We start from the raw sequence: 72,089 nt of genomic DNA, 5'->3' as shown, positions 1-72,089 counted from the left end.
TATTGCCTTTATTTTTATTTTTTTAATTTTTCTCACTCGCATACTGTATTTATTTGACATTTTAAAATCGATACATTAATTTTAATTTAAAAAGAAAACAAAGGTTATCTTATATCGTTCATTTTTAAGATATTTCATTACACATTAGCAAGTACAATAATTTAGCTATTATCACACGTTTTTCTTACACATATCCTATATAATCGTAATTTTGCAAAAGATGTGTAATACTTTTCACAAACGATCAAGTAAAGTCATTAACATCTAAGAGTGTTTTAATCCCTTCATTTTAATGGATATTTTACTTATTAACACAATATTTTACGAATATTTAAGTACTAGTGAAAACCCGAGAGTGTCGTGGGCCTCGTGGCTTTGAACTTGAAGCTCCTGTTTCCATTGAATACTCAGTAAATTTTAAAAATTCACACTTGTAACTTGTAAGAATAGTTTTTGGTGTGTTTGACTCGTAATAGTCATTTATCGAGAATCATTTTGAATTGAGGTTTGACTATTTAACTCTTTTCTTATCGATTGACTAATTCTGTAATTCTTGTAATGTAGGTTTGAACATTATATTATATGGGATTAAAGAAATACTATTGTGACATGATTCTATATTCCTCTTACGATAACTTCAATCCCTAACTTATTGAGTAGAAAAGAAATATTTTATCAATTAAATTAAACTTTATTATTAAATAATATTTCTTCGTCTCTAAAAAATTTGCCTTAATTTTTTTTTTTTGGTGTTCTCAAAAAATTTGCTATAATCTTCTTACTTTCTAATTTTGTACATGACTTCATCATCAATTTTACAATTATAACTCTTCAAATACTATTTTTTGTATCAACTTTTATTAAATCTGTGCCGTTTTCTTTGGGGCAAACTTTTGAGAGACGTATGAAGTATTATTAATATTTCAACTACAAAATTGGCAAAAAAAAATAATATTCCCTCCGTTCACAAAGAGTGTGTGGTGGAGTGGAGGGCAGGGGCGGATCTATTAAGGGGCTGCACTGGGCTTCACTGCAACCCCAAAATTTTGTCCTATATATATTACATATATTTAACTTAATATCTACATAGTTTAATTTTAGCCCACTCCAACTTTCAGAAAAAAAATAAAAAATATTTCAACATAAAAATAAAAATTAATTTATTCTTGTAGATGATAGATTATTATTTTTTTTTTAAAATATAGATATAGTTTTTTTATATTCTTTCAACTATAATTGTACAATTTGCAGGGGTAGCTTTAGTATATATTATTGAATCAATAGAAAGGGAATTATTATTTACTATAGTCGGTGATCGAATTTTAATCCTAAGTCCATTAAAATTCTATTTACACATAAAAATGAATTGTACAGAGGAAATATGGGACATAACTTCAACCACATTTCAATACAACACTTAAGAAAGTATGAACACATGAGACATATCACTTCAAATGTGCACATGAACATAAACTTGGCATATTACTATATGCTCACATCATAATCTCATTCATAAATCATAGCATATGTAAACACGTTGGACATAAAATAACTTTCACAATAAATAACTTAAACATTTTCTTGCGGAATTTAACTTGAAATAAAAGAATTTTCTTAAAGCTCTTTGGATGTGTACGTGTTGGCTGCTTTGGAAACAAAGGAACTTTAGTCGTTTCGAAGGTAAGGTCCGGTCTGTTGATTGTATTGTGTCGGAACTCAAAGCTCGGAGTTGGAGTTGGTGTAGTGAGTTTAAGGTTGTTGGGAGTGTTCGTAGTTTTGACGAATGGTGCTCGTCGGGTTTAATTTCTAAACTGCTGTAACTCTTCTTTTTGGCATTACTTGTGCCCTAATGGAAGTTTTTTCTTATCAAAAAAAAAAAGAATTTTATTTATTTTATCCACCTCAAATCCTTGGTAGTAAACTTGACTAATGCTTAACTCGGGAATAGAGATCCTAATTGCGCCCCACCTAATCACATAATACGATTACTTTAATATAGGTCACTAAAACTTTAACTAAAATTCTATAGAACAATCAAACTAATATAATTACTTCAATATCTTTGACCAAAACTAATACAGTAAGTCAGTAACTAACCATTACTCTAATCATAATAGTTATGAAATTATACCAATTCTGAAAAAATAAATCTAACGTATACTGAGTTCTTAAAAAGAACCATGAAGTCTGCTATGTAGTAAATTAAAAGAATTATAACTTGTTAACAATACAATTTTTAATCATTTTTTTAAAAAATAACGATAATGAAAATTATAAAGTAAAATAAAAATAAAAATAAAGAAAACACTTCTCCATCCTAACTCTACAACCAGACGGCACATATATGCTCCACTAATAATTAAATTATCAAAACTATATGAGTTCAAAACAAGATATTCATAAATCTCTATTTTCCTTATGTATTAATATATTTAACAATTGCTTCAAACTTGTGTATTAGAAACTCTATCCATATATAATATAATCTGACTTTGACTTCATCAAAATCCAAAATAACTTAAAGTCATTGAATTGATCAAATTCGCAGGCCATCATGTGAAAGAGAAATAAACTCATATAATGACTATTAACTATAATTTAATAAAAAAATATTAATAAATTCAAAACAAATACTTTTAAACCAAAATCTCAGGACTAATTGTGAGACATTTTAGCAAATATAAACTAGTAATTAGGTAATCTCAAAAGGAATAAATTCAACCAACCCAAAAATATTTACTTCAGTTTACAAACTTTTACTTTTGTAAGAAGACAAACAATACCAATATTAAGCAAGTAATTTCTCTCCTGAAAATTTAAAAGAACTTTAAAAATCATAAGAATTCAACTTCATCAGGAGACTAATTCGAATCATACTGAATTTAGGATTAACTCATGAATGTTAAGAAGGTTAGAATCAATCTTACAAGAATTCTTGAAACTTGACAGAAATCCTGACACTTAAACGCACCCTTGAATCTTGATTGCTTGAAGAACTTATGCAGAGAGGATTTTAAGAGTTTTTTTGAACGATTGTGAAACGAAGGGGGAAAATATAGAGTATAAAAACTGAAGACTTTGATGATTGTTGCGAAACTGTTGCACTAGTTTTCTGAATGGAGAGAAATAATAGAACGGTTTTGCTCACACGTTCTGATAGGTGAGAACCGCTATATTTTGTAAAAATATCGAAATTGTTTCCGTGATTCCGGTATTATATCAGTATATCAGATATTTTGTCACAGCTCAAAACCATTTATTTTCTTTACAAATTTTATTTGAAAATTATTGAACTTTTAATTTATAAAGTGCTTGAAAATTATTTTATTTATTTAATTTTTGTTAGTCTAGTCGCGCCCCTAATTAAAAAAAAAGTATAATGATAACTTTGATATTATAATTATGCTTTAAAATAAAATTTATTTCCACAAATATAATTATATATTTATAAATAAATAATTGAAGTTTGAATTTCTTAAAGAATTGAATAATTATATATATATATATATATATATATATATAATTATATATATGCACACGAGTTAAGTACATATATATAATATGCATGGGACAAAATGCATGCACGTAGCAATTTTTTTTAAGCCATGTAAATATATACATTAAATAATAATTGAAGGACATGTGGAGAAATTTTAAAAGCCAACTAATCAAACCTATAAATCTAGGCAAGCCTGCTAATGACTCAGCATAGCTATAACTAAATTGGTATAAATAGGGGCTTGGCATGATTAAACGAAACACACACAAAAATGAAAATTGGCATACAAAATCGATTACTTACGGAGATACGGCGCGCCTAAGACGTTGATTTTGATTTGAATTACTCAAGTTAATTTTCAAAGCTCAAATATCAGGTGTGAGATTTATTTAAGTACATGCTGCGGTTAATTATTGTCCATTTTAATATTATGTGTTTACCATATGTGAGTTACATTAAATTATATATCGCTAGGGGCCCGTTGAATGGGTCCAGGACGTCACAGTCCTTGGTATGCCACAATGCGATTTACATGTTAAAGTTATGGTTGCAACCAGTCGACAGGGGCCGGCTGAATCGGTCCAGGACGGAAAGGTCCTTGGTATGCCACCGTGCGACTTTCAGTTACGAATGTTTGATCATATGTGATTCCATTTTATTAACGTGGACAATGATTGCATGTTTCCCACACTGAGTATACCCTGTATGCTCATCCCATATTTAACATTTTCAGGTTTTAAAGGCCGGAGACGCGTGGAAGGTCGAATGGCGAATCAAATATTTTAAATTTAGTTTTCCTTAAAGATGTTATGTTGAGTAAAATGTTTTAAATAAAATATTTATTTCTTTATTTTCACATAAATATTTATTTATAGTCATGATTTTTCGCGTGCGTTTTCATTTAAAGTTAAATTGGATTTGGGTGTCACAAGGTGGTATCAGAGCAGGTCTACTTTCCTGTAGACTCTGCAAAATAAAAATTTTCTAAAAATGTTTTCAAGTCATTTGTGACGAAGTCATTCGACCACTACGCGCTCCGACTTCAAGGTTAATGTATTTTAAAAAAAAATTCAAGGGGATGAGTATAAATTATTTACGTTGAAAGTATGTTGAGTTTTGCTGCAATAATTTAAGTTATTATGAGAAATTTCAAGTTCAGTATTCATGTTATTATGTTGAAGATTATTGTAGCTATGAAATGTTAAATTTCGAGGACGAAATTTTTTAAGTGGGTAGGTTTGTCACAGCCCAAAACCATTTATTTTCTTTACAAAATTTATTTGAAAATTATTGAACTTTTAATTTATAAAGTGCTTGAAAATTATTTTATTTATTTAATTTTTGTTAGTCTAGTCGCGCCCCTAATTAAAAAAAAGTATAATGATAACTTTGATATTATAATTATGCTTTAAAATAAAATTTATTTCCACAAATATAATTATATATTTATAAATAAATAATTGAAGTTTAAATTTCTTAAAGAATTGAATAATTATATATATATATACACACGAACAATACCTATATATACATAGTTATCATCTAAGGAGTTAAGTACATATATATATAAGGGCAAATGGTTTTTAATACCCACTTTTATAATACATCTATCAAATCTACCCACCCTTATAAAACATCTATGAAAAATACCCACTTCATAGTAAAATACCATTCCTACCCTTATACTTAATCTCTCTTAATACTTCATCTTAGGCTTGAATGGTATATCGGCTGGAAACTTTCCTCGTGCCCGATAGGTTACTTTGTAATCTGGGTCTGGACTGTGAGACAATGCCACGTACTTTCAAGCAAAAAATAGTTTAATTGATCCTTGTTGAAAATGGTATCAGAGCGGGTTTTTATGGAGGAATTATATTATTTTTAATTTATTTTATAATTAACCTATGTGGGAGGAGACTCCACTTAAAATTATGGATCCGGACGAGTGTCCGAGATGTGTACGATACAGGAATTCTCTCCAACATCTGGAGGAAGAAACCAGTCGTCTTTTAGGCGACCTCAACTGGAACAATCGAGTCCTCGTTACCAACTTATGACGAGGAGGAGATATCGAGTTTATTCGCGAAATTATTGCGAGTATCCAATTCTACCATGAGTACCTCATGAGATTCGCCGCAACCAGGACGACGATTGAACGAACCCGAGACGAGGCCCATCAGTCGCACGATTGATGGAACCAAAAAACAAGGCAGGAGTAGCTTATCCAAGCTACCACAAGATCGAGCCAGACTCTTCCGAAAATGTCAACCTGCGGGAGATTCAAAAGACGGTGGAGTATTACGGCAACAAGCTGTATGAGCTACCAATGGAGATGAATAAAATATCACTCAAACAAGAGGAAATACTAACCCTCTTGCGTGATATCCAGAAAAGAATGGAGGAGATCGAAAGGCGAAAACCATGTTCTGGAAAAATTCGGAATCAATGGTCCAAAGACCCAACGTATCCATCTCTATTTGATGCAACACCTAAGGAGTTGCAGCCGAAGGACATAATCCGAATCATGAAAGGCAAATATCATGAATAGCCTTGACAGAATCGGATTAGAAGATCTACAAGAGTTAGCAGAATCCTTTGCTAACCTCAATATGGTTGATCTAAAGATGAACCAAGGAGATGAGGTGCCCAAGAATGAGCCTCAAGAAGGAGAACCGTCAAAGAAGGGGCCAGCTCAAGAAAATGCAAGCCAGTTCCAACGAACCAGACGACGGAGGCCTCAGATGCAGGATACTCCTGTAGGAAAGGTCACACTAGAACCAATCCATCCATATGGATTGATTCTCAACCTCGACGAAGCCAGTTTCAAAGAATGGGAGGGTCTCATCGACGAATGGGCTTCATCATTAAAAGTCGTGATTGCCACAATAGATTACGACAAAAAGGAATTTGCCAGAATCTTCGAAGCTAGCTTGGCAGGCATGGCAAAACAATACTGGGATAAAATTGAGGTTTCGGCAAGAGAGGAGATGTTTAGTAGCACGTCAATTTATGAAATCATTGAGGTGACTACTAAACAAATTAAAATCCATTTCTTGGGAATGGGTTTTTTCGAAGGATCCGCAGAGGAGAAGCGCAAGAAATATCAACAGGCACTTTACAATCTAAGATTGATGGTGCTAGAGCCAAAAGCTCTCGATGAATTTCTGCGCCTGTACACCCTATATGTCCATATGGGGGTGGTTGAAGATCAGAAGGCCATGGACCTCTTTTTCCCAAAGTTTCCAAGTCCAAGGAGGGAGATGCTCATCAATGAGTATGTATCACCAGGAGGATATCCACTTGATAGCGTTTCAAGGAGGATGTCTTATGTCCACTAGAAGCTGTCCGAATGGTGTCAAAAGGCAGCGGATCAGAGGAATCTCAAGAGATTGAGGAGACTCAATAAGAGATCCCCATTGATATGCGACAACATTGATCTTCCAACAGAGATTGGTGCTGAATTGCTATATCAAAGGAGGAGCCGAAAGAAACATAGGTACCAACCCTATAAAAGAAAGTCTAAAAGAAGTTCTTGGAAGCCAAGAACTATGTGGACCAGACAGAAGGCGCGCTCCTACAAATCAGGCCAGCGGAGCGGACCATCAAGAAACCGATTCTCAAGACAAAAGAGAATCCCGGCGAGAAAAACTTTCAGGCGTACTCAAGCCAAAACAAATGAAAGTTTTAAAGATTGCAACTGCTGGACGTGCGGTGCAAAGGGGCATATTTCCACCAATTGCCCAGACAATGAGATAAGAAGATTCGAATCCACACCGGATATTGAAGAGGCCATCTTCTACCAGGAATTGATACCCGTGTATCAGTTCAAAGATATATCCTCTGATGAGAGTATATACGAGCAGGAAGAAGTCTTTAGCTCTGAAGATTCGGAAATGACCGATGGATCAACCGGAGACGAGTCAGACTAAAGAAGAAAAGGAGGTTTTTCACACCCAGACAGAGGATCAGAAAGGATTTACCAGCCATTTTCTGATTCCACAAGAAGAGGTGGTGAAGAAACTTGTGAAAAAACTCAAGAAGGAAACCGAGGAGGTACAAACATACCAAGGGTTTTCTAATGGGAGATTAAATCAAGTTTTACATAGCTTGATTCCATTCAAAAGGAAGCATCATGTCTATTTTGGCGTTACAAGTCAAGAAGTGGCGCTTCCAATTGAGATTACAAGCAATCAGGTGGAAATCCAGTTGGTTCCAGCCGAAGACATACGGCGGGATCTTAAAAGAATGAAGCCAGAAGTCGCAAATACGATGAAATGGATTCATATTGGAGCAATTCAGTTGGTGATTAAATCTTCCCTTCTCCCAGGGACAGACCAACCAATTGATGTTGCACTCTGCGACAAGAGGATCAGAGATGCCAGAGAATCAATTCTTGGAGCTTTTTCAGGCAATCTCTATGCCAAGAAGATTATAACCGAGTTCTACCCACAAATCGCTTATAATCTACAAGATTCATCCTTTAGTCGAGCCCTGACACTTTATCAGGACTACAAAAAGAAGGAGTTCATGACGGAAGGAAATAGGCCATACTCACTGACTTATCAAGTCTCGTATGCCTTATCAAATTCCCACCATACGGAATTATTTCTGGAAAAAGGAATTTATCGAGATTCCAGAAATATTCAAAGAAGTAGCCAAAGCAGTCAAACCAAACCGAGTAGAGATTCCTCAGACTAGAGAAATCGACATCGACGTTGGAGACAAGCAGGTGCTCAGTCATACCCAGAGTCTTAGACTGGGAGCACCAAGGCAATCATTCCAAGGAAATAGGCTAACCTCAGGGTCTATAACAAGAAGTTTCTCTCAGTCATATGAGAGAAGGGCGATTCAGGAAACACCAGTTCCGGACATAAGGGTCAAGCTCAAATGTCCTGAAGGATGGAGACAGATTTCCACAAGGTTTGATACAACTAACAGGGAGAACAAATTCCCTTGTAGTTCGTTGTATTATTTGGCGAATCCAGGAGACAACCGATACATCAGAACTATAGAGGTTGGAGGTTTTGAAATCCAGACCGAAGGCCAAGCCGGACAAGAAGCAGACGTCCTGATCTTAGGACGAGATTTCCTTGACAAATATAAACCATGGTTATGGAAATCAGGAGGAATGGAGATCACAATTGGACGGCAAAGATTGATGATCCAATGACAAGTCCATTCTCGATATACATCTCTGTAGGGATGTTGTATGACAAGTTCAAAGCAGAATATTTTGCTGCTTACGTAGATTCGGGAGCAGGAATCTGTACAGCAAAACGAGGAGTCTTTCCAGCAGAAGTAGAAAAAGATCTACCTCGAATTGCAGGAAGGGATTTCTCCAAAAAGATCTTGCTTCTATCAAAAGGAGTAAAACAAACGGAAATATTGATCGGCGGAGCAGGACAGACACATTGGTACAAGGTCAAGACTCCACCAATTTATTTCCATGATACCGGAGCAGACATATTATTTGGAAATAATTTTCTGCAAAGCTTTAAGCGGTATATACAAGACAATGAAGCCAGGAGGCTAGTGTTCACAACCAATTGTGATCACAAGATCATTGTGCAAAGGCTCAATGGAGCCTTTCATCGCTCAATGCCAATCAAATTTCGCAGCAAGCGTGGTGATGATGGCAGACTCCGGAGACCACAAATGAAGGATCAAAGGAGATTCGGAGAAATTTTGCTCAAATGCAGAATTGAGGGATTCCCAGATCTCTCCGAGGAAGAAACTCAAATCCTCAAAGTCTCTCTGATATCACACAAAGATATCAAGGAAGAAGAACAGGTTTCCATAGCCGACGTCAAAAGGAGAATCCAGAAGTGTTACCACGAGGATCCTTTGGCATGGTGGGACAAGAACCAGCTCAGAGCAACATTGAAAGTTCAAACTGGAAAGGAGCATGAGTTCGTAAGGTTCAGACCTATCCTGATGAACCCTCGAGATCAACAGGATATGATGAGTATAATCAAGGAACACCTTGATTTGAAATTGATCGAAGAAGGAAGATCACCCTACAGCAGTCCTGGATTTCTGGTGAGAAATCATGGGGAGATCAAGCGAGGAAAGCCAAGATTGGTCATTAATTATAAGGGGATTAATGACATTCTTGAGTTTGACGGATACTTCATCCCAAGTAGAGAACACCTCATCAACTGCATCAGAAGTGCAAGGGTATTCTCAAAGTTCGACTGCAAATCAGGCTTCTACCATATTCGCATGGAAGAAGGGAGTAAGAAGTTTACAGCCTTCTCAACTCCACAAGGACATTATGTTTGGAATGTCATGCCAATGGGACTAGCCAACGCGCCTCAGATATTCCAAAGAAAGATGGATAATCTCTTCAAGGATTATTCTTCGTTTATGTTTGTTTATATTGATGATATTCTCATTGCATCAAAAAACATTCATGAACATGTCAGGCATCTGGAGATCTTTGCGGATGTTTGCCAACAAGAAGGACTAGTGCTGTCTGAAAAGAAGGCAGTCATAGCCACCCAGAAGATGGAGTTTCTGGGAATCGAGATCGATGAATCTGGAATCATTCTACAAGATCATATTGTGGAAAAAGTCCAGAATTTCCCGGAGGATCTCAAAGAAAAGAAGCAGCTCCAAAGTTTTCTCGGAGTTGTTAACTTTGCAGGAATGTTTATCAAAAATCTTGCAGAGCACCGGAAAGTCTTCAGCTCGTTACTGAAGAAAGATGTTCCATTCATTTGGAAAGAGGAGCATCGGGAGGGTATGAAGAAGTTAAAAGAGATTTGCAAAAATCTCCCAAAACTTTCAATACCACAAGATGAGGATGACCTGGTCCTCTACACAGATGCAAGTGATTTCTGGTGGGCAGCAGTGCTCGCAAAGATCACCCCTTATGGAGAAGAACCTTGCAGATATTGTAGCGGTCTTTTCTCCGATAATGAAGCTGTGCGATGGCACATCAACGAAAAGGAATTCTTTGCAGTGCGAAAGGCGTTTAAAAAATGGCCGCTCTTCTTACTTGCTAAGAAATTCGTTTTGAAAGTAGATAACACTAATGTTAAAGCTTTCCTAACAAAAAAGATTGAATCTAAACCTGAAAAGGCTAGATTGCTTAGATGGCAAGCAGAATGCCAATATTATGATTATGATATTGTCATCTTGAAATCTGATCAAAATGTTCTTGCAAATTTCCTAACAAGGGATGGAGCTCCCTGAGGTGGAGGCCATCGAAGCAAAACAGGCGCAGCTCTTTGAAAGTTTAGAGTTGCTACAACAAGAATGGCAAAAGTGTGTTCTACACACCAAACAAGCAGGGAAGATACAAGCGGCTGATGAAGCTCAAGTATCTAACCAAATTGATGCATGCTTCATGAAGATGTTCAATCTTCAAGAAGTAATCAACAAGCCGCTCTTGCGCGTTATCCGAGATAATCGGATTAAAGCAATGCTTTCCGTACAGGGCGGATTACCTGTAGCAGGGGATTCAAGTACCCCTAGCCCAAGTCCTGAGGTGATGGTTTCACAGCCGGACCCTCGAGGAAAAGATGTTGTTAAGGGGTTACACCCTGAATCAACATGTCAACCCTCCACCTCTGGGGTAAAAGAGGAAGAGATCAATCTTAGGCCGATGACAGGCCAAATTAAGGTTGATACTGATTTTATTGAAATTTCTCCTTCTTGGCAGATGTATCAGGATAGGTGGGAGAAACTTCTCACAAGAAAGGGCATTAATCCGGGAAATTGCCGGGTTGATGTTGCAGGAAAATATCCTCGGGTTTGGACGACTCCAGGAGCCAATCCAAACGACGTCAAGGAATGGTATGAGTTTGGGGCATTGGCCTCAGTTTATACCACCTCTCCAGCCTTCACCGAGATCAAGGGTCTACCCAAATGGATCCAAAAAATGGTGTTTGATGCATGGGAGAACAACGAGTCCCTCAAACGGGGAGATGTTCTGGAATTGTACTTTTTCAGTGCAGCACCAGAGCCAGTTGGAAAAGGAATCCGTGAAGCTTTCCACTTCATCAAGCTTCGGATACCTGATAGGGGAGCCCTAAACCGAATCAAAGTTCCCGATTTCCAGGCCGCAATCGTCTCAACATTTAAGGAGGATCAAATCTCCACTAGACGAGCATGGGGTCTATGGGTCTGTCTCACAGAGATGGATAAAATAAAGTCCAGATTTAAGTTCTACCAAAGTTCAGATCTGTGAACGTTCCCGGTTAACACAATGACAGGAACTACGACCCCTTTTGCCGAAAAATCCTTCGAGAATAAACGGCAAATGTTGTGGGAAAACAAGATAGCGGGGAGCAAGGAGACTCGTCGCCAATTTTGCAACATGGCTCATCTGGGCCATTGGATTGAGAAGATTTGCGATCAATGTTCAACGCAGAAGGAGCCGGAATTCGGCAAAGGATTCTTCCCGAAGCCTGACAGAAGGAGGTTCCGGTCTGATGAACATGATGAGCATCAGACTCCAAAGGGAAGAAACCCTCGGGCACCAAAAAAGTAAGGTGGCCGACAAAGCAAAGTGAATCATGTGATTCACAGCAAGGATCGCACCCACAAAAGAAACGACAAAAGTGGGTGGAATGACAGGAGGACCACTCACCAAACGCTCCAGGACAAACGTGAGTGGAAGGGAAAAGCAGCCGGCCCCTACCAGCATTATTACAAAACGATAAAGCAAGGGTCCAGCACCATGTGATGACACTAACTAGTGTCGGCAATTTTGGCCGACAAAAGAAGGTGGAGGTCACATTCAAGAGAGCTGGCCACGAAGAGAGAATCCGAGGCCAACAACCAAGCAATAATAGAGGGGATCAAACCTCTATATAAACTCAAGCTTTGGAGAGAAGAAGGCATCCGAAAATCACAACACATTTTCACAAGCACTCTCTCTCTTGAAAAATTATCTTTGTATTTTTTTTAATTCTTGTTTTCAAAGTTTTTCGTTTTAGTTTTAGTTTCCTTTTATTTTTATGTACACAAGTATTAGCTACTATGAGTAGCTAAACAAGTTAGTCTCCTCCCTTTGGGGAGAATTTTATGAAATAAATTAAGTATTTTATAATTCCTCTATAAACGCTTTGTTTTCGTCCAACTATTCCGGTTGAGTAAAAATATTTTCTTTTTATTTTCCAACAAAGTATTTAGTCGACACTTAGTGAAGGAGAAAGGTTGCAACCATCTCTTGCGAGTGCGTGGTTGGTGCGTGCCGGGTGGGCAGACGAGCCGTAAAACGCAATGGACTGACTCCTGAAGAAGACCAGTCGACAAAGGTATAATGTTGGTTTATATTTAAGAATTATTTTGAAGTGTTACGGAAGCATGTTGGGCCTGATTAATTTTTATTTGGAACTGTATTTGATGAATATGTAGAGGATTTGTTAAGGGGTAGTTTTGTCATTAATTATGAGTTGGATATGGTTGATTTATGTTTTGTGAAAGTGGGTATTTTTGATAAATAAGTTATGAAGGTGGGTATTTTAAATTTAGACCCTATATATAATATGCATGGGACAAAATGCATGCACGTAGCAATTTTTTTTAAGCCATGTAAATATATACATTAAATAATAATTGAAGGACATGTGGAGAAATTTTAAAAGCCAACTAATCAAACCTATAAATCTAGGCAAGCCTGCTAATGACTCAGCATATCTATAACTAAATTGGTATAAATAGGGGCTTGGCATGATTAAACGAAACACACACAAAAATGAAAATTGGCATACAAAATCGATTACTTACGGAGATACGGCGCGACTAAGACGTTGATTTTGATTTGAATTACTCAAGTTAATTTTCAAAGCTCAAATATTAGGTGTGGGATTTATTTAAGTACATGCTGTGGTTAATTGTTGTCCATTTTAATATTATGTGTTTACCATATATGAGTTACATTAAATTATATATCGCTAGGGGCCCGTTGAATGGGTCCAGGACGTCACAGTCCTTGGTATGCCACAATGCGATTTACATGTTAAAGTTATGGTTGCAACCAGTCGCCAGGGGCCGGCTGAATCGGTCCAGGACGGAAAGGTCCTTGGTATGCCACCGTGCAACTTTCAGTTACGAATGTTTGATCATATGTGATTCCATTTTATTAACGTCCCTAATCTAATTAAGGTGTTATTCTAAATTTTTAAATAAATATTTAATGCGGAAGTCTATATGTATATATGTGTACATATATATTCAAAAAAATAATTTAAATAATGTAAACCTTTAAGCGATATAAATCTTTAAAACACTTTTAAATAAATTTTAAAACACTTTTTAAAACGATTTTAAGAAAATACTAACTTTTAAATAATATACTCAAATACTAACTTTGATTTAAAGTCAACAATCAACACATTGTCCCAAATCATGACATAAACAAGCCATGAAGTTATTTAACTATTAATTCAATCATAATTTGAAATCAATTTAAAACACAAAACTTTACTAAGTAAAGCATTAGATGCTTAGATGCCATTGCAATTAAAATTAACCATTTGCGAAATGATTTGATGTGCCCATTCGACCCTCCACGCGTCTCCAACGTCAATTACCTGAAACTGTTAAATATGGGATGAGCATATGAAATATACTCAGTGTGGGAACATGCAATCATTGTCCACGTTAATAAAATGGTCAACATATACGCACTGCACTGTACTGATAATTGAATTTCGCACGGTGGCATACCAAGGACTTTAATGTCCTGGACCCATTGAGCGGGCCCCTGGCGAATAGGTTGCAACCCTAACTGTAACATGAAATCGCATTGTGGCATACCAAGGACGGTGAAGTCCTGGACCCATTGAGCGGGCCCCTAGCGATATAACTGAATTTACAACACACATGGCAAACACATATTATTAAAATGGACAATAAATAATCACGGCATGTATTTAAATAAATCCCACACTGAGTATACCCTGTATGCTCTTCCCATATTTAACATTTTCAGGTTTTAAAGGCCGGAGACGCGTGGAAGGTCGAATGGCGAATCAAATATTTTAAATTTAGTTTTCCTTAAAGATGTTATGTTGAGTAAAATGTTTTAAATAAAATATTTATTTCTTTATTTTCACATAAATATTTATTTATAGTCATGATTTTTCGCGTGCGTTTTCATTTAAAGTTAAATTGGATTTGGGTGTCACATATTTAATATGATATTGATATATATCAGATAAAAATTAAATAAGTCATATACCTAGCCTGTTATCACAAACTAAAGCTCAATACTTTATCTATATCAAATTAACTCATATAAGACCCAAATAAAATAAAATAAAATAAATAAATATTTATTATCAACCCAATAAAAAAATCTGATCTAGGCACAATTTCTGACTCCTGAAATCCCTTACACATAATCTCGAGAATAAAATATAAAGAGACTATTTTCTCGAATTTTAATAAATCATTAAATCACAAAATAGTAATAATAATAAAATGTGGGATGTTACACAGAACGCTTTTGGAAAGCACCCGCGGTCCGAGCCGCGGCCGCGGGCTTCCCTCCTCCGGCCGCGGTGGTTACCGCGACCGCGGGAAAAAGGCGGGCTTCCTCCCCTTGGTGGGCCCAGACGCGATGTTTAGTCTTTTAACACCTTTTCTCCCTCATTTTCACTATCATTTAACACACACACCAACTCCATCACTCCCAATCCTCCCCACACTGAACTCTAGCCTCATTTACTCTCTATCTCATTTATGTATCTCTTTATTTTTGGAATGTTGTTTGTGAACATGTTAGGCTAAAATCCCACATTGGTTTGGGGTAAGGCAAGTAGATTATATATGTAATGGATTGATTATTATGCTTAATATATGTCTTGCTTATTTTCTTGTCATTATCTTTTCAAGTCCTAGCATTCTTTTTTGTATGGATTGTTGGCCACTTTCTAAGCATTTTCTCATTTGTGATTTGAATCGGGAGAGGATACTCATAATAAATTAAGAGCTTGAAACATATCGACTCAATAAATCAAAAGGAGAGTTGGGTGAGAGTTTATTAATCCTTTGTGCTTTTGGGAGTTATAGGTTAGAAGTTGACCGGAGACGGCAACTATGACCCGTAATCTACTGTTTTAGTCGTTCGGAAGGGGGCTAAAACTAGTGGGGAAATCACTCTAGATAAATAGGAACGTCGAGACTAATATTGAGCTAATTTGAAGTCTAATTGCTAATCCATTGATGCCTAGTCCCCAAATCACCTTTATCACTTAATCAATCCACCTTGTTTGTTTGATTCAAATTGTCTTTGCACTTGTTATGTAATTAATTAGATAATTCAACCAATCATCTCATTGTTTAGTCTAAATAGCCCTAATACAGTGAATTAGGATAATCACTAGAATTAACTAATAATCCTTGTGGAATACGACCTTACTTCCCTATATTGCAACTACACCGTACACTTGCGGCGTAGCGAATAAATTGCGAACAGTATATTGAGTGGAATGAGATCTAGTGTCCCACAATTTTATGTGTGCCACTATGTCCCATTCTTATATATATTATTTTACAATTATTTTTATAAAAATAAAACTTAGTACTCCCTCCGTCCCAATATTCAAGTCCCGTATTCCTTTTTGGGCCGTCCCATGTAACAAGTCCCCTTTCCTTTTTTTGGCATTAATTAGGGGTTGATTAGTTGATTTAATTAAGTGTTAATACTTTCCACCCCCAATTTCACCCCCACCCACTTTGCTCCTTGTCTGGTTCTTTCTCTCCCTTCACCTAACACCACTTCCCCTTTCTCCTAGAAACCCTTAACTCCACCGGCGCCGCCTCCCTCATTTCCCCTCTCTCTCTCTTCGCCTTTTCTCTCTGAAACAAGGCTCGCCGCCGGCCTTCCTTCCCCTACGACCGCCGCCCGTCTTCCTTCCCCAATTCCAGAGCCGCCTCCGCCACCATCCTCCTGAGCCGCTTCCACCTTCCTCCTGCTCCGCCTCCACCATCCTCCTGCTCGCCCAAAACGATTAGGGCTCGCCTCCACCCTTTCAATTATTTTTGTTGTTTTAATTTCAGAAATTGAAAGATTTCCATTTTTTGATTTCTCTGTGGTGGTGTTTTGGTGTTCCGGCTCAGAAATTGAAATTAAGGCCCAGTGTTTTGGTGATTTCCGTTTTTTGATTTCCAGTGTTTTGGTGATTTCCGTTTTTTGATTTCAAGGCGCCTCCGTTTTTTTATTTTCGTTCACTGTTCTGGCGGTGGTGCGGTGGTGCACAGGCGGTGGTCCGGTGGTGCACAGGCGGTGGTGCACAGGCGGTGGTGCGGTGGTTCAGAAATTGTGGTGGTGCACAGGCGGTGGTGCGGCAGGGAGTAATTAAGTGGGAATAAGGGGACTTGATTTAACTCTTAATTTTAGTCTCCTAAATACCCGTGCCCAAAGAAAGGGGACTTCATTAACGGGACGGAGGGAGTATAATATTATGAATTATACTTAATTTTTATTTAAAAAAATAAACTTTTCTAAAAATAGTACTCCCTCCGTTCGCCAAGATTATGTAAAAATTACTATATCAGGTGTTTGTCAAAATTATGTCACTTTCCTTTTAAGGCAATGGTCTCACCATCCTCTTTAATAGTTTATCCTTACTAACACTCTTTATTTACAAAAATTCATCTCAAATTCAATCTCAACCACACATCTCATAAAGTGGTGGAATAATTTCTTCACTACATCAAAATCATCATCAATTTTATTAAATCTTGTGCCCAAGTAATTTTACATAATCTTGGCGGACGGAGGGAGTATATATCATAACTTTGAATGTATCAACTTGTTATTAGCTAATAAAATTGAAATTAAATAATAAAAAATAATTATATTGTCCTAATTTAATGAAATAAATTTTAGTTAATAATTATAATATTAAATTAAAATATAGTATAAACTTAAAACTGAAAAAAAAAATTAAAAATAAAACACGAGATGAGATATAATTTATAAAATACGGTGCACTGGATTTCATTCTATATCGAGATTGGCCATGAAAGATCCGCAACTTTAGCATTCCAAAGTAGCTACAGTTGTTTAAGGTCGGTCACCAATTGATTCCAGTACATCTAGTTACTTTTCAATTGTATGTCCAAAATAAAAATAAAAAGTTACTCCTTTTTATTTGTGACATTTCTAGGAAAGCGGAATTCACCATACTTTTCTTCATTCGTAACTTTCCTACTATTCAATATTGTATTGGTAGCATTGGACGGCGCCGGTAATAGAGTAGAAATTTTCCGACCCATGTTTTTTATACTTGATCGCAAAATCACATTAATAATTATTTTTATTTTTATTTTATTATGCCCTCCCGTGTTTATTTATACCTCCAGAATAGTCAACTAAATCAATCAAACTCATTTCGTAGCAGTCAAAATCCTCATAACTCACTCGGCAATGGCTGCTTCGCATTCTCTCTCATCTCTCTCTCCTCCCCACCTCCAATTCTCTTCCCAAACCTCTACAAGAAAGCTACCCGCTTTCTCAAAACCCTTGAGGCCTCAGCCGATCATCACCGCCACCATATCCGAGAGACCATACATTTCACAGCCACTTCCGCCGCCACTGACGGCGGCGACGCCCTCCACGCTACCCATCCGCAAAATCCCGGGAGATTACGGGCTTCCCTTGATCGGGCCATGGAAGGACCGAGAAGACTTCTTCTACAAGCAAGGGCGCGACGAATTCTTCAAATCGAGAATCAAGAAATACCAATCCACTGTGTTCCGAACCAACATGCCACCCGGCCCCTTCATCTCCTTCAACCCGAACGTCGTCGCCTTGCTCGACGGCAAGAGTTTTCCGGCGCTCTTCGACACCGATAAAGTCGAGAAGAAGGACCTCTTCACCGGCACCTACATGCCCTCCGTGGAGCTCACCGGCGGCTACCGCACCCTCTCCTTCCTCGACCCATCGGAGCCCAACCACGCCAAGCTCAAGAAGCTCATGTTCTTCATGCTCTCCCACCGCCGCGATCGCGTCATGCCGGAGTTCCACAGCAGTTACACCGAGCTGTTCGACAACTTAGAGAGAGAATTGGCCTCCAAGGGAAAAGCCGACTTCGGGCCGCCCAGCGATCAGGCGGCGTTCAATTTCTTGGCCCGCTCCTTCTTCGGAGTCGACCCGAGGGATACCAAACTCGGGGCGGACGGGCCGAAGCTCGTCACGAAATGGGTACTGTTTCAGCTGCATCCGCTGCTCACTCTGGGCCTGCCGCGGCCCGTTGAAGATGGGCTCTTACACAACTTCATGCTGCCGCCGACGTTGATCAAGAAGGATTATCAAAGGCTATACGACTTCTTCCTCGGCAACTCCGCCGCGCTCCTCGACCAAGCCGAGAAGCTGGGGCTCTCCCGCGACGAGGCCTGCCACAATCTGCTCTACACCACGTGCTTCAACTCCTTCGGCGGCATGAAGAAGCTCTTCCCCAACATGCTCAAGTGGGTCGCCCGCGCCGGGACCAGGCTCCACACGGATCTCGCCAGGGAGATCCGGGCGGCGATCGCGTCCCGCGGCGGCGGCGGCGTGACCATGGCGGCGATGGAGGGCATGCCGCTGATGAAGTCGGTGGTGTACGAGGCGCTGCGCGTGGAGCCGCCCGTGGCGTCGCAGTACGCCAAGGCGAAGCGCGACTTCGTGGTGGAGTCGCACGACGCGGCGTTCCGGATCAAGGAGGGGGAGATGCTGTTCGGCTTCCAGCCCTTCGCCACCAAGGACCCCAGGATATTCAGCCGGGCCGAGGAGTTCGTGCCGGACCGGTTCGTCGGCGAAGAAGGGGAGAGGCTCTTGAAGCACGTGGTCTGGTCCAACGGCCCGGAGAGCGGCCACGCCACCGTCAACAACAAGCAGTGCGCCGGGAAGGACTTTGTCGTGCTGGCGGCCAGGCTGCTGCTGGTGGAGCTCTTCCGCCGCTACGACTCATTTGATATTGAGGTTGCGGCATCGCCGTTGGGCTCCGACATCACATTGACGTCGTTAAAACGGGCAAGCTTTTAGATTGCGGGAGGGGTTGCTGAGGTTTTTGTCGGCAGTGGCGTGGCTGAGTTTGGATCGCCGGCGAAGTAGTGGTGGTAGGTGGAAAATTTTAATTATTTGTTTAGAGATATTAGTTGCCCATAGAGGATATAGTGCGTTTGTGCGGTTGTATATTTTGATATTTTAGTTGTATATGTTACCTTTTTCTTTTTGTGAATTTCTTCCCACAAATTTAATATAGAATTTATTTTTTTCTCAATCGAAATTATATCTCACTGGTTTTTTTCTTTCTTATAATACTACTATCTCTAAAATCTACTACCTCCCTCCGGTCTCCACCCTGCCGCAACTGAACTGACCAGTAGGCAGCAGTAAATTGCGGGAGTGCTTGCGCCACCACAATCGCATCGCCCCAACCTCCCCCATTGCTCTCAATCTCAGCCACCACTTCTTCAGCTATCGATGTTTGAATTCAAATTTTTTAATGCCGTGGATTCATGGTGTTTTTGCGTCCAGAGAAATTCCGTTTTCAATTTATGAGTTGCGAAAGTGAAATGTGAGGTTGGCCCATTTCTCATTCCTTCTCCCTTTTCTTTTCTTTTGGGTCTGGGCCAACTTCAGGGCCCAGAACCGAGCCCAATCTCTCATCCCAGCCCATTCCCTAACCCTAGCCCACTCACACCCCTGATATATCCCTCCGCGTCCCCACTCTCTCTCTCTCATTTCTCACCTGCGCCGCTCCATCTCTAACCCTAAATCCTCTCTCTCTCTGACTCCTCGTTTCCTCCCCTCTTCCACCGCCCTCCTACCTTGATTTCTCCAGCGCCTTCAATGGTGTCTCATCCCACCGTTGTCATTCCTTCCTTTATATCTCTGATGCTTTCTCATGCCGGGAATACGGATTATCAAGGATTGAAAGGCTCTGCTATTCCTTTGTGAGTAACTCCTCGATAATACGGGATTCCCTGACGTGGGTGGAGGTATCACCGGGTTTTCCTGATCATCGGAGCCCTGTTTGGTGGTTACCTGAGAAGATCTGAGCTGCCGGAGTTCTGACCTTGGCTCCTGCTGTTGGTGGCTCTGTTGAGATCTGTGAAGCTGCTCCATCGTCCTTACCTCGCCGTTGATCATTCAGCTGCCGGAAGGGTTGCTGAGTTTAAAGGGGAAAATCTGAGCCCCCTGTGTCCCGAAGGACACCTTTTCCCCTTCTCTGAACTTTTACTCATGTATTTCTGTTCTTTTCTTTCTAGTATCTTGTTACTCCTTGCTTGTCTATTTTGTGCAGATCTGACAGAGGGAAGGAGGAGCTGAGAAGAGAAGAACAGGAGGAGAAGAGTCAAGTGCCTGAGCACGAAGTGAGACGGACCGGAGGTTCGGGAAACAAGAGGAGTAACCCCGGCAAGGCGAAGATACCCAACAGTGGTATCAGAGCCACGGGGACCTTGCCGGGGCTCCCCCCGAACACATCCCTCTCACCCCGCCGCCCTTTGGCTGCGCCGACTCGCTCCCGACGAGCAAGGGTTGAGGTAGGTCCGGCTCTTCCTCCTGAAGAGTCCGGCTCTGGTAAAGCGGCTGTAACCTTAGCTCCTAGTTTTAGGCTTGGTCAAGGTGCTGCTTTTATTTTCTTTTTTTTGGTATCTTGCGATCCTGCTCTCTTGTTTGCTTCCGCTTGCTGTTTTTCCTCTGTCTGTGTTCTTGTGTTATCTCCTGTAACCTCAAGAGCATTCAAAAGCTCACCGTTGGTCTAAGCTTACGGTCCAGTCCGTCTGAATTCACTTTAAAGTGTCTTCTCGTGCGTGGTAGCCTGGATAGCTTGACTGATACGAGGCTTACAGTAGTACACCTGTAACTTTTGTTGTGTTTTGTGCTCTGTGTTTTTGTTTTGTTCTCTGAAAGATTGAATACCTTGAAAACTCTCTCAGATTGAGAGTTTCTGGACTCTGTTAAGTCCTGTTGGAACTTTTGGAGGGACCAGTGTGAATCCTTGCTCCACAGATTAATCTGTGCTGAGATCTGGGCTCTTCCCTGCTCCTGAACTCCATTAGTCTCCTCTTTAAGGTCCTGGTGACCTTTGCTGTGGTGTCTCTTGCTCTGTGCTTTTGTGTTCTTCTTTGCTTTCATCTGCATCAACATGAACAACATGCATGTAGTACCTTTTAATGGCAGAGATGACTTTCAAGATTGGAAAATCAAGATTGAGTGCATACTAGTTAAAGAAAAAGTTAAAAGGGCTATAACCACCAGGGTTAATGCAGCTATTACTGATGCTGCTTTACATGATATGAATGATAGTGCTAGGGCCACCATTTTGTTAAATTTGTGTAGCTCTGTGGTCAGAAAGGTGTCACATCATACTTGTGCTAAAGATTTGTGGGATGATTTAAATGCTATATATGCTGCTCCTTCTGAAGTGTCAACATGGTCTTTGCAAAACCAATTCATGTCTTTTCAAATGGATCCTTCTAAGGATGTAGATACCAACATGGAGAATTTTAATAAACTTTTGCATGACCTGAAACTTGCTGGAGATGATTCTATAGAGAAGTATGCCCCCCAAATTCTTTTAAACTCTATTTCTGAGCCTTTCTCTGAAGTAAAGTCAGCCCTGAAATATGGTGGTTCAAAAGTCACCTGTGATATGATCACCAATGGCCTTAAGTCTAAGGAGAGTGAACTGAAATTGACTAAGTCAAACCCCTTACATGGTGAAATCTTGTATGTTAACAAAAACCAAACTCAGAACCACAATAGAGGTCAGAACCAGGATAGGCCTAAGGATATGAGACCTTATAATCAGAATTCTGAGTATAGAGGTCAAAACCAGAACCAAAACTCTGATCAAAAGCCTAGGAAGGTCTGCTGGAACTGTGGAAAACCAGGTCATTTCATAAACAGATGTAAACTTCCTAAGCAGAAAAAGCAACCCACCCCTGAAGAGCCTAGTCAGAATGCCAATAATGTGTTTGAGGATGATTGTGTTTACATGATGCATGACCTTGATTTTCAGTTTATCAGTTACTCAAATGCTATTTCAAAAACTATGAGTTCCAGCGAATGGCTCATTGATTCTGGCTGTACTTTTCATGTTACTCCTCATGAGCACATGTTTCTTAACCTACAACCTGTCAAGTCTGGTCATGTAGCTCTAGCTGATGGTCAAAATTGTGAAATTATTGGAAAGGGTGATGTTTGTTTAAGATTTGAAAATGGAAAATATCTCACTTTGACTGATGTCAGATATGTTCCCAACTTGAAGTTCAGTTTGTTATCTGTGTCTCAAATTGCTGATAATAGGGTAACTGGATCTGTTGATCATCTGAGTTTTCAATTCAAGCAAGATTCTGAGCATGTCTTTTCTGCACTTAGGAAGGGAAATTTGTATGTTGTGCATGCTGAATCTGTGCCTTTACAAGTTGCTAATGTGGTTCATGATGATAAGTCTGCACTTTGGCATGCTAGACTAGGTCATATTAGCAATAAGGGCATGAATATCCTGAAAAAGACTGGAGTTTTTGGAAATGACAAGATTAACCCTGCATTCTAGGAAAACACCACAAATTTGCATTTCCCACATCTGTTCCCTATCCAAGAAAGCATGTTAGCACTGAAATCCTTGAATATTTGCATGCTGATGTCTGGGGCCCTGCAAAGGTGCCCACTCATGGTGGCAATGTGTATTTCTTGTCTGTGATAGATGACTTTTCTAGAAAAACTTGGGTGTAAACTTGGGTGTTTCTCATGAAGCATAAATCTGAGGTGTTTGATAAGTTGTCTAAATGGGCTGTGCAGATTCAAAACCAAACTAGGAAGAAGATTAAATGCATAAGAACTGACAATGGTCTTGAGTTTTGTAATCATTCCATGGATAGATGGTGTTCTGAGTTAGGCATCATTAGGCACAAGTCAGTCCCTTATACTCCACAGCAAAATGGAGTTGTTGAGAGAATGAATAGAACTCTTCTTGAGAGAGTTAGGAGTCTCCTCGTTGCTTCTGGTCTTTCAAAACATTTCTGGGGTGAAGCCCTTATGACTGCAGTCTATTTGATAAATAGATCTCCTTCTGTGCCTTTGCTTGGTAAGCTTCCTGAGTCTGTGTTTTGGGATAAACCTGTATGCATGAATAACTTGAGAGTTTTTGGTTGTGCTGCTTATGTGCATCAAAGTGTTGATAAACTGGAACCTAGGGCAAAGAAGTGTATCTTCTTAGGTTATCCTGAAGGTGTTAAGGGGTACAGGTTGTGGGATAGGTCTGTACCAGGTTTCAAAACTTGTATTAGCAGAGATGTCTCCTTTAATGAGCTGAGTTTTCCTTGTTTATTGAATTCCTCACAATCTGCTGCTCCAAGTGAGGTGGAGAACATAAATGCTTATGATGCTGCTAGGTATGAGTTCACGTTTACTCCTGTAATTCCTTTTGAGGTGGAACCTGAGCCCAATCCTGAACCTACTCCTCCCCTTGACCCAGTAATTCCTGAAACTATTGTGAATAACCATGATGTGCAAGAGCCTGCTCTAAATGATGTGCCTGTGAATGATAACTTGAATGATTATCAACTTACTAGAGATAGAGAGAGAAGGCATGTTAGACAGCCTGCTAGGTATGATGATTACAACATGTCCATGTATGCTTTCAATGTGTTTAACAATGTGGATCAAACTGAACCTTGTTCTTATTCTGAGGCTGTTAACTCTGATGAATCTGCTAAGTGGATTACTGCTATGGAATCTGAAATAAACTCTCTGCATAACAACAACACTTGGATTTTGGTTCCTAAACCTGCTGACTGCTCTATTGTTGAATGCAAATGGTTGTTTAAGATTAAAAATGAGGTGGAAAGTGTCAGGTATAAGGCTAGGCTTGTTGCCAAAGGTTTTACACAGAAAGAGGGCATTGATTACAATGAAATATTTGCTCCTGTTGTGAAATTTACTACTGTGCGCATCATGCTTGCTCTATGTGCTCATTTTAATTGGGAACTGAAACAAATGGATGTTACAACTGCTTTCTTGCATGGTGAGCTGGAAAATGATATTTATATGAAGCAGCCTGAGGGTTTTGTTGATAAAAACTTTCCTGATCATGTTTGCCTACTCAAAAAGTCTTTATATGGTCTAAAACAGTCACCTAGACAATGGAACTTGAAATTTGATCAATGCATGAAAAGCATGAATTTTGTTAGGAGCAGTTTTGATCATTGTTTGTATCACTTGAGTGGTAAGTCTCCTGTGTTCTTGCTTTTGTATGTTGATGACATGCTTATTCTTGGTCCTTGCTTGAAAACTATTCAGCATGTTCAAAAATGCCTTTGTGAAATGTTTGACATGAAAGATCTAGGTGATGCCAAGAAGATTCTAGGCATGAGCATAGAAAGAGATAGGGAAAACTGCACCCTTTTGCTGCATCAATCTGAATATGTGAATCAAGTCTTGCATAAGTTCAACATGTTTGATTGTAATCCTGTCAATGTGCCTCTTGGATCCCATTTTGAACTGAGTAAGAAGCAATGTCCTACCTCTGATTCTGATCTTGAAGAAATGAGAAACATACCTTATGCAAATGCTATAGGCTCTGTTATGTACTTGATGATAAGCACTAGACCTGATATTGCTTATGCTGTCTCATGCTTGAGTAGATACATGTCAAATCCTGGTCTCCCTCACTGGGAAGCTGTGAAATGGCTTTTCAGATACCTTAAGTCTACTATAAAACATGGTCTGCTTTTCTCTAAGTCTAAAAATGGTGTGAAATGTGTGGGTTATGTGGATTCTAATTTTGCTAATGATAGAGATAGTAGGAAGTCTTCCACCTCATATGTGTTCACTTTGTGTGATGCTTGTATTAGTTGGAAATCCCAGTTACAAGGCATTGTGGCCATCTCTACTACTGAATCTGAATATATAGCTGCTACTGAAGCTGTGAAAGAAGCAATATGGTTGAATGGTGTGCTTTCTGATATTAACTTTATTGATGACAAACCTGTGCTCTTCTCTGATAGTCAGTCTGCTATACAACTGTGCAAAAACCCTGTTTTTCATGATAGAACTAAACATATTGATGTCAAGTATCATTTCATCAGAGATGTTGTTGAAAGAGGTGATGTCATTCTAAACAAGATCCCTTCTCAGTTCAATCCTGCAGATATGGGCACTAAGTGCCTACCAGTTGCAAAGCTGGAATCTTGCAAAAGGACTTTGAACATTGGGCCTGGATGAAATCTCTGTGCTTTTGTGACAAGTTCAGCCTTTGTGGCTGCTTGTTGTCTGCTCTCTTCTGTTGTTGTTTGCTGCATGTGTTGAGTTTGTTGCTCTGCTCTGCCCTGTGTTTGCTTGCTCTGCATGTTTTCTTTTACTCTGTGTGTCTGGTTTGTTGAGAGTCCTGTTTTGTTCTCTTGTCTCTGTGTCTTGTTCTTTTCTTTTCTTTTGTGTGTGCATGCTGTATCTTCAATGATAACCTTTTTGGGGTTTGAGAAATGGTGATTACCCTGGGTTGGTCTCTGTGGTTTGAGATTGAGATAAATATGCTTAATGTTTTTCTCACCCTCTCTTGTCTTGACTTTGTGGCAGATAAGAGAAAAAATTAGGGCTGTGATGACAACTCCAACTCAATTGATGGCCCTTCCCTGGTGACAGAATGATCAATGTGCCAAAGGTGGATATGTGAGGTTGGCCCATTTCTCATTCCTTCTCCCTTTTCTTTTCTTTTAGGTCTGGGCCAACTTCAGGGCCCAGAACCGAGCCCAATCTCTCATCCCAGCCCATTCCCTAACCCTAGCCCACTCACACCCCTGATATATCCCTCCGCGTCCCCACTCTCTCTCTCTCATTTCTCACCTGCGCCGCTCCATCTCTAACCCTAAATCCTCTCTCTCTCTGACTCCTCGTTTCCTCCCCTCTTCCACCGCCCTCCTACCTTGATTTCTCCAGCGCCTTCAATGGTGTCTCATCCCACCGTTGTCATTCCTTCCTTTATATCTCTGATGCTTTCTCATGCCGGGAATACGGATTATCAAGGACTGAAAGGCTCTGCTATTCCTTTGTGAGTAACTCCTTGATAATACGGGATTCCCTGACGTGGGTGGAGGTATCACCGGGTTTTCCTGATCATCGGAGCCCTGTTTGGTGGTTACCTGAGAAGATCTGAGCTGCCGGAGTTCTGACCTTGGCTCCTGCTGTTGGTGGCTCTGTTGAGATCTGTGAAGCTGCTCCATCGTCCTTACCTCGCCGTTGATCATTCAGCTGCCGGAAGGGTTGCTGAGTTTAAAGGGGAAAATCTGAGCCCCCTGTGTCCCGAAGGACACCTTTTCCCCTTCTCTGAACTTTTACTCCTGTATTTCTGTTCTTTTCTTTCTAGTATCTTGTTACTCCTTGCTTGTCTATTTTGTGCAGATCTGACAGAGGGAAGGAGGAGCTGAGAAGAGAAGAACAGGAGGAGAAGAGTCAAGTGCCTGAGCACGAAGTGAGACGGACCGGAGGTTCGGGAAACAAGAGGAGTAACCCCGGCAAGGCGAAGATACCCAACATGAAAGACTAGGAGAACTAGAAAAAATTGACTATCTGAGTATTTAGAAATTGTAAATCAAGATTTGTGAGCTAAGATTTTCAATTGGACTTGGGCAGAAGTGATTATTAATTTAAGAATTTTTGAATTCTTTTCAATATTTGGATGTCACTCATTATAGTTTCACAACCTTGAATCCCAATTTATGGTATCATTCTTTGAAATTGTTGCAACATAGTAAATAATGCTTCTAAGGGAGATTTCCATCATTTGGTTATAGTTTTAGTGAAATGAGAGTAAATGAAGAATTAAAAAAAAAATTATTTGCACCAATGAGATTTAGTTCAAATGGGAAAGATGAGATAATGAAAGATTCTCATTTGCAAGAGTCTTAGGTTCAATTATGCCCGCGGATAACATTTTTTTCTAATTTATTCTGAGTGCCCAAAAGATACAAGTCATAAACAATGGCAAGGAAAGAGTATTATATAAATATTATCATCCAAAACCAAATGTATTGATGTGTTTTTTTTTACTTTTTTTTTTTTCTGACCAAAATAGTTTTCTAAATATGGCAATGTATGTCAACAGTCTACATAATGTTCCTGAATAGAAAAAAAAAAGTGGCCCATTTTATTATATATATACATGATGCATCTATGATCTATTGTCTACCGAGTACCGACCATCTTTGTTCTTGATAAAGAATGCCTAAACATTTCAAACTTTCGCCTAAAAAAAAAAAAAAAATGCCTATAACAAATTGTTATCAATACTGTTTCCGTAAGGTTGAATTGACTAATCGGTTTGACTGACCGGTTCCGTCTTTCTTTCTTTTTTAATTTAAAAGAAATGTTGATTTCTTTTCGGGAGTTTTTCTGAAATTGGTCAATCAAACGACTTTTAGTTTGAAAAATTACAATATCTTACTCCGATTAAAATTTACCGGATATCGGGGTACAAATATCCTACTCTGATTAAAAATTTACCGGATGTTGGGATCGAAATACACAAATTTATGAAGATTATTTGTGCATGTGATCTTTTTTTTTTTCAACAAAAATACTCAACTTCTAATATATTTTTTGATTTTGTGCAAGATTATTTTTTTCCAAATGGAAGAAAATTGACAATCAAATTCCAACAGTGGGCAAATTAATTATATGGAAAAACGATATAATATTGGAACACATGAAAGAATCATCATTTATAACTGAATTTCAGATCCATGAAGCAGCTTCAGGTGTGATCGACGAGTTCGATTACAGTCTTTAAAACGTGACAGTCCTCCTTGAATTATGTCGTCGCTATATGAATCCTTTCTCGACGAGCTTGACGGTACTTTTGAAATCTGACTGTTAATTTGATCGTGAATTCTTTCTTGAACTCGTTGTGAATTACCTCCAATTTGTCTTAATCTTTTACATTTTCTTAAAAAAAATCTATCTCAATTTTATGCCTATCATTTTAAATAGTATAGATTGAAGTTATTTTTTGTGGTTCACCTACGAGGCACAAGTCAATACTAGCTACTTTTTTTTTTTGAATTGTGATAGAATTAACGAAGGCAACTGATTTCCATCATAAAATTACAACGGAAATAATGACACACACACACACACTAATAAAATTTACATTTTTCACAATTAAGACAAAATTGGCATCGAATCTGCAACAAAAAAAAATTAATAACAAACTTAGCAACATATGTTCTGTCATTAAATTTTACTATAGATTAATTATGTTGTTAAAAATAAGAAATATTAATTAAATAAATAATTAAAATCTAACGATGAAATTATTACGTTGTTAAAAATACAAATATTGATTAATTAAATTAAAATCTAACAACAGAATTATTTCGTTGTTAAAATTGTGAAATATTAATTATTTAAATAATTTAAATTTAACTACGAAAATATTATATGTCTCAAGTTCGTCGTTAGTTTGATACGTATTGAATTAAAACCCTCACCCTCCTTTTCATTGTCGCGGCCCGTCCTAATAAAAATTTTGTCACAATTTAGCCTTATTCGGAGGAATTGTTGATGTTGACTTACTTTTTATTTATCAATTTTTTTGTTGAGGTTATTCGCATTTAATTTGTCGCTGGAGCTCTGACAAATAGCTGCTTCGTGAATTTGGTTCGCTTTTACTTCAATTTCTGAATTTGTCCGTTTTTACTTTTTTGTGTCATTTGTGTTGTTGGAAGATATATGGTGATTACATGTTCACCTTGACCTCACTTCTTGATGTTAACCTATAAATTAATGATACAAAGCCTTAAATAGACATAATCCACTGCATTCTTGATACTGAGGTGCTGATAAAATACGAACAACAAGTTCTCGATCATGGCAATCAAATGTCTAAAGAACCAAATTCATGATACATCACTTTCGATATCCCAATCCTAAATGCTAATGAAAAATATCTGTCAACTAGCATGAGTGTTGGAAATGTATCTTCACTGTGCATGGGTGCATGCACACACGATTGCTCCTTTCATTATCCTAGCTGGCTAGTTAGTTAGAATTTGCAGCTGTATTGCATGAGTGCATGAGTGTTTATATACCTCTTGCTGTACTCTTTTTTTTTATCAGAAGATAATGAGAGAAAAGTTTCTTTTCCACTTTTCGGTTCTAGCTTTTTCTTACTTTTCCAACATGGTATCCAGAGCATAAACCTTCCGCTGTTTTCCGATCTGTTTTCCGATGGCCCCTAAGCCGCAATTTCCTCCTGTTCCACCACATGAAGATCAGTCCAGCCCCTATTATTTGTCCAGCAGTGACAATCCTGGTGTGCAGCTGGTCACACAACAACTCAACGGATCCAATTATGTGAATTGGAATCGCTCCATGATGACGGCACTAATGGCGAAGAACAAACTTGCGTTTGTTGATGGTACCATCGATCGACCGCATCCGACTGAAGCGATCTATTCTCAGTGGCTCCGATGCAATAGCATGGTTGTTTCATGGTTGCGCAACTCTGTCGTGCCTGATATTAGCTCAAGTCTTATGTATCTCGATGATGCTTCTCTAATTTGGAACGATTTGAAAGATCGCTTTGCTCAAGGGAATGTTGCTCGAGTTTATCAACTCAAACAACAACTTCTCACCCTAAAGCAGGGGTCTGATGATGTAGGAGCTTACTATACCAAGCTCAGCATTCTCTGGGATGAATACAAGGATTTTCAGCCCTCACGTTGGTGCACTTGCGATACTTGTCGATGTCATAGCTCGCGCAAATGGTGTGAATTCCAGATGCAAGAGTGCTCAATGCAATTTCTCATTGGATTAAGTTCTGTTTATTCGCAGATTCGATCTCAGATTATCTCTTCTCTTCCTTTTCCTTCCTTGTCAAAGATTTTTGCATTGGTTCTTCAGGAAGAGAGGCAGAGGTCTATTGATTCTGTATCAACTCCAGCACCTCCTATTATCAGTGAAATGCTTGGATCTATAATTAATGCAGCAGGTATTGGTCGTGGCAAAGGAGGTAAGGGCAAGTTTCTTTGTACTAACTGTGGAAAAACTAACCATACAGTGGATAAGTGCTTTGAGATCATAGGCTATCCACCAGGATATGGCAAAGGCAAAGGGAAATCTACTGGTTTTTCTTCTAATGGTGCTCGATTTGTGAATCAGCTGAGTGCTGCTGATAATACACCTTCACATCAGAGCACTACTTTATCTACTGCAGATATGGCTCAGATGATATCCTATTTGCAAAGTCAGATGCAAGTAGCTGGATCTATGACTACTTCCGCTCCTACTATGAATGATGTGAAGACTCATGGTCATAACTCCACCTCTGCTGGTGCAAGTCCTCCATTCAGTGGTACGATTTCCAATCATCCTTTCATTTGCTCTATTTTTCAGCCTTCTGTATGGTTGCTTGATACAGGAGCAACACATCATGTGTGTAATGACCCTGCTCTCTTCACTAAAACATCCATATCCACAAATACTCATGTGAATCTTCCCAATGGTAGTAATGCTCCTGTCACTTGCATTGGCACCATTGTTCTTTCCTCTACACTTGAGCTTACTTCTGTACTTTGTGTACCTTCCTTTTCCTATAATCTGATCTCAGTAAGCTCACTCACATCTTCTACGCAATGTTCAGTAACTTTCACACCTGATACTTTTGTGATTCAGGGAGCTTCTCAGGGGATTGTGATTGGGAAGGGTAGCAGAGTGGGCAATCTCTATGTGTTAGATGCTTCTTCAGTTTCTGCAAATCCATCAGTCCATACTCCTTCTCCTCCAGTGTCCAATATGGTGTCAACTGATACATGGCATCAAAGATTAGGGCATTTATCTTTTAGTAAACTCCAGTTGTTGTCTAAAACTTTATCTCTTTCCAATTGTAAAAATACTCTTTGTGAGATTTGTCCATTGGCTAAACAAAAGCGTTTGTCATTCTCTGAATCTCAAACTGTAGCTCAGAATATTTTTGATTTGATCCACTGTGATATATGGGGACCATATCCAACACCCACTGTGCAAGGATATGTTTATTTTCTCACAATTGTTGATGATCATTCAAGATTTGTTTGGACCTTCTTAATGAAGCATAAATCTGATGTTAAAGAAATTCTCACCCAATTTTTCAATACCATACAAACTCAGTTTGGGAAGAGTATCAAAATTCTTAGATGTGATAATGGTCCAGAGTTCAATTTAGGAGAACTATATTCTAAATTTGGCACTCTCATTCATCATTCCTGTGTCTCCACTCCTCAGCAAAATGCTAGAGTGGAAAGAAAGCATCAACATCTCCTTAATGTAGCTAGGAGTCTGCTTTTCCAATCCCATTTACCTGTCACCTATTGGGGAGATTGTGTACACACTGCTTCTTATCTCATTAATAGAACACCATCTTCAGTTCTTCCACATAACACCACTCCTTTTGAAATGTTATTTGGGAAACAACCATCTTATTCACATTTAAGGGTTTTTGGGTGTTTGTGTTTTGTCTCCACTTTAGACAGACATAGGTCAAAGTTTTCACCTAGAGCTTCCAAGTGTCTGTTTCTGGGCTATCCACCTGGTTACAAGGGTTATAACGTGCTGAATTTAGATACTCAGCAAGTGAGCATTAGTAGGGATGTGATTTTTCATGAAAATACTTTTCCTTACTCTCATCTTCCCTCTTCATCTTTTCCTGAGCCACAATTCACTTTTCCTATAGAATCTGCTCTTCCAACTGCCACAACTACTGCTAATTCTGCTCCTACTTCATCTAGTCCTTCCATGGCCATTCCTATTTCTGTTCCTGCATCAGCAGCACCTCCTCCTTCTATTACTACAAAATCTGGCAGAACTAGCAAGGTTCCTGCTCATTTGTCAGATTATGTATGCAACTATATTACTTCTTCTCCTTATCCTCTCCATAAATACATCTCCTATTCTAGACTTTCCTCCTCTTACGATCGATTAATCTGCTCTCTCTCTGCCATTCCTGAACCTTTCTCCTATCATCAAGCTTCCTTGTATGCTGAATGGAGGAAAGCTATGCAGGCTGAGTTAGAGGCTCTTATTAAATCTGACACTTGGTATGTCACCTTATTACCTCCCGATAAGATTGCCATTGGATGCAAATGGGTTTTTCGCACTAAATTCTTTGCAGATGGATCTCTAGATCGGTATAAGGCAAGAATTGTTGCCAAAGGGTATACACAGCAGGCTGGTATTGATTATCTTGACACCTTCTCCCCAGTGGCAAAGTTGGTTACTGTCAAGATGATGCTTTCGTTAGCTGCTATTCATGATTGGTCCCTCACACATCTTGATATCAATAATGCGTTTCTTTATGGTGATTTGTCTGAGGATATTTACATGGAGCTTCCTCCAGGCCTCCTTGATTCAGAGGGGCAATCTTATCCTCCAGGATCAGTGTGTAAGCTCAAGAAGTCTTTATATGGCCTCAAGCAGGCCTCGAGGCAATGGTATATCAAATTTTCTGAGGCACTCAGTGATTTTGGATTAGTTCAGTCAGCTTGTGATCACTCATTCTTTTACAAGAAGGAAGGCTCAAAATTTTTGGGTCTTGTGGTTTATGTAGATGACATATTGATTACCAGCAATGATGATGACTTAGTCTCTTCTTTCAAGCAGTTTTTGGGTCAGACTTTTAAATACAAAGACTTGGGAAGACCTTCCTATTTCCTTGGTTTGGAAATAGCTCGCAATAATCAAGGCATTTATCTTTGCCAAAGGAAGTATGTATTAGACTTACTCAAAGATACTGGTTTAGTCAGTTGCAGACCTGCTTCTACTCCTATGGAGTCAGGTAAACATTTGACTTTAAATGAAGGAGCTCCTCTGTCAGATGCTTCTTCTTACAGAAGACTTATTGGAAGGCTCTTATATCTCAGCTTAACTCGACCTGATATCACATTTGCGGTTCATAATTTGAGCCAATTTGTCTCTAAGCCGTGTGAAGGTCACCTTACTGCAGCTGAACGTGTCTTGCGATACTTGAAGGGTAGCATTGGGCACAGTCTTTTCTTTGCCAAAGACTCTAATCTTAGCTTATCTGCCTTCTGTGATGCTGATTGGGCTTCATGCCCTACCACCAGAAAATCAGTTACTGGTTTTGCCGTTTTTCTTGGCTCTTCACTTGTTTCTTGGCGATCAAAGAAGCAAAGCACGATCTCTCGTTCTTCGGCTGAAGCAGAGTATCGCGCTATGGCACAAGTATGTTGTGAAGTCACTTGGATACGTAATCTTTTACTTGATTTTGGGATTCCGCAGAGTAAAGCCACACCGCTTTACTGTGACAATCAAGCTGCAGTATACATCTGCAACAATCCGGTTTTTCATGAAAGAACCAAGCACATCGAAATCGACTGCCACACTGTCCGTGAACGATTCCAGCAAGGTGTTGTGCAGCCACTACATGTGAAAAATACCTTGCAGCTTGCAGATGTTTTGACTAAGGCATTACCTGCTCCGGCCTTGCATAACATCATGAGCAAGATGGGCTTTTCCAGCATTTACGCTCCATCTTGAGGGGGCGTGTTGGAAATGTATCTTCACTGTGCATGGGTGCATGCACACACGATTGCTCCTTTCATTATCCTAGCTGGCTAGTTAGTTAGAATTTGCAGCTGTATTGCATGAGTGCATGAGTGTTTATATACCTCTTGCTGTACTCTTTTTTTTATCAGAAGATAATGAGAGAAAAGTTTCTTTTCCACTTTTCGGTTCTAGCTTTTTCTTACTTTTCCAACAGTAGCAGTAACAAATTAATCTAATAAGTCATGCACTAAAACATCTAACACATGCCGCAACAATCATTCACGATACAATATTGAAAAGAACCACATGACTTTGTCTCTTCAACAATGAAACCAGGATTTGAATGGTGCAACATGTAAAAATAGTTGGAGAGCACTTGAAAAGATTTTTTTGACGTCGCCATATAAGTCATGGCTAATCCTTTCCTTCCAACCAAAGTATTTTCAATTAAATTATACACATTTTATCCTTATGTCGAGCATTAGTACATTTTCTAAGAATGATCGAGCATTGGTGTATTTACTACTAAAGCTCGACTCTCACAGATGTTGAGCATTGTTGGGTATCTTCGCCTAGCCAGGGTTACACCTCTTGGTTCCCGAACCTCCTGTCTTCCCCACTCGTGCTCAAGCACTTGATCTTCCTCTGTTCTGAAGTATCGATCCCTCTGCTCACTTCGACTTCTCTGGCAGCGGGGACTTGACTTCTCTGGCAGCGGGGACTCGATTCCGCTGGCACCCGATCCCGCTGGCCTCGGTTCCTCTGCTCCTTCGATCTCGCTGCTTCTTCTTCACTTCTCTGCAGACTCGACTTCGCTGCTCGTCAGAGGATTCACGACTTCGCTGGTGCCTCGACTCCGCTGGCGCCTGGAGCTTCGATTCCTCTGCTCGTCTTCTTCACTTCTCTGCAACACACAAAGAAAGGCAGCAAGTAAAAGAGAAACAAAGTAATCCTGAAGGAAAGAGAGAAAGTAAGAAATTCAGAGGGAACTCAAGGTTTGGGAAAAATGTGTCATCGGGACACTTTGGCTCAGATTTTTCCCACAGTAGGCAACGGCTTCTTCCGGCAGCTCAATGATCACGGCTCAAGGGGAACAGGAGAAACAGATCAGCACCCCAATCTCGATTGCACAGCCACCAGCAGCAGGAATCCGATGGACAGGATTCCGATGGCTTGCACACTCACAAAGTATCACCAACCAGGAAACCGATGGACATGAATCCGGCGATACAAGCACTCAATCGAAGTGAAGTTCACACCCACAGTCACCAATCAGGAAACCACGAACAAGAATCACTTCAAGAATGAATAGCAGAGCCTTCTGAGTCAAACAGTGTGAAAACTTCCTTACGATTGAAAGACTTGCAGCAGGGATAAAAAGGAGTGGAGGTCATTGGGAAGGAGGGTGGAGCATTGAAGTCGGAGGTGAGAATCGAGGAGACGGGCGGCGAAAAAAGGTGGAGCGGCGCAGATGAGTGAGGATGAGGGGAGTTAATCTGAAGGGCAGTGGGCTTAGGGTTTGGGAATGGGCCGGTGGTGAAACATAAGAGGGTGGGTATCTAACTAATCGGTGAATTGTGAATAAATCGTGAGTTATACCTAGTTCTGATTGATCGGAGAAGACAAAGGAAGTAATCGGAATGCTAGAACGAGAGAAAAGCTGCTGTTGTATTGAGAGTAAAATATAGCGTAAGTTACAAAGGAGCACGTATGCCGATATTTATAGATTACATATAGAAGGTAAAATAGTAAAATCAGCACTGGAGCATGCGCCTTACGTGGTCGGGGGGGCATAACAGTAAAATCGCCTTCACGCGGGAGATTTCCCCGCGTCTCTGGTGATTCCTCTGGTGAAGGCCATTCCTCTGGCGAGAGCGGCCTCTCTGGCGAAGGTGGTTCCTCTGATAAAGGTGATTCCTCTGGCGAAGGTGGTTCCTCTGACGAGTGTGATTCCTCTGGCGAGTATGATTCCTCTGGCGAGTATGATTCCTCTGGCAGAAACCATCTCGCTGCTCCCCGTGATTCCCCTGGTAACGTCATTCCTCTGTTCCGCATATATTACTCCTCATCAGCTATTCCCCCCTCTGGTCTGACTAGTTCGCTCTGGAACGGTGCAACTAGTCAGAGTATTCGTCCGCGCGGATGACGTCATCAACATTAAATGCCTGCCCTTTCTACAGTGCTTTTCCGTATCCCCAGGTTACCTTTTTCAGCCCTCGCGTCCTTTCGCCTCCCAGCAGAAATCCTTGACCGTTGATTGCTTTCCGAACGCTACGTGTTGTTCATCCCGCATGTTGGTAGTTGCCCGCGTACACTTTACTTAGTCGATTTGAATTTTTTACTTCCCACTATTCATCTTCTCCAGTTTTTCCGAATTCCTTCGTCTGCGATTTTCGGCGAGCCTCTCCCTGTTCCGGCGTATTTCCTGCGACCCTTCCATTCCGGTATTTACTGTCGATCTTTCTTTGACTTAGGTAACTCGCGTATCCTCCTCTCCCGATATTTATGTTTAGTGTAAAGTGATTTTGAGATTTTTTGGTGCTCTGATTGAGCGTGAGAACCCTAGGACCATTTAGATTTTTTCGATAATGGCTTCCTCCTCCGCCCCTGTTGCCCAGCCTGACTTTTTCCCCTCCCCTTCTCCCTCTCCCGTACCCTCTCCGGTTGATTCTCCCCTTCCTTCGAACCCTAGTTCTCCCCGCACTTCTCCATCGGCCTCTGGATCCTCTCTCCCCACTTCCGCAACCCCTAAAACTTCTAAGGGCAAGAAGAACGCCCCTAGGTCGCCCAAATCCATACCTGAATCCCGATTGAGTGTAGCAAACATGCACAAGATGTATGACCTATGTAAGCGGCCTGCAGGTTTGGAATTCGAATCCCAATCCAAGGCTCTGATACCCGCTTTTGACAAATTGAACATGAATATGGTGGTCATCTGGCGAGCCCAGATAGATGCCGGTCTGAGGCTTCCCCCTCCTCCACTTATAATAAATGTGGCCAATCACTTCAAAATCCCCTTCTATCAAATAGCCCCCTCCGCCATTCGGAGGTTATACTGTTGACAAACATGGTTTTCGTACCTCAATTCCACATGATTTGTTGTCATTTTCCTTCATGTTTTGTTTGCCAATGCGTGTTTGTACCATAATGTTGAGTTTTATGAAGATTTGATGTCTTGGTGTAGTTTTGGAGTAATTTCAGGAAACATCAAGGATTAATTGGAGGATTTTGAAGATATGAGATTGAAGTACGTCTCGAGAGAAATCCGTGAGCGCAAACGGCGACCAAATCCGAGTCCGGACGAGGGAGAACAGAGCAAAACGAGCGGACTGTGCAAAACGCCCAGTACCCCGCGGTCACCACCCGCGGCCGCGGGGTGGGACCGCGGGTCAGCTGTTCCCGACTCCAGGAGTCACCCGCGGTCACCACCCGCGGCCGCGGGGCGGGACCGCGGGTCCCCTGAGCATCCCCCACGTTTGAAGGCCGCGGACGCGGGCCGTGACCGCGGGAAAAGGGCGGGGCTTCCCCCAAGTGGGCCCCAGACGCGATTTTAGCCCCAAAACTCCATTGTTCCCTTCTTTTCTAACATCATTCACCACACACACCCAATTCATCTTCCCCAACCTCATACTCACCCATTTCCATCTTCCCCAATTCATTCACACCAAACCCTAGCCTCCATTACCACATCTTTTTACCAAGATTGAAGGCATTGAAGAGGAGAGAAGATTGAAGAAAGCTCATTAATAGGATTTGTCACTTCTTACTCTCTCTTTCATTTATGTATTTCTTTGATTTTGGTTTGTTGTTTGTGAACATGTTTGGATAAAATCCCCCATTAGTTTGGGGATTAGGCTCATGGATGATGTAATAGATTGATTATTATGCTTAATATATGTCTTGATTACTTCCTTGTCATTATCTTTGCAAGCCCTAGTATTCTCTCTTGTATGATTGGTTGGCCACCTTTTGTGCATTTCTAATTTGTGATTTGAATCGGGAGATGATAATTACAATAGATTAGGAGTTTGATACATATCATCTCAATAATATGGTATCAACTACACCGTATACTTGCCGGCGTGGTGAAAATATTAGCTATTCGGGAGTTTGATACATATCATCTCAATAAACCTGAATCCCGATTGAGTGTAGCAAACATGCACAAGATGTATGACCTATGTAAGCGGCCTGCAGGTTTGGAATTCGAATCCCAATCCAAGGCTCTGATACCCGCTTTTGACAAATTGAACATGAATATGGTGGTCATCTGGCGAGCCCAGATAGATGCCGGTCTGAGGCTTCCCCCTCCTCCACTTATAATAAATGTGGCCAATCACTTCAAAATCCCCTTCTATCAAATAGCCCCCTCCGCCATTCGGAGGTTATACTGTTTTCATATCCTTTGCACCGCCCATGGTGTTGTAGATACTTTCAAATTATTTGCCCAGACCCAATCCCTAAGATTGCAGGGGGGGCCCCTGTATAGCTTTGCCGCGCGTAAGAAATATCCCGCCCTTTTCATGAGTCCCCTGAATTCCTATGATAAAGACTTTCTCCACTCTTACTGTTATGTGAAGACCACTTCCGGTACTTGGCACCAGTATGGCGCCCAAGAGCTGCAATGGCATACCTCCCGCACCAAACACCAGTCGGCCTCCCAAGGAATCCCCTCTGATCACGACCTGGGAGTGCTGAGCAACCTTAATGCCCTCCACAACCAAGAGCCATTCCCCTGCAAAGATCTCACTGAAAATCCCTCGGCTTTGGCAGCCAATGGCCTGTTTCCCCTATACCCTCCTGGATCCATAGGTAAAATAGGCCTTAGTATCGTATGTGAAAATGATTTGTTACCTTACTTTTGTTGATAAGGTTGTGTTTGTTTGCAGGGATGCCGTGGAGGAACAAATGTAGGTCCGAGCTTTCCGCCGACCGTCCCTCTGGCGAAGAGGGCCAGGGCTCTGGGCAACCCGTGGATGATGGGGTGGATATCTCCAAGCTGATTCCTGTGGTCCCAGATGAGACTATTCCGGCGCAACACTTCCCCTGGCAAGGGGAATGACATGGATGTACTTCTTTCATTCAGCCCGGACAACCAAAAGACAAAGGGCTCTGGTTCGGGCCAGAGTGGAGGGCAACCCATCATTCCTGTGGTAGATGTTGAGGATGCCGAGGACGTCGAGGATGATGTGCCCCTTGTCCGATCACTCCGCAATATTCCTACTCCCGGGTCCCGAGTGGTCCCAAGGAAAAGGAAGTCTGCCGCGGAAGACCTTGCGGAGAGGCGTCGCAAGGCGCGCCTCGAAAAAGGCAGCAAGCTCGTGGACCCAGAAGTTGGGCTGGCAAGTGAAGCGGAGGCTGCCTCCGTGGGTGCTAAAAGGGGTAAGACAGTGGCCTTGCCCGAGGAAGAATCGGAGGGCCCTGGCCTTAAACCAGTCTCGTCCCTAAAGGGGCGTGACTTCGTTAACACCCTTCTCTCCCGGATCCATCCCAAGGATAGGGAGTCCACGCAGAAGATGGCGAAAGCTGCGTTGGCGAATTCCCTTAGCCGCCTGGTGCTTCAGGTACCCTGCATCCATTAACAAGTTTGCATTTTTATATTTCTGACCTTTTGATTTCCCTTCTTTAACTATTTCCCGTCAATTCCCTGCAGCTGGAATCCCAGGTCGGGGAAGTGGTCCATTGCATCGATGATTACGGTGCATTGGAGAAGGATTTGGAGGCAGAGAGGAAACGGACAGAGGAACGCGACGAGCAAGTTGCTGGTACTGTGCAGCAGTTCAGCAAGACAGAGGCGGAAGTGGCTGAGTTGCGGGCCAAGCTTGCACAGGCAGAAGTGGAGAAGGCCTCCTTGGCCTCTGAACTGGCGAGGGTGACGAAGGAGAGTCATGAAAGCCTTGCCAGATTCAAGGCGAGGTATAATGATGACTACAAGGAGGCCAGGCGTGGCTGGAGGAAAACCTGTGTGGAGGCTCAGAACCGTGGTTATGTCCTGGGGGCACGGGACCAGCGTCTGGAGTATTTCTTGTCTCCGCAAGGCCAGCATTTCCTGGGGATGATGTTGGAGGGCACCTTGGCGGCCTTCAAGCAAACTCCAGACTATCTGGAGGGCTTCGGTTCCCTCTTCGCTTATGTGATAAAGCAGTCCGCCACAAAGGCGTTGGAGATGGCGGGGGTGGCCCCGGAGCAAATTGCTGCCCTGAACATGCCTGCTTTGATGGAGAACATCAAGGATGAAGACGTGAACCAGCTGATGGGGATCACTGAGGATTCCCCGAAGAAGCCGGAGTGGTGGTATCCAGTATTGGAGAAGGCCCTTCCCTATTTTGCCTTTGGGGTCGGATCTGACTCATTGCCTGCTGCTCCGGTGTACACGCCTGCCTTCTGTGCCTCCCTGCTGGGTTTCGTGAATCGGCTGCGAGGTCCAGCTGCTAGCGGCACCCGGGGATTTTGTCAATACAGCCTGGAGCCTCCTCTGCCCTCTGGTTTCAAGGCCTCGGCCTTCGAGGATTCTGCTTCCTCCTCTGCCGCGGTAGATCAGCTTTTTGCCTATACAGAAATGAAACATCATATGTGTAAGAAGCTGTGAAGCTGCTGGATGTGGAAGCCCGTCTCCCTAGAGTGAGGGATACCGGCACGTTGCCGGTGCTTGTGGAGGGATCCTCCTCTAGCCAGGTCTCTGCGGCTGTCACCCCTGCCCCGGTCTCCTCTACTCCCGCTGTTCCGATTGCTGCAAATCCTTCCATCTCTGACGCTCCTGGCTCCCCTGTCTCTGCTCCTCCCTCTTGACTGCTTTTGTTGTCTCCTCCCCTAGTTTCATTCAAACTTTTGTAATTTCAACTTTGTAAATATTTAGTATTTGTTCCGATTTTGGTGTACAGTGCCGCCGTCGTGGCGTTGTAGATGGAATTTCTGCACAACTTGTCTTTGCTCTTAAATTTCTATGCTAGTTCTGCCTTCCCTCACTCTTTATGTTACTTTGTTGCTTGTTGATGTTGAGCTTGCATTTCCGGACTTCACGCTGTGATGTATGTTTTTGTAAAGTAGGGTATGATCTCTGTTTTTGTTGAAGTCTTTGTGATTCCTCTGCTGGGAACGTCCTTGGTTTGGCCCGCTGTGCTTGTTCCAAGCGTTTCTCTGATCTTCCTCCCTGGGATTTCTCTGACTCCTGTTTTGAGGATTTCGCTGACTCCTCTGGCGAGGATTTCGCTGAATCCTTTGGCGAGGATTTCGCTGACTCCTCTGGCGAGGATTTCGCTAGCTCCTCTGCCGAGGATTTCGCTGCTGCTTCCCATCCAAGCATTCCTTTGCTGCTTCCCATCCAAGCTTGAACACTCTGCGCGGAGCATGGAGGACCCAGGGGGTGCAACCAACTTTCGCGGCTTACGATTAGATAGTAACCCTCTGCGCGGAGCATGGAGGACCCGGGGGGTGCAACCAACTTTCGCGGCTTACGATTAAATAGTAACCCTCTGCGCGGAGCATGGAGGGCCCGGATGGCGCAACCAACTTTCGCGGCTTACGATTAAATAGTAACCCTCTACACGGAGCATGGAGGACCCGGGGGGTGCAACCAACTTTCGCGGCTTACGATTAAATAGTAACCCTCTGCGCGGAGCATGGAGGACCCGGGGGGTGCAACCAACTTTCACGGCTTACGATTAAATAGTAACCCTCTGCGCGGAGCATGGAGGACCCGGGGGGTGCAACCAACTTTCGCGGCTTACGATTAAATAGTAACCCTCTGCGCGGAGCATGGAGGGCCCGAATGGCGCAACCAACTTTTGCGGCTTACGATTAAATAGTAACCCTCTGCGCAGAGCATGGAGGACCCGGGGGGTGCAACCAACTTTTGCGGCTTACGATTAGATTGTAACCCTCTGCGCGGAGCATGAAGGGCCCGGTTGGCGCAACCAACTTTCGCGGCTTACGATTAAATAGTAACCCTCTGCGCGGAGCATGGAGGACCCGGGAGGTGCAACCAACTTTCGCGGCTTATGATTAAATAGTAACCCTCTGTGCGGAGCATGGAGGACCCGGGGGGTGCAACCGACTTTCGCGGCTTACGATTAAATAGTAACCCTCTGCGCGGAGCATGGAGGACCCGGGGGGTCCAACCAACTTTCGCGGCTTACGATTAAATAGTAACCCTCTGCGCGGAGCATGGAGGACCCGGGGGGTCCAACCAACTTTCGCGGCTTACGATTAAATAGTAACCCTCTGCGCGGAGCATGGAGGACCCGGGGAGTGCAACCAACTTTCGCGGCTTACGATTAAGTGCAACCCTCTGCTCTGCTGGCCGCATGATCCCTCTGCTCTGCTGGCAGTATGATCCCTCTGCTCTTCCCCTTGTTCAAGCGTTGCCCCTGGCTGTTTGTTTTTCCTTTAACTTGCTAAGAAGCAATTCCGCGTTCCATTTCTCTGCGCGGAGCATGGAAAACCCTGGGGGTGCAACCAACTTTCGCGGCTTACGATAGCAATGATCCTCTGCTTTTCCCTTCACTTGCTGAGAAGCAATTTTGAATTTGTAAATTGGGGACTACGGGTATACACCCTACTCCCCCCTCTGGTGACATGTGCAATGCCTCTGCATGAATATGTTAAGTAAAATATGCAATAAAAACGATAATAAAAAATAAACTAGACAACACCAGGGAATTCCCTAGAGCCATATATCCACTTTTATTGATATCATGGCCCCGAACCTCGTTAAAACCCCTGTGGGGAAAAAGAGTATTCGGTCTACAATTTCATCATTCCTGCTGAGTAGCAGTTATACATAGAATTTTTTGAGAGTATTGATATGCCATGGCCTGGGGAGAGCTCTACCGTCTGAATCCGACAATGTGTACGCCCCGCCACCCAAGACTTCTGTGATGATGAACGGGCCTTCCCAATTGGCTTCGAACTTGCCCACTGTCTTTAATGCATCGGCTCGTTTAAGGACCAGGTCGCCCTTAGATAATTTCCTCGCTCTGACCCTCTTGTCATATCCTGCCTTGATGATGCTTTTGTATTTTGCTGCTCTGACCCGGGCCTCATCCCTCTGTGCTTCCACCAAATCCAGCTCTGCTCGGCGGAGTTCGGCATTGTGCTCAGTGTTGTAGGTTGTAATCCGATATGACTCCAACCTTGCCTCCGCTGGTATCACCGCGTTAGATCCATACACCAGGGTGAATGGTGCTTCGCCAGTGGCTGTCTTTGGGCTAGTGCGGTAGGCCCAAAGTACAGTGTCCAGCTCCTCGACCCACTTGCCTTTGCTTTGATTCAGCCTCTTCTTAATCCCCTCGCATATTGTCCTGTTAGCCAGTTCCACTTGACCGTTCGCTTGTGGATGAGCCACCGAGATGAATCGTTGAGTGATGTCCATCCGGTCACAGAAATCCGCAATTCGCTGCCCTGTAAACTGGGTTCCATTGTCCGACACAATGATCCTTAGGACTCCAAATCTGCAACATATATTCCGCCAAATGAAGCGCTCCACAGTCACCTCATCGATTTTCCCCACGGCCTCAGCCTCGACCCACTTAGAGAAGTAGTCCACCGCTAGAAGGAGAAAACACTTGCCCCCTGGTGCCGTGGGTAGTTTCCCGACTATGTCGATGCCCCACTTGTCGAATGGGCATGCAGCGTACATAACGCCCATAGTTTTCCCTGGAATGTTGATTCTCCCGGCATGTCTCTGGCAAGCCTCACACTTGCGGACAAAATCCCTGGCATCTTTGTTGATGTTAGGCCAATAGAACCCTGCCCGAATGATTTTTCGTACCAAATTACGAAATCCCGTGTGACCACCACAGCAACCTGCATGAATTTCTTTCAAAGCAAAATTAGCTTCTTCGGGAGATAAGCATTTTAGTAAAGGTTGGGTAAAGGATCGCTTGTAAAGTTGATCATTTATTAAACAATAATTCTTGTAGCGAGCCCTCTGATTGGATTCTCTGCTCAACCGCTCCCATGTCTTGAGAAAATGTACAATTGGAGCTCGCCAGTCGTCCCTGATTTCCACTGAGAAAACCTGTGAAGTCCTCATTTCTCTGGTATCGCAAAGTAAAATAATCTCGTCATTCCATGTTTGTTCCACTGCACTGGCCATGCGCGCCAGTAAGTCCGCATTTGTGTTTTCTTCCTGGGAAATCTGCTCGATTTTAAACTCCATGAACTTTTGTTTCATTTCGTTGATTTTGCAGTGGTAGGCCTTCATCCGCTGATCCTTGACATGGTAGGTCCCCGACAGTTGTTGGGCTACTAACTGTGAATCCGTCCTAATGATAACACATTCAGCCTTGAGCTCCGACAGAATATGCGCCCCTCTGACCACAGCCTCATATTCAGCCTCATTGTTAGACATCCGGCAGGTGAATTTGATAGCAAATTGATATGTCCCATAACCTGGTGAGGTGATGTACACCCCAATTCCGCATCCCTCCTTTGTTACTGACCCATCCACAAAAGCAACCCAAAATTCTGGCATAGGACGGCGAGTTGTTTCTTGGATGAAATCCGCTAGAGCTTGTGCTTTTATTGCCGTTCTCGGCTCGTACTCCACGTCATACTCCCCCAACTCCACGGCCCACTTGACCATTCTTCCAGACAAATCCGGTCGCCCCAACACTTGTCTAAAAGGTAGAGCAGTGCGCACCACTACCCGATGTGATAAAAAATAAGGCCTCAACTTTCTTGCCGTGACCATGATCGCCAGAGCAGCCTTCTCTATTTCTGTGTAGTTCAACTCGGGGCCCTGGATGATTCTGCTGACAAAATAAATTGGCCTCTGGTAACTTCCCTCTTCTCTGATGAGCACAGAACTAACCAACTCCTCTCCCACTGCTATGTATAGATACAATGTTTCTCCCGGGACCGGCTTGGTCAGAGTTGGGAGCTTCGCCAGATATACTTTAAGATCCTCAAATGCCGCTCGGCATTCCGCTATCCACAAGAATTTAGTTCCCTTCCTTAGGATTTTGAAGAACGGCATGCTGCGCTCTGCCGATCGTGAGATGAACCTGCTCAGAGCCGTGATATGCCCATTTAGAGTCTGCACTTCCTTGATTCCTCTGGGTGGTGTCATTTCCATGATGGCTTTGACTTTTTCCGTATTGACTTCAATCCCTGCGGGAGTAACTTTGTAGCCTAAGAATTTCCCTGTGGTGACCCCAAAGGTGCATTTCGTTGGATTCAGCATGAGCCGGTGTGTTCTGATCACCGTGAAGATCTCCTCCAGATCAGAGACATGGTCTTCCACCCTAACACTCCGCACGAGCATGTCGTCCACATAAATTGATATATTCTTAGAGAGCTGTTCCTTGAAGATTTTTTCCATCATTCACTGGTATGTGGCCCCCGCATTCTTCAAGCCAAATGGCATACTCCTCCAGCCATAAACCCCACAACAGACGGCGAAGGCCGTTTTGGCAATATCCCCTCTGTTCATTTTTACTTGGTGGTATCCCTGATATGCGTCCATCATAGACAATAAGGCGCACCCCGAAGTGGAATCCACCAACTGGTCAATCCTCGGCAGATGATAATGGTCCTTCGGGCAGGCAGCGTTCAAATCTCTAAAATCTACACACATCCGCCAAGTATTTGTTTTCTTTGCCACCATCACGGCATTCGAAATCCACTCTGGATATTGTACCTCCTCAATGTGCCCCGCCTCCAACAGCCCTTGAACCTGCTCCCTGATTGCAGCATCCTTCTCGGCCCCAAAATTCCTCGTTCTCTGCTTCACTGGCTTAACCTTAGGATCCACGTTGAGGCAGTGCTCTGCCAACCCTCTGTCTATTCCCTTTAAATCGGCGGTGCTAAATGCAAACACATCCGCATTTCTCCGCAGGCAGCTAATGAGTTCCTCTCTAACTTGATCGCTCATCGAAGACCCAATTTTGGTCTGGAAACCCTCCTTCCCTGGAAATAATTCAATCATGTTGCAAACATCACTTGTGGATATCAAGGCGGATTTCTCTGCGTTATCCCGATCATTCAACACCTCTAGCAGCTCCCTTCTCTCCTCTGGTGGAGCAGCGATTGCACCCACCTTTCATTTCTTTCTAGCATCCGGTCCCTCTGTCAACCGTTCTCTCTTCTGCCCAGACGAGTGCGATAACATTTTGACATGGCATTCCTTTGACACCCTCTGATCTCCCCATACTTCTCCCACTCTCCCGTCCCTGATGGGGAATTTCATTTTGAGGTGAAACATGGATATAACCGCTCTGAAGGCCGTCAGAGCAGGGCGTCCCAGTATTACATTGTAGAAAGGGCTGGGCATATCCACTACCAGGAACCGTGTCATCCTGTTCTTGCAAGCGTCCGCTCTGCCCAGTGTGACTGGCAACTCCACAAAGCCCAAAGGCATGACAATTTCCCCACCAAATCCAAACAGAGGAGAATTCGTTGGCTCGATATTAGCTTCAATTCCCATTTCTGGAGGCATTCGAGATACAAGATGTTCACTGCACTCCCCGAATCCACGAACACGCGATGGACCCTGCACATCGCTATATCCGCCGTAAAGACCAGTGCATCGTCATGCGGATACATGAGGGTTCTAAGATCTTCGGCCCCAAAACTGATTGCTGGCTCCTTCGCCGCACTTGTAATTCCCATTATTTGCTTAGGGTAGTACCCTGATTTCACAGCGCGCACAACTTGCTTTTTGGCTCTATTGGACGTTGGCATCCCATTCTCCCCGAAGATCATGTGTACCTCCCTCGGGTGTGGGAAAGGAGGTTCCCGTCCCTGCGCTGGCTCCCTCCTGTTGTCACGGTTATCCTCCCGCCGTTGGTCCTGATTATTTCTTTGATCCCTCTGATCCCGATGACCCCTCTGATCCCTGTGATCCCTCTGATCATTTCCCTGGTTCCGCCACTGGCCCTCGTTTCCTCTGTCGATGAATTGATCGAGGTTTCCCTGACGCACTAGTAGTTCCAATTGGTGCTTAAGATGTCCACAAAATTTGGTATAATGTCTGTAGGTGTTGTGATACTCGCATAGCTTGTTGTTGGGCCCCTCCTGTGGCGGCCCATCCCGGTAAGTTCCTGGTGCCCGAAAAAACGGTTGGCTCTTTATCAAGTGAAAAATCTCCTCCTGTGATTTGTTCAGGGGCGTGTACTCAGTGAATCGTGTGACTTCATTCACTGTACGCTATTGTCGGGGTGGCATCTCTCCCTGGGGTGGCAATACCCTTGGAGGCAACCCTCTGAATGGTGTCCTATCCTGGTGTCGCTGTCTCTCTGGTGCTTCCTCGGCTCTTCTGGCTATGTGCTTGTCATTTTCCGCCTTTCGCGCCATCCTGGCGTCTTCCAATTGCAAATAGCCTGGCAATCTTGCCATAATGTCGTCGAAATCCCTGGCCGATCTAATTTGTAGTTCGTCGAAGAATAAGCCCGGCTTTAGTCCTCTGACATAAGCGCAATTCTTAATTTGCGATTCCGCCTCTGGAACCTCCAGGGCGGCTAGGTTGAATCTGGCAGTATACTCCCGCAATGTTTCATTCTGGTCTTGTTTGATATCCATCAGGGAAAGAGCTGACTTTCCTACTCTTCGCGAGCTCGCGAACTGCCTCAGAAAACGCACTTGTAATTCTTCAAACGAACGGATGGAATTTGGGGCAAGCGTCCCAAACCACTGCTGGGCGGGGCCAGTCAGCGTAGTGGAGAATATTCGGCACTTGATGCCCTCAGTGTACATGTGTAAAGTAACCAATCCCTCAAACCGATTGAGATGTACCTCCGAGTCAGTGGTACCGTCGTAGTCCAGGGAAATGGGTTTGTAGCTTCGTGGCAGGGTATCCGCTAGGATGTCATCTGAGAACGGACTGCGATTGTTGATGGGGAACCTTGACGTCTTAGCCCTCTTGTCCTCCTTATATCTCCCATGTTCCCGTCTTTTCTTCGGGGAGTCGTGAGCGTGGTGGCGTTTGTGACCCTTGTGCCCTGGCCTGCCAGAGGAATACTCCAGCTCCCGTCCCTCTGACCTCTCTGTATAGTGTGATTTCTCTGAACGACGAGACTTCTCTGCCCGATACGATTTCTCTGCCCCATGGGATTTCTCTGATCTCTGTGCTCTGTCGTCCCTCTGGGACTTCTCCCTTAGTGAGTTCTCTAGATTCTCGAGCTGGTGTTTCAGTTGCGACACTTGGTTTTTCAGTCGTGCATTCTCCCTCGGCCTTTCCTCCTCGAACACAAGCGAGACGGATTGACTATCAGACTCGTCAACCCCCTCCCGTCTAACAACACTGTTAAGCCTGACCTGACTCCCCTCTGGCCTTCTCTCCAATTCTCTGTCAGCGGGGACCTTCTGCATTTCCCCAGGCATCACAGCCTGTTTGTTGGTTATCGGATTGTTTGCCTCCAGAGCAGCGGGGGGCGGGGCCTCAGTGCCCTGTGGATTGGTCGCTCCTACCAGAGGAGCTGCAGTGGGGATGGCGGACAGCATGGGAGTCCCCAACGCCTGACGCATAGTAGCGTAATTGAGTAGAGCCATCATTTGCTCTGCCAGCCCGAAGTTGAGCTGTCCCCCACCAGATGTAGGGGCCAAGCCTGGCATATCGGAACCCGGGGTTATCTGAGCAGATCTCTGGGTGTGAACATTCAGCCCTGTCAGCGGGGTGGCTGGGATAGCTTGAAAGCCCGGCGGCGTGGTGAAGGCGGTGCTACCCTGCATACCGTTGAACAATGAGGTCGGCACCTCAGTAGCGTGAGCAGCGGAGTCAAACTCCTTCTCCAAAGTGCGGTGAGCATCTGAAGAACCCATGGTACCTACACATAAACGATGTGAGAAAAATCCAGATAACAAATGAATCGATCCTCCTTTGATGATCGAAATTCCCGAGATAAGAAATCCAAAACACCGACGCGGAGGCCGTTAAAAATTCTCCCTCAGAATATCTCTATACACTGGGAAATAAACCCAGGGCATAGATTGAATTAACATGATATGAACAACAGAGATTTTCCCCTCGAAGTCGTATTAAGATCCAGCAAAAGAAATAAGTTATCAGCAGAGCCACATTAAGAAGAAACTCGAAGATGGATACAAACACAGTAACAACCAAGAGATTCGTTAGCGAAATGCGTTAGGCATGGTAGAAAATAAGGATTATACGGGGAAATACGAAAATCATAACCCATAATTATCACGATCATGCAGTAAAACAACCACGAAACCCAAAAACAACAGAATCAACACATCAACCAATCAGATTGTTAACAAAACACGTTAGACATGGTATAAAATGAAGATTATCCGAGAAAACATGAAAAACGCCGATAATTATCACCCTTATACGGAAAATAACCGTAAATCAACGGCGAAATACCCAGGACAACAAAAACAGAGTGTCAACCACCAATCCACCGATGCAATTCGTTAGATCCGTAAGGAAAACACCAAATCTACGAAGAAACACTGCAATCGCACACAATTATCCCAACCATGCATGAAATAAACACAGATCTCCCAATTCGCGACCTCCGCCACCTTTCCCCATGCACAAAAAATACAATTAAACATAGATCTCAAAGATTTATAGGTAGATCGGCCCGGAGAACATGATTATGGACTCGGATTTACTTGGGTAACCAGATTATCAGCTAGATCGGTGCCTGCGCACGCAAATCCGACCAGAATTTCTGATCTGCATGCGCCGGCGAACAAAACTCACGTCCTAGCCCATTTTTCCCATAGACGGCGCCAGATGGTGAAACATAAGAGGGTGGGTATCTAACTAATCGGTGAATTGTGAATAAATAGTGAGTTATACCTAGTTCTGATTGCTCGGAGAAGACAAAGGAAGTAATCGGAATGCTAGAACGAGAGAAAAGCTGCTGTTGTATTGAGAGTAAAAGATAGCGTAAGTTACAAAGGAGCACGTATGCCGATATTTATAGATTACATATAGAGGGTAAAATAGTAAAATCAGCACTGGAGCATGCGCCTTACGTGGTCGGGGGGGCATAACAGTAAAATCGCCTTCACGCGGGAGATTTTCCCGCGCCTCTGGTGATTCCTCTGGTGAAGGCCATTCCTCTGGCGAGAGCGGCCTCTCTGGCGAAGGTGGTTCCTCTGATAAAGGTGATTCCTCTGGCGAAGGTGGTTCCTCTGACGAGTGTGATTCCTCTGGCGAGTATGATTCCTCTGGCAGAAACCATCTCGCTGCTCCCCGTGATTTCCCTGGTAACGTCATTCCTCTGAGGGGAGTAAATCTGAAGGGCAGTGGGTTTAGGGTTTGGGAATGGGCCGGGTAACAGATTTGGGCCAGGGAAGAGTATTGGGCCAGAGGAGTTAATGATTATTGGGCCAACTCTCCACATTCCACCTTTGGCACAATTATCATTATGTCACCAGGGAAGAGCCTGCATTTGAAATAGAGTTTATCATCACAGCCATTTTTACTATCATCCTATCACAAAGACAAGACAATAGAGGGTGAGAAAAAATATTAACATATTAATCTCAGTCTCAACACCAGAGACCAACCCAAGGGGAAATCACCATTTCTCAAACCCAAAGGGTTATCATTGAAGACTCAACAGACACAACAAAACACACACGCAGAACACACACACATGCAAAGAAGAAAGACAGACACAGAGCAGAGCACAGAGCTCAGACGCACAAGGCACATACACAAAACCCACACAAGAAACTCAAGAGAAGAGAACAACAACAAAACAACATGCAAAAGAGAAACAAGCAGGGACACATGCAGGACCAGACAACTACAGACTCAAAAGTCACAGAGCAAAAAGACCAGAGCAGAGCAAAACACAGAGCTCAGACTCAGAACACACGACACAACAGAGAACAAGAAAAGAAAAGAGACAAGCAACCACAGAGGCTGAACTTGCCACACATACAAGCACAGAGACACAAAAGGTCATCTAAACTCTTTCTTAGCCTTAAGCAACCATTTGCATTCAACAATAGAGCAGTTATCCGGTCTTTCAACAAGAACCCAAGTTTTGTTATTTTGCAGAGAGTTTATTTCAGAGTTTATAGCAGCAAGCAACTTATTAGGTTCAGTATGCATATTGGGTTGAGGATCCACCTCAAAAGGAACAGTGGGGGGAAACACAAGCTCATACTTGCTTTGATCAACAACATTCACATTCTCCACCTCACTTGGAGCATCAGATTGTGAGGATTCAAGCAGGTCATGCATGTTGTTCATGGTGAATGCAGATGTAGGCAAGACAAAGCACAGAGACAGAGCAGACAAACAATAAACCACTCTCAGCCTTACTGGATAAACCCCTCTCTCTCTTGTTTTTCAGGATACTCGCACGAGGAGACTCCTTTGAAGGAGAATCCAGACGAACTGGACCAAACATAAGGGAGATCTCACTTGGCTTGGAATGCCAAGGGTTTATCGAGATTTCAGACAATACGCGGAAGCACAATAGCACAGGATCGCAAGATACCAAGATCTCAGCAAGCAAAACATGCAAAACACAAACAACAGCAACAACACCAAACCTAGAATCTAGGAGTTTCAAGTGTTTAAGCCAATTTACCAGAGCTGGATTCCCAGGTAGGGGAAAGTCCAGACTTACGACAATCCTTGCTCGTCGAGAGCGAATCGGCGCAGCCAAAGGGCGGCGGGGTGGGAAAGATGTGTTCGGAGGGTGCCCTGGCTAGGTCACCGTGGCTCTGATACCACTGTTGGGTATCTTCGCCTAGCCAGGGTTACACCTCTTTGTTCCCGAACCTCCTGTCTTCCCCACTCGTGCTCAAGCACTTGATCTTCCTCTGTTCTGAAGTATCGATCCCTCTGCTCACTTCGACTTCTCTGGCAGCGGGGACTCGATTTCACTGGCACCCGATCCCGCTGGCCTCGGTTCCTCTGCTCCTTCGATCTCGCTGCTTCTTCTTCACTTCTCTGCAGACTCGACTTCGCTGCTCGTCAGAGGATTCACGACTTCGCTGGTGCCTCGACTTCGCTGGCGCCTGGAGCTTCGATTCCTCTGCTCTTCTTCTTCACTTCTCTGCAACACACAAAGAAAGGCAGCAAGTAAAAGAGAAACAAAGTAATCCTGAAGGAAAGAGAGAAAGTAAGAAATTCAGAGGGAACTCAAGGTTTGGGAAAAATGTGTCCTCGGGACACTTTGGCTCAGATTTTTCCCACAGTAGGCAACGACTTCTTCCGGCAGCTCAATGATCACGGCTCAAGGGGAACAGGAGAAACAGATCAGCACCCCAATCTCGATTGCACAGCCACCAGCAGCAGGAATCTGATGGACAGGATTCCGATGGCTTGCACACTCACAAAGTATCACCAACCAGGAAACCGATGGACAGGAATCCGGCGATACAAGCACTCAATCGAAGTGAAGTTCACACCCACAGTCACCAATCAGGAAACCACGAACAGGAATCCGGCGACACTTCAAGAAGGAATAGCAGAGCCTTCTGAGTCAAACAGTGTGAAAACTTCCTTACGATTGAAAGACTTGCAGCAGGGATAAAAAGGAGTGGAGGTCATTGGGAAGGAGGGTGGAGCATTGAAGTCGGAGGTGGGAATCGAGGAGACGGGCGGCGAAAAAAGGTGGAGCGGCGCAGATGAGTGAGGATGAGGGGAGTTAATCTGAAGGGCAGTGGGCTTAGGGTTTGGGAATGGGCCGGGTAACAGATTTGGGCCAGGGAAGAGTATTGGGCCAGAGGAGTTAATGATTATTGGGCCAACTCTCCACAAGCATGTCGAGCATTAATACGTTTACCACAAATTAATACATTAATGTTCGACATACTCGACTCGATCGCAGTAATCGAGCATATATATTAGTGCAGTACCACTAATACTCGACATGATCGACTTGCATTGGTCAAGCATATCAAGCAAAATTTACAATATAAGTAAGGAAAATTTTGTCCTTTCAAACTCAAAATGAATAGTTTTTATAGTTTTCTTTTATTATAGGTATCATTTATTTTTTTATCTTTGAAAATAGGTAAAAATAACCATTAGTCCTATTTTTTATTTACACTATAAGTGGCTATTTTCCACCACTGATTTTTAATAAAAATACATTGTTTTTTTTTTTCGAATATACATACATATGCAATTACAATGGGAAACAAACGTACAAATAGCATGCATGAAATACATTGAACTATATTGGCCACGGAGCAGCGATAACATGCATATTACGAAAAACTCTCTTCTTTCATCAAATGAGTACTACGGTTTATCTCCTCATTACAGTTACAGAAGCTTTAAGTACAGTAAAAGAATTTAATTAACTACAGTGCTACACCAAAAAAAGTTTGAGTTGACTTAATTAGTGGCCGCGTTGAGCAAACTATTTTGACGATGGCGAAGTCTCATCACTTCCCCATGAATGATGAACTGAAGCAGCTGGAGAAAAATCCCTGCTACTAACCTTACACAATTCTTCATCTTCTTTGATCATCAAATTGGAGGAAGATGAGGCAGACTTTGTCCACTTACTCGCCGCAATCTGCTCCAACTCAACCACAACTTCCATCATCGACGGCCTCAAATCCCTGTCGAAGGCAAGACACCTGAAGGCCAGCTCAGCCACCTTATGCACCGACGACAGCGTCCAATCACCGCCGTCCAATTTGAGGATAAACGGGTCGATGATCTCTTCCAAACACCCTCGCCCGATCCTGTCCACAGCCAGCGCGGCCAGGTTTATCTCGCCGGGCGGCCGGCTAAAGTCGACCACCCTCAACGCCGTTATGATCTCCACAAGCACCACGCCGAAGCTGTACACGTCGCTCTTGTCGGAGAGATGGAAGTGCTGGTGGTACTGCGGGTCCACGTATCCCGGGGTCCCCTGAGGCGCCGTCGAGACGTGGGACAGGTCGGCGCCGGCGGCCATCCCCAGCCTCGACAGCCCGAAGTCCGCCACTTTGGCGGTGTAGTTGTAGTCGAGAAGTATGTTGCTGGACTTGACGTCTCTGTGGTAGATAGGCGGATGCAGCGTGTGGTGCAGATACGACAGCGCCTTGGCCGTCTCGAGGGCGATGCTGAGGCGGACCGGCCAGGCGAGGCCGCCGCCCTTCTCCCCCTGCAGATGCTGGCACAGTGTGCCGTTGGGCATGAACTCGTACACCAGAATCTCTTCGTCCTCCATGGAGCAGCCCAGGAGCTGGACCAGGTTCGGGTGGCTCACTGAGGCCAGGAGTTTGATCTCGTTGATCACGTGTTCGCTGCTGCTGCTGCCGCCGTGTTTGAGTTTCTTGATGGCCACCCATTTGTCGTTGCTCAGCTTGCCGGAGTAGACCGTGCCGTAGGCGCCGGTTCCGAGCATCTTTTTCTCGGAGAAGAAGTTGGTGGCTTTCTCCATTTCCTTGTAGTGATAGACTGGGATGGCTATGCCTGCTGTTTCTGTGAGTCTCCGGCTCCGGTGGCGTCGGCTTCTGCTCCTCACTTTTGATCTTTTCACAAGGAAACGGGAAGTAACGGCCACAACCGCTATCACTGTAACAGCTGCTGTCGCACCTGATTGACATATTTCATTTGCAATTTAGGATTTAATTTGCGAGCAGTAAACTCTCCTGTTGGAACGAGATTCAGTATATCACACTTTATGTCTCACTTTGTATTCCATTTTCAATATTATTTAATTTCTTATGTATATTTTCTTCAATTTCAATTTTGTAGGCTTTAGTTTAATTTTGTGATTATTAACTAGGGTTTATTCCATCAATTTTAGGGTATATAATTGTTTTTTATTATTTAATTTCACTTTTGTTAGCTAATAATAGGTTGATAAATTCAAAGTCATGGTATATACTTTTTAAAAAATTTAATTTTTTGATATAAAACTTCAATATAATTCATACTATTATACTAATAAATTTTATTTTTATAAAAAATATTTTTAAAATAATAAATATAAGCATGAGACACATTGGCACGTGTAAAATTGTGGGACACTGGATCTCATCTCGTGTTTATTGTGCAACATTTCCTATTACATGTACAGATTATGTCCACGTGTCAAATTTTCTGAGCACGTGTTCATCATATTTGTAGATGGTACAATTTGCCGGACGTTGTAAAATGTTCCAATGAAGCACATCTAACTTGCATTAAAGTATGTGGGGTCAAAACTCTATATCTCCTTATGTGTGTCTCATTATTAATTCAATTATTTTACAAAGATTTATTATAAATTAAAAAGCAATTATTACAAGAAATTAAACTTTAATTTTTATAAGTTATATACACTACTTTAATAATTAAAAAATGCAAATTAAATATAAAAAATAACAATATAATCCTAACAAGATTGGTGAACTCTAGTTAATAATTATAAAAGTAAATTAAATCACAACATATTAAATTTAAAGAAAATAAATAAATAAAAAATTATAAAATGTGATATATAGTGGGATACAAAATTAATGAAACACATGACTAAAGTTGGGAGGAAGGATCTCAAGTAGTTGTATAAAGTTTGAGTTAATGTATGAATTAGAGCACTCGAGAGATCCTCTATCCCACTTTTATTGTCTCATTCCATATATCATTTTCAATTTATAGTATTTAATCATTTTTTCTTCATTTTTTAATGTATTATGTTTTAATATATTTTTAAGATTATTAATGAGGGTTCATTAATCCAATTAGATATTATTATTATTATTATTATTATTATTATTATTATTATTATTATTATTATTATTATTATTATTATTTTATATATATATATATATATTTTATAGTTTTTAATAAATAATTAGTTGTTAGGATTAATTAAACTATAGTTAGGATATATAAATTTTTAAAAATTTAATTTTTAATGGTAGATAATAATTAGAGTCTATTACATAATATATTTATAAAATAAGTTATAAGACACAATTAATGTAACATAAAATTGCGGCAACATAAAATCTCATCTAAAATTAAAATGGTTACCTCCTATTAGGACAAGTATTCTAGCAGCTCCTCTGCATTGTCCAGATATATATTTGGAAAGGTTGCATCGTTGAGCTTCTGCCATCAAAAGTCAAAACTATATATTACTCCGTACATTGAAATCACTATTATAAACGTATATATAAATATGTAATTTAAATTTTTTAAGATATTCAAACGATATAAATATATTCTGTTCACAAAGAAGTATATATATAGTTCAAACTCCACGATCCCCCTTACCCAAATCACAATAAAAGAACAATATAGTTTGAAAATAAGAAGCCAATTTAAAGCATGAAGAAGCTAATTAAAGTTGAAGCATCTGTGAATACGTACGAACCTCCTGTCCTGGTCAAGTAAATTAATCAACATTGTTAGGTAAATAGAACTCAATTTCTGAGCAGTTCTCGGATTTGATTATTACGCTATTAGACTTTGCGTACTAATTATTTTTGTGCCAAAACAAAATTATTGAAACTTGGCACATTAAGCTAGTGGATTGGTTTGACCCGCTATATCGCCAACTCAAGTAATGATAATGGACTACTACAATAATTGTTTGAACCCCTAAGTCACAAGAAATTATATATGAAAGGGACCTTAACTATTTAATAATTATATGGAACGCCTTTTTTGGTTTATTCTTTCTTAGTGGATAAAATTAATTGTTGGTGTATAATGGCTTTTCAGCGCATGCCTATCTATGTGTTTGAGCAGTGAGTGTATGACAATAATGACAAGGTTAAATAGTTAGTGTGCTTATATATAGGCAAAACATATCTTGAGGTCCCTTTATTTTTAGTTTTTGTTTCACAAGATCCTTGCATAATTTTTTTGTTTTAATGGATCCTTCTACTTTTCTCTTTGATTTTATTGGGCCCTTATTTAACTGATCTCATAATTTTTTGAACTTTTCCGTTATCTCATAATCATATTCCGACTCTTTCATCTTTGTCGAGATTCAATTACAATTCCTCAAATTTGATCTATCTTCCGATTAATTTTCAACTTTTGTTTGCTTAATCACTAAACCTGATCTTTTCATTTATTAAGACACGGTCAAATCGTCACCATCAAAGTACAAGATGATGAAGAAGGCGACACTACAAAGCGTAGCAGTGAAAAGGAAGTCGGGGCTTATCTTCGTCGCCTTTGGAGATTTATCTCCGTCGACAATAAGATCATCACTAAAGATATCCACTGCTAACAAAAAAGTTGCGGCTTGAAACAGTGAAAATGAAGGGAATTGTGAGATATGTTAATCAAGCATTCAAGAGTACATTCGAGTATAATTCATATGATTCTTAATTTTGTTTAGCTTTCATTCTTGGACGATGTAGGAAATCTTGCAACATTCCCAAGTTTTGTTTCAGCTTGATTCTTTCCTTTGCTTTACTGAAATATCCCTTTGTATGTTCGACATTTTGATTTCCTTAAAGGTTCATTAATTGTCGAAAGTAGTTATGGTGTGCTAAGCAGCGAGCCAGAAAATTTGCCTTATATTTATTCCTTCTGCAGTTCTCTGCTTGGAATTGCAAAGAGTTTGCCTTATTTCATTCCTTCTGTGCTTACTGTGACGCTGAAAAATAAAGGATTATGAGATAACAGACTTATGGCTTCCGTTAAATAAGGATCCAACAAAATAAAAAATAATAATAGGAGGATCTATTAAAACAAAAAATTGTTCAAGGATCTAATGAAATAATAAACAAAAGTATAGGGACCTCTAGATGTGTTTTGCCTTATATATATGAGCAGTACTTTATTTGTGAATTTCATTGGCCAACACTACTCATATAGTAAATAATTTCCACAGGAAAAGAAGAAAACCTTGAAAACAAAAAGCGAATAGACGAACTTTATTGAAGTTTTGTGTACACTATCAGTGCCTAGCAAAACGGAAGCACATATCATATACAGATATACTAGTATATCTTTTTCAATAATAAAATATATATATATATATATATATATATATATATATATATATCAGAACCGATCACCTACCCACCGTGGGCATGCATAACGTGCCCACCATGATGTGGCAATTACAATTATAGTAAGATAATTTTAATTAGAGTAAGATTTAATAATTCTCTTTCCTAATTAAAATTGTCACGTCAGTGATGGGCACGTTATACTTGCCCACGGTGGGTAGGTGATCGGTTCTGATATATATATATATATATCATATCTTTGAAACTTTTGTTGTGCATCTTCTAAGTTACTGGACGAATAGACCTTTTTCATTTCTACCTACGACAGCGACTATTTTACAAATATAAATCGCAGTAAATTAAATCACTTAAAGTTACGTTTCGAATGTGCCAATTAGATTTTTTTATTGAAATATCTGGTCAAAGACGATATATAGTTTATTCGAATTTTAACCACTTATTTGTAAAAAAAAAGCCACGTCATAATATAACGTGTATTGTAGGTGAGGTGTATATATTCTGGTGATTTAAAATCTAAATATGAACATGATACTACTAGTCTACTATATACCAATAGTCATTTATGGTACCAGTATAAAGTGATTTATTTCTTTATCTATATCCACATATAAACTGCTCGATATGGAATTATAATAAATATTTACATATATTATTATTTTGTCCAATCCTTGTAATATATATGAGATAATAATATTGTCCAATCCTTGTAATATATATGAGATGAAACATTGTAATAATAATTAAGGAATTACTACGAAATATTGAACATTGAGCTATGAGAAAGTAGAAAGAAAATGTGTATTAATGGGCATCGTGCTTGGAAAATTGAATCAGTACCTACTCCCATGAGTAACAACTTAATTAATCTAAACAAAAATATCACTTTTAGAATCTAGCTAATTTTATATGCAGACAAATAAAACCACGTCAGCTAATATCTAATATTGTGGATCACGATGGTAAGACTTTCAAAGTTCAGAATATGATCATTAAAAAAAATAACTCCATTTACCTGAAAACAATAATTTAAAAAAACTAAGAAAAACAAGAAAAATAATAAATAAATAATGCAGCACAACCTACCTTTCCGGCAGCCCACACCATCCCTGAAACCATCGCCGACGAACCCATCAACGCACCGGCACCGATACGCTGGCGGCTCCCCGTCGAGTGGCGGCAAAACGCCAGTGCACTTTGCATGGTCGGAGCAGCCGCAGCTCCCCAAAACCCACCACCCTAACCTCACAATCCGAACATCCAACGAAACGGTCAAACTCATGTCCAAAGATTCGATCGATATCGCCGAGAAGAGCGACTGGCAGCCGCTCCGCCGCAGCTTGCCGTAATCCATGAAGAGACTTGCGTTATCCGTCTCAGAGTAGCAGCGGATGCTGTCGTTTGTGTGGCCGCAGTCGAGCAGCTCGAAGTTAGCCTTGACCGCCGTGGTCGGGATGAAGCACGAGTTCGGGCCGCCGCTGCAGTTCTGCAGGAGCACGGCGTTGAGGAAAGTCGGGGCGTAGTTTCTGGTGAAGAGGTGGCCCAGCGCTTCCACGGGGCGGTCGCAGACGGCGGGGAGGCTCACTAAGATGGTGTCGCTGGTGGTGGATAGGACCGGGAAGTCCGCGGCGAGGGCGGTTCCGCTGGAGCTGCAGTTGAGTTGGATTGGGCAGCCGCCGGAGAAACCGAAGGGGAAAGGAAGCGTCGTTCCGCCGCATGTTTGGTTGCACCGCGACGCCGCCACGGCCACAGCTGCTTCTCTTGATGGCCATAGAAGAAGAGAAACAGCAAAGAATAGGATCGGAGTTGAGGATTTTAGTTTCATCTTCTAGTATCTAAGGCTAAAATAAGTATCTATATATACATATATATTTTTTTTTTTTTTGATCAATTAAAAATCTATTAAAAAATTGGGGCGGTACCAGGAGTACCAAAAACATCATACAAGTGGTGCGTACTCGTTAGAGCACCACAAGGTAATATATACATATATATCTACATGTTGGATATGTGCCTTTAAATGGTAAGAGTTTTGTTTTGTCTTTTGGTATTTTAATTTTAACACAAGGTATATCATATTTAGTGTCCCAATTGTGTTTCAATTTACATTTTTAAATATTTAATTTTTTTTTGTATGCTTTAATTTAATATTATAATTATTAATTAGGATTTATCCCATCCAATTAAGATATATAATTATTATTTTTTCGTTATTTACATTTATTGTTAAGGTTTATAAGTATAAATTATTTATAATTATTTTCTTTTAATTTCTTCGATCTTTTGAAATACTAATAGTTAAGAATAATTCATAATATTATAATAAATTTATTTTATAAATATTAGTATTAAAATAATAGATATAATAATGAGGGACGATCACACACATAAAATTGTACTAGAACATTGATGTCTATTGGTAGATCAATGGTGTAAATCTATTCATATTTTATACTCTTAGGGGGCGGCGTTTACTTTGTATGATTGATAAAACAGATATTTGAGTATTTTTATCCTCAATAGTATGATTACTACAATCTCACCCTTTTGATGGGATAAGAATCAGGCAAAACAAGTTTAAATGATAAAAATAATCAAGGGCCTTGGGATATCACAAGGTTTCAATCAACAAAGTAAATAAGGGATTAGCGTTACTATTTTTTATCTATCAAGGCTAATTCTTCAAAGTAAACACCGCCTAAGAGTTGTTTTCATCTTAGCCCTCCTTTATGAGTGAATTTTGAAAATGACCACTTTTGGATAATAAAAAATTAAAAAATTGATCACACTTACCATTTTACCCTTCACATAAAAGCTTAAAAATTATCCAATGAACCCGAATTCACAACCAATGCTATTAATTCTTAGTTGCGAATTCAAGTTTTAAAACTTGAATTCACAACCAACAATAGCGATTCAGTTGTGAATTCAAGAACATTAACGACTCAAACTGATCACCTTCATATTCATACGTATAGTAGCTTCATAATTTGATATCTCCATGCCAAAAAAATTATAAAAGAGAATAACAGAATCACACAAATATACAAAATCATCAAAATGACAACAAAATCTACAAATTTATAAAAACAAAAAATTTACAGAAATACACAAATCTACTTACAACAAAAACGCTAATAGACAACGTTCAGAAACCGTTGTCTATTAAAAATTAAATTGTTGTTAATGAGAGCATTGTCTATTGAAGGGCGGTCATAGACAACGGTTTTCTGTGATCGTTGTCTATTCTTTGATAGACAACGGTCAGAAAACCGTTGTCTATTCTCTGATAGACAATTGTTTGCCAAATCAAATTTCTAATTTTGATTACCACCCATTCACAGACATTAATATTTGGTATATGAAGCCACAATGTTGAACACCAGTCAAGCATGGATGGATCTAGCGGAACTCATCATGGTAATTATAATCTTCGTCTTCATAAAATACAGCGCTATAGAAAACATATGGATTTTCGATCATCTCTATCAACCTCAGACGCCCATCTCTATAGAAAACAATGAAGAAGATGGACGTGTGAGAGATGGAGAGATAGGAGGGTGGCCAATTTTTAATTTTTAATATCAAACAGAAAAAATAGCTAATTTTTAATTTTTTTATATGAGTGAATAATTTTTATTTTTACTGAAGTAAAGTGGCAATTTCTATATATTAACTCTGTATATATTATGATTGATTAGTCCATACGATACACATCCATTATTATGTTTCAATTTAATTTGTCATTTAGTTAACAATTATGTTGAAAATATGTTAATGTGTAGTGTAGCACTCATCATGTATAATTAATTTTGGTTCTACATTATTAGTTGTTCTTCGAATTGTTTTAAACGATAAATACAAAATTGAATACTCTAATGATGTAGTATTAAAATTAAAAATAAAATAAAAAATTGAATTTTGTCCTACTTGATTTGATGCTAATGAAGAATACAATATGAAAATTAAGATTAAAGTAAGAACAAATGATGAAGGAATATGGTTGCTTTACAAAGCTTGTACATACTTTTTCCACACCGTGCATCTCCATTTGTCTTCTTTTCACACTAGCTTATTTTAATTGTATCAAAATAAAGTAAAAATTATTTGGTAGTTAAAGAGATATGTGTTTTATTAATTTATTTATTTATTTATTTATTTATTATTATTATTATTATTATTATTATTATTATTATTATTATTATTATTATTATTAAGACAGCTTTGAAAATAGCCAATTTGCGCTGTTGTCAATTTCATCTTATGTCGACTAATTAACAAGATGTGTTCATAACCACAAAATCTTATGTGCAATCGGGTGTACCGTATAATCGGGCTGATCCGTACCTAAAATAGTGTTATTTATATGATTTAGATGAGAATATGAGTTCAAAGGTACGAGTCAAAGTCTAAGTGAAGGTGCAACCCAGTTATAAAGTACACCCGGGTGTACCTAAGACCATCTCGTTCATAATTCATAAAATTTTGACATGAGTTCGGATTAAAGATAACCAAAGTGAAAAAAATGCAGAGATGCATGGAATGAAAATGAACTGATTTTGTACACTCGAGTGTACCGTACAATCGGGTTGATTCGTACCTAGAATAATGTTATTTATATGATTTGGATCAGGATATGAGTTCAAATCAGGGTACGAGTCAAAGTCTAAGTGAAGATGCAACCCAATTGTACGGTACACCCGGGTGTACCTAAGACCACCGGTGGTCGTCGTATACCACCAAATAATTCCCGCTGAATTATCAAGAACTAATTAGTATAATGACAAGCAGGGTCGATCCCACAGAGAGCAGATAAAATCATTCAATTTCCTAAAATCTATATTTTTTGTGATGCCACCACGCCTTAAATTTGAAAAAATATTAATAAACTAAGGAAGTAAATAAATCAAATAACAATTACTAAAATTCAATCAAAGAAAGGTAACTCGGCTCGAATAAATCCACACTAATTCAATGCTCTGATCATCGACGCAAAGATTAATTAATCCCTATCAACCAACTAGTTATATGATACCGTAATACGCACTGACATACCCCAATTCCTACTTACTATGTCAATAGACGGCTGGATATGCCAGTCCTGCCTATTTTCTATATTAAAATATAACCTAGCTGGATATGTCAGTCATAGATTTAATATTCTAATAGCATTAAGAGGAAGGAACCAAATTTAGACCAATTATCCTAGATACGCTAGTAATAATTAATCCATCAATTTATTCCTACTACAAACATGGTAACTTTATCACTAATCAGCCCTATTTCAACAATTACAGATTGGAGGTGCTAATTTTTTTTTTTTGATCAGGAAAAGAGCAATTTATTAAGAAGAAGGGGTATCAGGAATACCCAAAGGTGAAAGGATACAAAGAAAAAAGCAAAAACATCAACAACGAACAGGGGAAACACCTCATAACTCTCAAGACGAACTAACCATGTAATTTTGCCTCTGTAAACCATCGCCTAAAATCTGAAGTGATACGCTGCATTTTGAAAGCCTCCATCCACCCCCAAATCCTTGTTTTGATCTCCGCAACCAACTTCTCTTTCCTCCACACGCCTTGGTTGAACTTACAAACATTCCTCTCTTTCCAGATGCACCAAATCGTGCATAACCAAACCACAAGAAGAAAATGGCTGTCATCCTTGTTTCCAAGATTTATAAAGGCCAACAGATGCTCCTTAGCCTTATGATTCATTGTTGTCTGTTTGCCAATCCACCGCAAAATTTCTTTCCAAACTTCATCGGCTTTAAAGCACTCAAAAAATGTATGATTAATGGTTTCATCTTTCACTTTGCAGAAGCCACACAAAATATCTGCATTTTGAAAACTGACCTGACGTTTTTGGAGTTCATCGCATGTAGGCAGTCTTCCTTTCAAAATCCGCCAAGCTGTGGTTCTAGTCTTGAATGGGACTGCAGCCTTCCAAATCAGCGACCAGATGTTGTCTTCGTGAGGATGGACTGTAGGATTTTTCTCAGAGCATAGAACCTTGTACGCCGTTTTGACGGAGAAACAACCATTGGGAGACGGTTTCCATCTCCAACCATCTTTGGCAGCAGCATTTGCACGAGCTCTGTTGATGAGAGAATGCAAAGTGTTGGCCTGTTCAAGGTCTCTTCCCGACAGTTCACGGTTCCAGGAGAGCTTCCATTCGCACTTCTCGTCGACCCAATCTCCCATGCTCTTGATGGTGCCTCTTTGGTTGTTGCTAAGATAAAATAATCTAGGGAACATCACCGAGAGGCTCTTGTCTCCAATCCACCAATGGTGCCAAAAAAGTATCGTATCTCCCTCCCCAATTTCCATTTCTAAATTCTCTCTAAACCATTTTCCATTTTCTCCCCAGCTTAAACTCATAACATTTTTCCACCATCCCGGTCTAATCTCTCTATTTCCCACACCCCTCAGACCTTCGCTTTGCCAACAGACTTCCCCCTAAGTTGCTCGAATCACTCGTGCCCATAAAAGGTCTTTCTCAGTAAGGAACCTCCACACCCATTTTGACATGAGCACAATGTTAAACCAATCAAGGTTTTTGATATCCAAACCTCCGAGACGATTTTCTTTGCACATCTCCTCCCAACTCACCCAATGAATTTTTCTAGACTCCAGGCCTCCCCCCACAGGAATTTACTCAAAAAGGACCGAATTTCAGCCAACACACATTTGGGTACCTTAGAGAACGATAATTGAAAGATAGGGATTGAAAAAAGGACTGATCGAACCAAAGTTAATCTTCCTGCAAAGGATACTTTCCTGTTATTCCATCCGCCGATTTTCTTTTTGATTTTGTTCACCAAGTATCTCCACTCCGTCGCCCTGTTAAGTTGCATCCCAATTTTGATACCCAAGTAGTTAGTAGGGAAAGATCCTACTTTACACTCCAGAGTTTCAGCCAATTCAACGCAATGAGCTTCACTTGTACAAACTCCCAAAATGCAGCTTTTGTCGAAGTTCACAGTCAAACCTGAAACAAGTTCAAAAAGTTTAAGGATACTATTGAAAGCCCAGGCATTTTCTTTCTTATCCGGAGCCACGAACATGGTATCATCCGCGTATTGCAGATGAGTGATCTCCACCTCTTCCCTGCCAAGTTTCACCGGTTCCAACAGTTCTTTTTGAACCGCTCTCTCGACTAGCAGGTTTAAACCTTCAGCTGCGATAAGGAACAAAAAAGGAGAAAGAGGATCTCCTTGTCTGAGGCCTCTTTCCAATTGAAACTCTCCCGATGGGCTCCCATTCACCAGAACATTAGTAGTTGCTGAACTCAGACAGCCTGCGACCCATTTCCTCCAATTAGGGCTAAAGTTCATTTTCTCCATCATTTTGTCGAGAAAGGCCCAATCCACTGTATCATATGCTTTTGCAAAATCAACTTTAAAAAGAATAGTGCCTTTCTTCTTTCTCTTGGCCTCCGCAATGATTTCGTTTAAAACGACAACTCCATCAAGAATATTTCTACCTTCAACAAAGGCACTTTGACATTCGGAAATGATATGCTTCAGCACCTGTTTCAATCTCGAAGAGAGAACTTTTGCAATTACCTTATATAAGCAGTTGATAAGAGAGATCGGTCTAAAATCTTTGAGACCCGACGTCGCTTCTTTCTTTGGTATTAAAACAACAAAGGATGGGTTGCTTAATTGACTGTAATCCAATTTAATCTAAGTTGATCAAACTTAAATAAAATCAGAATTATCTTTAAATACAAGGAATTAATCGGAATCAATAGGAACCAATTTTAAAATCAATTAGGTCTCACAGACTAATAAATTAGTGTTTTATTATTCTCGCCGAATTAAATAATTAGCTACTCATAATTAAACTAAGAACAATCAATAAAATAAAAGCAAGCATGAAAATAATCACACACAAATAAACGAATAATTGCAATTTAAAGAATTAATAAAATTAAACTAAGATAAGTAAATGGAATTGAAATAAATATTGATCACCACACTTGAATTAATCAAAGAAAAAAAAAAACTTGTCCACTGCACTTGATTCTCCAACTAGTCGCACGTGTCCCCAAAAGCAAAAGAGAAAGCAAAACTAAAATAAACAAATCTTAACCTAAAATATAGAGTATAAACTTGTCTCCAAAGGAACTAACTAATCCTATATATATCTAAAAGTTGGCGGCTAGTGGGAAAATAAAGACCAAGGAAATTAATCCTAAGGTGGCCGCATAATCATCCCAACAAATGGGCTTCGGCCCCTTACAAAATATTAAGGCAAAAGTATTAATTAAAAATAAGAATTTTAGGCTAAATAAATTTTAAATAATTAATTTCAAGCCCAATCTCCAAACTTTTTCTTCACAGTCCATCATCTTCGTCAAATCCATGCCAATTTCATCCAAAATCTCGACTTCCTTCGATTTCTTCCATCCACAAGATCCATCTCCAATTTTGCTCAATTCCTACATCCAAAATATCGCAAACCATATAAAATCATATCAAACCATGACAAAACACACACTAAACTAAGTAACTAAAATGCACACATCAACCACCTCGTTCATAACTCATAAAATTTTGACATGAGTTCGGATGAAGCATAACCAAAGTGAAAAAAATGCGGAGATGCATGGAGTGAAAATGACCTGATATGTCATAAGCCAACTTAATCATTGATAATTAAACAAATGGAAGGTCCCTTAAGCAATAAAAGATACCGACAACTTATGTGGACGAATATTAGAAGATAACCACCAAGAAAAATAACACTTTATACCTACTTTTACCCAATAGTAACATTAATATTTCAGTGTGTGAAAACTATACATATCATATCAAGGTGATGCAGATAACATGAGAAGTAGATTCTCATGTGTTCAAACATTAAGTTACAAAGATAAATGCAAACCACATATATACAACAAACAAAAAGACAAAAAAAATGTGTGTTGGTCTAACGGTAGGAGGTTAATATCCAAACACTGAAGTCGTAAGTTTAAGTCCTATGTTGCGCGATCTTGAATTTCTTTATTTACTTATAAGTATTAACTTATAAAAAAAACAAAAAACAAAAACATACCAGTAAATATATGAGCGAAGAATATATACTTTCAACAACCATTTTTAGCCACTTCTCGTCCAGAAAATATTACTCATTACTCATTGTATGGAGTATTGCTACTTCTCATGGAGAAAATATTACTCATTGTATGGAGTATTATCCTAGAAGAAAAATGCATTATATTGATATATACTTCAATCCCCTGCAGCTACAAACTATTAATCATTGGAGATCACACAACACGGCTTTAATGCAATCTTGATTTGCTATCATGCGAATTGGAACCTACAAAAGCACTTCAAACACGGGACTCTCGAAAATATCAAAATAAAAGGGGAGATATCAGAAACGTCATAATATATTCAGAGATAAGGGCATGTAAGGCACTTTTACAAGATTTAGAGAGGGACAGGGGCAAACCATTTCGAAACTGATATCATTACTTAAAATCTAGGTTCAAAATGTCAGAAAATCGTTAATAGCGATAGCTAAAAGCGATAATATCAGTAGTAATAATTAGTAATATATTGACAAGAAATTAAACAACACAAACTAATATTAAAAAAAGTGCAAAAGTCTCGGAATTTATTTGAAGTTTCTCAAAAATGTTGATATTGAAAATGAAGCTTGGAACTCTGTTATTCCTCATTTGCAGAATGTCATGTTTTCCTAGCACAACAAATTAACAAGAATAATGAATCTCATCTAACAAAATGATACATTCCACGTTGAGATATAAGTATTAGTTTACACAACAAAATGATTGATCGCACTTAAATAGTAACAATAAATACTTGCTTGTTCTAGGGAAGTTAGACGAACCCACAAAATAGATCCTAGCTAGTAAGTTATAAATTATAATCAGATTTACTTACACGATAAAATCAACTCCCTAGGTAGCTACATAGTGAATTAAGGTGCAGCAAAAGCATCATCGACCCATCTTATCTTAGGAACTGAATTGTCAGCAGCAGGAGCAACAAGGCTTTGCACGGCGGACTTGAGCTTGTTGACACGCCTACGGTGGCGGATGCGGCGGAGCACTACCGCTTTGTCGAGTTTGCCGGTGGTCTTCAGATACAAGTGACTGCTGACAACGCCACCGTCTTCCTCTTCTTCATCTTCCTCTTTCTTCTTCTCAACTTCTGAGGACTTGGAAAGTAGAGACCACATTATTGAGCGACTGAGATATCAATGAAATGGTAAAGGGATTTTCATATCTCTAAGCCTCAGCTTTTATTCTCTTTTTATAGGCCTACAGTGAAGATTAAATGTAATAAAGTACTTGATGGTGTCGGTCGCAGATTCTTTCAATTTTTGGAATGCGGAAATTTCCATAATTCATGCACACTGACATGTCGGTTAAAGGATTCTCTAGGTCTAGTGAGTCACCATGCTTTGTTTGCTCTACAACTCTTTTTTTTTTCTGACCGATGTTCAAGAATATTACATGTAGTACCCTCCTCTCCAGGGCCGGTCCCGATAAAAGTGAGCTCTAGGTGAAACTATAAAATGAGTAGGCCTGGGAATCGGGTCGGGTTTGGGTACCCTACCCGAAAAAATCGGGTACTCGAATCCGAAAATCACCAAAACCCTATACCCGATCCTGAACCCGAAAAAAAAATCGGGTACCCTAATTACCCGGTCAAAATTGTCCCTAATTACACAATGACAATGAAATCTGGTAGTCGAAGAAGAAATGACAATGAATTCTAACAAGTCTCTCTAACCATATTGACATCAATGACAAGGAAATCTGGAAAATTAATTCGAAATCTGTATATGAAAAAAAAAAAGAAGAAGAAGAAGAAGAAGCGCTCCTGTCGACGCTGTCGTCGGAGCTCGGGGGCTGCACCTGCACGGGTGCTGCGGCGGCGAACGGCGGGGCGACCGCTGACTGGGGCCACGGGCGAGGGTCGCGGTGGCCGGTGGGAGTTGCGGCCTCGTCGGAGTTTGGGACTGGGGAGGCTGGGACGACTGGCGAGGGGCGCCGCCTCCCACGCCGGGCTGGGCCGCTGGAGACTGGAGTGGCGAGTGGGGCGGCCGGGCGGCGGGCGGGGCTGAGTTTGGGAATTGGGCTGGGATGACTGGCGCCGACGCCGGGCTGGCGAGGGGCGACGGCGAGTGGGGCGGCCGGCCGGGGCTGGGCTCTGGAGTGAGAGCCGAGAGGTTAGGGCTCTTAATATATTATTATTTTTAATATATTTAAAAGAAAAAAAATCATTATTTATAAAAAAAATTGACTTCTCTAATTTTTTACTTGTAAAATCATTTATAACATCATTCAAAATTTATGTTATCTTTTAGTCTTTTTTGATACATAATATTGTCAAATCGTTCAATTTTTCTTGGGATATTGACGATCTGAAATACGTTTTCAGAAATTTTATGTTTTAGTGAATGTTTTTGAGGAGTTCCATTTAGAAAAGTAAATTTAAGAGACTACCTTCTCCATATTATTTTTTGAGAAACTGGCCAACAATTTGGAGAAGAATAAGAGTTTTTTTTTTTTTTTTTTAAGATACGTTAAAGGAGACGAGATCTTATCTACTTAGATAATTGATGATTTAATGGTATTTATTAATAAATTATGTTCGATCAAAAATCGATAAACCAAATATTTTATTTACTATAATAAAATATGTAATCAATGGGACATATTAAAATATTTGAGCCCTCCAATTTTGGGGGCCCTGGGCCGTTGCCCGAGCTCGCCTAGGGCCGGCCTTGCTCGTCTCATGTCATGCTAATATTTAATCAATTTAACTTATAGTATTAATAGAATGTTTTAATGTGAAAGGTGTGTGTATTATGAGGTGTTAGCATGTTTGGGATTATCGAAAATTAATTTTGTCATGGAAGATATCAAGACTCAAATCAAAACTAATCCTACCATGTTTGTTTTTAAATTAATTATATTAACTCAAATTCATTTAATCAAACAACATATTATAAAACTAAGTCATATATAATTCATCAAATAAAACAATATATTCTTTATATGTATTATATAGAATTTTCTCTTTTCTGTTTGTCGGCTAAATTTTCAATTTACCTGTGAACTATGTGAATTGCGGGAATAATTTGGTTGGTATAGTTTGCAACAGTATATATCAATGAAAATTTTATAGTTTCGTGTTAAATCGATTGACAAGTCCGATACGTCCAACACAACAAACTTACTACTAACAAATTATTATAAAAAGCAGAATAATAAAGAGTTAATTTTTTTGAAATTACAAGAGGTATCTGAATATAATCAATTATTATAACAATCTGAACCCGCGCTCAACCCAATCCGAACCGATCCGCCCAAATTAAGGACAATACAATTTAAAATTATAAAAAAGTGATCAAAATTTATGTTTTTAAGATGAAGCCCAAATATTAACTTTCAATCCTCAATATTTCTCTTAATTTAAATGCGCCTAGTTTCAAGTACTAGAGACTAGAGAGCCCACAAAATTGACTCGACTTTAATGAGACTTCGAAATTGAGCGGGACTGGGCTATAAATTATATGCCCAAAAGGACGGGCCTAAAAGCCCGTTCACAAAGTCCATCGCGTTGATCGAGTTTCAAACCAAAAAGCTTGGAATTTCTGGGTTATTATTTTTTTTTTTATCGGATAAAGTTATGTTAGATGTTAACAATTAGTTCCCCAAACACTCCAAGAATTCACCAAGCCCACCTTATCTCTCCAATTAGGGATGTCAAAAAAGCCCGAAACCGATGAGTCGACCCGAATAGACCGATAAAAAAGGTGGGTTAGGGCTGAAATTTTTTAGCCCGAAAAAAATTTAGCCCGAATGGCCCGAACCGAAAATAGCCCGAGCCCGATAGGGTTGGCCCGAAAACCGAGTGGGTTGGCCCGATTAACCGAACACATTCTTAATAATTGATTTTTAAATTTTAATACTTTACTTTTTAATTCAATAATAACATTTTGATGCTTGTAGAATATGTTTTGATTTTTTTCAACAGTTAATAACAAACATCTATGATATAAAAGTCAAATAACGATAGTTATTTATATTAAATATATATACAATTTTTATCAAAACGAAATTAAAGTTAGATAATATGTAAACTTATGTTAAAAAAATACTAATTTTTGTATCTAAAATAAAGCGAAATGTCTTGATTTAAAAAATACGACATATTTTTATTAAAAGAATATGATTATCTTATATATATATAAAAAACATATAAAAAAATCGTAAAACTTGCGGGCCCGAACGGGCCAGCCCGAAACCGAGTGGGTTAGGGTTAGGGTTAGGGTCGAAAAATTTTAGCCCGGAAAATAAAAAAACCGACTAGCCAGAACCGAAAATAACCCAAAACCGAATGGGTTGGCCCGAAACCGAGTGGGCTGGCCCGATTGACATCCCTGTCTCCAATCACCAAATTCGCTCCCAAAGGGGATCGAACCCGGGTCTCATTACTTAAGTTTTATTATCATTTTCTGCTAAAAAAAAAGGTTTTATTTTAATTTTATTTATATTTCTATTAGTAATATTTTAAAAGGTAGTTTGTTGTGCAAAGATTTTACCTTAAATCTGTTCATCTAGAGGTCAAAGGTTTGAATCATTCTCAGCAAATGGGTCGAATGGGTTTCTAAGGTTTAAGAAGCTAGTACATTTTCATGCTAAACTGGTCCGATCCTATCTTAGCCCAGGATCGATGGGCTCGGCCCGCCATTTTTACTACCTCTAATTAGGAATTTGCTTGCCATTCATTTAGATGTGTCTTAAGAAAAGAAACTAGTGTAACTTTTACAACGAAAAAGTTATTTTGTAATTATAAAATGATTAAAATCGGTAAGAAAATATGTTCAAGACATCTATATATATAATAATGCTTATGGATTTCGTCTATAGTAACTTTCGTTTTTATAACTCATTTCAAATTTCCGTTTTTAGAAATCAAATTTACTAAATATTGAATAAATACAACTTTCTTAAGTTTATTAACTATTAATACAAATCAATTTGCATTCCACAGACAAGGTAATGCATCCCGTCTCATCCCAATTCAATTTTAGTTTGAACTTAATTGATTAGATTGAAAAAAATATGGCAATCCATTTACATGCACCAAAAATAATAAATACAAAATTATATATATGGGAATCCAATTAGCAATTGAATATGGGAAGTCAATAACATCATGTAAATTAATACATACATAAT

General features: G+C 40.6%; 4 protein-coding genes across 4 annotated transcripts; 2 read left to right on the top strand and 2 right to left on the bottom strand.

Moving 5' to 3' along the window:
• The first annotated feature begins 17,621 nt into the window (after positions 1–17,621).
• Positions 17,622–19,725, top strand: LOC130986543 (allene oxide synthase 1, chloroplastic). Its single transcript, XM_057909983.1, has one exon. It carries the CDS (start codon positions 17,889–17,891, stop codon positions 19,485–19,487), a length of 1,599 nt encoding a protein of 532 aa, XP_057765966.1. The 5' UTR covers positions 17,622–17,888; the 3' UTR covers positions 19,488–19,725.
• A 9,858-nt stretch (positions 19,726–29,583) lies between these two features.
• On the top strand, positions 29,584–31,230 carry LOC130986542 (uncharacterized). Its single transcript, XM_057909982.1, has 2 exons — positions 29,584–30,804; positions 31,125–31,230. The coding sequence occupies exons 1-2, from the start codon at positions 29,679–29,681 to the stop codon at positions 31,157–31,159; spliced, it is 1,161 nt and encodes a 386-aa protein (XP_057765965.1). The 5' UTR covers positions 29,584–29,678; the 3' UTR covers positions 31,160–31,230.
• A 21,912-nt stretch (positions 31,231–53,142) lies between these two features.
• LOC130986541 (wall-associated receptor kinase-like 14) lies at positions 53,143–59,717 on the bottom strand. The gene is made up of 3 exons (XM_057909981.1): positions 58,938–59,717; positions 55,894–55,971; positions 53,143–54,468 (listed from the first exon to the last, which is right to left on the bottom strand). Exons 1-3 carry the CDS (start codon positions 59,674–59,676, stop codon positions 53,300–53,302), a joined length of 1,986 nt encoding a protein of 661 aa, XP_057765964.1. The 5' UTR covers positions 59,677–59,717; the 3' UTR covers positions 53,143–53,299.
• A 3,584-nt stretch (positions 59,718–63,301) lies between these two features.
• LOC131025608 (uncharacterized) lies at positions 63,302–64,183 on the bottom strand. Its single transcript, XM_057955408.1, has one exon. It carries the CDS (start codon positions 64,181–64,183, stop codon positions 63,302–63,304), a length of 882 nt encoding a protein of 293 aa, XP_057811391.1.
• Positions 64,184–72,089: the final 7,906 nt, after the last annotated feature.

The sequence above is a fragment of the Salvia miltiorrhiza genome, chromosome 5 (genome assembly GCF_028751815.1).
Source record: "Salvia miltiorrhiza cultivar Shanhuang (shh) chromosome 5, IMPLAD_Smil_shh, whole genome shotgun sequence".
Classification (NCBI taxonomy): domain Eukaryota; kingdom Viridiplantae; phylum Streptophyta; class Magnoliopsida; order Lamiales; family Lamiaceae; genus Salvia; species Salvia miltiorrhiza.
This window is presented reverse-complemented; position numbering and strand designations above follow the sequence as displayed.

Coding starts and splice junctions, on each gene's coding strand:
- LOC130986542 (XM_057909982.1), top strand. CDS start 29,679: ATGGCCCCTAAGCCGCAATTTCCTCCTGTTCCACCACATGAAGATCAG. Junction 30,805..31,124: donor TGCAAGTCCTCCATTCAGTG/GTACGATTTCCA, acceptor TTTGTGATTCAG/GGAGCTTCTCAGGGGATTGT.
- LOC130986541 (XM_057909981.1), bottom strand. CDS start 59,676: ATGAAACTAAAATCCTCAACTCCGATCCTATTCTTTGCTGTTTCTCTT. Junction 55,972..58,937: donor TGGTGTGGGCTGCCGGAAAG/GTAGGTTGTGCT, acceptor TTTTGATGGCAG/AAGCTCAACGATGCAACCTT. Junction 54,469..55,893: donor AATACTTGTCCTAATAGGAG/GTAACCATTTTA, acceptor TATGTCAATCAG/GTGCGACAGCAGCTGTTACA.
- LOC130986543 (XM_057909983.1), top strand. CDS start 17,889: ATGGCTGCTTCGCATTCTCTCTCATCTCTCTCTCCTCCCCACCTCCAA.
- LOC131025608 (XM_057955408.1), bottom strand. CDS start 64,183: ATGGAAATTGGGGAGGGAGATACGATACTTTTTTGGCACCATTGGTGG.